General features: G+C 35.8%; 2 protein-coding genes and 1 pseudogene across 3 annotated transcripts; 2 read left to right on the plus strand and 1 right to left on the minus strand.

Annotated features, from left to right (window-relative positions):
- Positions 1-14,158: 14,158 nt before the first annotated feature.
- LOC113315039 lies at positions 14,159-18,915 on the plus strand. Its single transcript, XM_026563347.1, has 4 exons — positions 14,159-14,275; positions 14,516-14,692; positions 16,943-18,229; positions 18,551-18,915. The coding sequence occupies exons 1-4, from the start codon at positions 14,252-14,254 to the stop codon at positions 18,581-18,583; spliced, it is 1,521 nt and encodes a 506-aa protein (XP_026419132.1). The 5' UTR covers positions 14,159-14,251; the 3' UTR covers positions 18,584-18,915.
- A 12,003-nt stretch (positions 18,916-30,918) lies between these two features.
- LOC113319933 lies at positions 30,919-31,018 on the plus strand (annotated as a pseudogene).
- A 9,011-nt stretch (positions 31,019-40,029) lies between these two features.
- LOC113316933 lies at positions 40,030-43,288 on the minus strand. 2 transcript variants are annotated; one of them, XM_026565093.1, is made up of 3 exons: positions 42,803-43,288; positions 40,504-40,819; positions 40,030-40,389 (listed from the first exon to the last, which is right to left on the minus strand). In XM_026565093.1, exons 2-3 carry the CDS (start codon positions 40,771-40,773, stop codon positions 40,243-40,245), a joined length of 417 nt encoding a protein of 138 aa, XP_026420878.1. In that variant the 5' UTR covers positions 40,774-40,819; positions 42,803-43,288; the 3' UTR covers positions 40,030-40,242. The 2 variants fall into 2 exon arrangements, with proteins under 2 accessions (XP_026420878.1, XP_026420877.1); XM_026565092.1 differs by having other exon boundaries at positions 40,030-40,819.
- Positions 43,289-72,089: the final 28,801 nt, after the last annotated feature.

Below are 72,089 nucleotides of genomic sequence, written 5' to 3' on the forward strand. Positions count from 1 at the left end.
GACAACAACATTTACTTCGGTATAAGTTGCGTACTTGTGAAAACCCTGAAAAAACGAAAACATAGAGAAACAATATAAATCAAACACATTAAAAAAAATATCAATAAAACAAATAAAAACACCGAAGAGTTGTTTGGAAAACTTATGCATATGTTGTATGTACAAACTCAAAATGAAGGTTGTGCAATTGAGGCTAGGCGAGGGATTTCTTTGATTGATAAACACGCAGGAAAAGATAAACAAAAAAAAATCCTTTAGCTATTAAGTGACATGTGAGTATACTTGGTCAGTATGAATCAAGTTGTATGTTACCTGTTTACTTCTGAAATTAACACTTGTCATTCAGTGTATAGTAAAGAAGCAAGTAAGGGCCGCTAGATCAAAGAGAAGGGGCCTAATCGTTATAGGATTGGTATTCACTTTGGACTTTGAGAATGATGAAATTTCCAAAGACTTTGGCCCTGACAAATGTATAACTATTTTCTCATACATCTCGAGAAAACAAACCTTAAAAGAAAGTATTGCTACCACATCCATGGATGCAAACGAAAAACCAACGAATAATGCACCAAGAAATGTCCATATAAATGAAAAATTATTGCAAAAACATAGAAATGTGAGATTTCAGTGAAAGGTTATGTTTTCATTTATATCTTATGCACATATAATATTAACCAACTAGGAAAATCCAATTGTTTGTTGGCTGTGATCCATGAAGACTTGTTGTAGCATATTCTCATTTAATGTAATATGCTATTTTCATATTGAACGATTCATATTTTTCCTATTCTAAAATAAATTATCTTTTATATTAAATGATCCATGTTGATCTGTGTATGCGTTACAAGTGTAGATTTAAATGTGGAGAGTCATGGTGTTTAACAAATTGATGTTCTCGTAGATTTAATTATACTAAGTTAATTATCATACGGAAAGTTGATTCATGTGACTAGTTGTAATGAGTTATGTAACCCAAGTCTTCTTGGACCCTGTCTTATTGTTTTCATTCTACTCAAATATTTAGTTTCTCTCAGTTTTCCTCTAGACTTTTTGTACTAGGAGATCGAATAATATGCCAAACTATTGTGTTGTTTAATTATTTTCTATAACAAGCTTACTTGTCTTAAGACATGTTCCCCATAGATATAAAGTTTTGCTCAATGTCTAATATGTAAATTAACTAATTTTTTTTCTAGCTGTCGCAGGTGGTGCTGCAAGTTATGGGGTAACAACAACAATACCAAAATCATGCCAACAAAAATCTAGTCCCAGATATTGAGAGGCCTAATCGATCCTCGGAACAATCCTTCTCAATTTCATTACACGACTGTTGCAACTGTAACAATAAAACTCAAAGAAGATGTTAGAAATAAATTTCTGAAAGATAAATAAACACTCGATGAACGCAAACATATGAATGGTCACGTGTTCAACACGCTGTCCTTAACACAATAGTTGACCGGTATGCCTCAAGAATGAGTGATGCCTATACCCTGTGGTCAAGTTGTATCCAGGATAAAGCTACCCGTTGCAAGTATTGTTAGAACTACAATACTTTCCTACTCATACGAACTCAACAACAATGGCACAAAAGAAATGAAAAATACCACACAGAGGGAGAGAGACGAAAACAAGAGGATAGTAGCTCTTCTGGACACAATTTGCAAATGAGAAATTCATTTTCTTTTATAGGTAAAAAAGAGAGTTAATTCAGTGCATTAATAATAGAAAAATTAAGTCACAAATTATGACAGGAATTAATTAAAATCGTTTAGGAAATATTCTGTCATAATGTTGACATAAGTTATAAAACTCATTTTGATAAGTAAAATAATTTTCTCCCAAGTCATAAGCCCCAATTTAAGCAAATCAATTAATATACAATCAAAAAATTATTTTAAATTCTTTAAGATATTCAAAATAATTTTGACCAAAAGAAATAAATCTTGGTTGACATATGTCCACGGCGCAGGCACAAGCCCAAAGCCTTAGCAAGAACAAATATTGTCTTCCCGCTCGTACCCGCCCATCCATATTAGTAACTAAGATACTCAGCATATATGGAGGACATTTACCTCTAGTATATCCAATGTGGAACTAAAAGTCCTCTTTCATTCACTCGTAAAAAAATGAGCAAGCATCCTTGGTGATTCATAGGTCACAAGATCAAATACAAACCAAGACTATTAAACCAACATATAAACTCATTTTCTCCAACAATCCCCCACTTGAATGAAATACCGATAAAAATCAGAAAACGGAAAGCGAGAAATACCACATAGGAAAGAGGTGTCCATGAGGTCTTGAACCATTTCTTAGTGAGAAATTGTCGGAACTACTTGATGGACAGTGAACGCGATGTCTTGAACTACCATTGTTTGGTGTAATCCGCGATAATAACCACGCATGATATTTCTTTAGGTGTTGTTAAGTTCGTGGAGTTGTGTCCTTTTTGGACCTGGACAAATCCCCTTTCTCTGAATGCTCTAGAGAATCAGCTCTATTCTCATAGGAAGCGACCCACTTCCACATTCAGATAGGTGAGTTCCATCAAGGGTGTTTACTGCTATACCCTACTTCAATCTTAAATTGAAACTATAGAACCCATTAAGACTTAATTGAAAGTCATCCTCCACATGCAGTTACACTATCACATCTACACCATAGAGAAGGGGCAGAGAATGAAATTCTCTGATAGTGTTTACCTTGACTCACCACAAATTAGTTATCTCATTCAAAACCTTGATCTTGGGATCTCCAGTCAGCAAGGTTGAGTATCCTTCATGGAAAGTTTATTTAATGAGCCTAAGCCCCACCCCCCTCGATGCATTACTAACTATCTCTTTAGACAAACCTTTCGTCAAAGGTTGCACGATACTCTCCTTGGAATTTATCCAATCAATGGAAATAACGCCGATTGAGATTAGTTATTTTTTAGCTTTAGATATTATAGCTTGGATATTATAATGTATAGATATAGCTTGCACAGGCCTATGCCAGAGAGGAATGTCTTCTAAAAAGCATCTTAGGCACTCGGCCCCCTCTCGTGCTTTATCTAACGTAATACTCTCAAATTCCATAGTAAATTGAGCAAAATATGCCTGTTTGGAAATCTTCCAAAAACAAACACTCAAGCTAGAGTGAAAATATATCCACTCGTAGACTTAGACTCCTCTGAGTCAACTATCCAATTTGCATCACAAAATCCCTCAAGGACAGCAAGATGCCTTTCATAATCAAACAAAAGGTAATAGAGTATTTTAGGTACCGTAATACTCTACTTAGTGCATCCTAATGCTCTTGCTCTGGACTACAAGAATTTCTACTTAACTTACTCACATTATAGGCAATGTCTGGACTCTTACAGTTCATTAAATTCATTAGACATTCTATAACTCTTGAGTATTCAAGTTAATATAATCCATTACCCTTATTTTTCTTGAGTATACAAGAAGAATCGTAAGGAGTACAAGCACGAATTCAATATAATGAGAACGACTAATACTATAAACATTAGATTATCTTCTAATACTTATCCCTAATATCACATCATGAGGGCCTAAATATTTCAAGTCAACATTCTCATTCATCGCATGGTTTTAGTGGAATTAAACACATCTATATTTGTATCAAGTATAAGCATATCATCAACATACAAGATACAATCACACAGGCATCCTTAACAAGTTATAAATATACTTGTCAGATTCATTAACAAAAAACCACTACTCATTATCACATGATCAAATTTTCTATGTCATTGTTTACGTGCTTATTGGAAAACTATACAAAGATTTGTTCAACTTACAAAATTTTTCTTCACAACCTTTCACTACAAAGTCCTCAAATTTTTCTATGTAAATTTCTTTACCAAATTCACGGTTTTAGAAAATGCTATCTTAACATCCAACTGATGTATCTCAAAGTTGTTTATGGAAGCAATAGCGATTAGCAACTCAACAAAGGTAATTCTCGTCACAGGTGAATAACAATCAAGGAAATCTACATCATTTTTTAGTTTATAGCCTTTAGATACCAACCTAGCTAGCCTTATATTTTTCCACACTTCCATATACCTTATGTTTCCTCTTAAAGACTCATTTACATCATATGTTCTTACTCCCTTGAGGTAAACTAGTATGCTAATAAGTCTGGTTCAGACGAATTTAGTCCATTTCACTAAATGAAGCTTCTTACCAGAATGAGGTTTTGGTAAATGTTATGGATTATTTACAAGTCTGGAGCTCAGACTCACCTAAGCATATTATGAAGTCAGGTCCAAAGGAGGTTTTGGTTTTAGTCCTTTTACTTCTCTTAGGCTCAATTTCTACTTCATCTTTCTCTAAAGTTAAAGTCTGACTGGTTGAAGGGACATCTAGGGGATCAACACTTCTCTTACGAGAGTAAAATTTTAATGGAAAAATATTTTCAAAAAACACAACATCCCAAGATTCCAAAATAGTATTCACACCAATTTCAGAAATTTCAGAACTCACAACCATAAATCTATATACAGTAATGTGATCAGGATACCCTATGAAGACACAATCAACAGTTTTGGGTCATATATAGGTTGTTTTAGGTTTAGGGATGGAAACCTTAGCCAAACACCCCCACACTTTGAAGTATGCAAAAGAAGGTTGTCTACCTTTCCACAATTCATATGGAGTTTTATCCGATCCTTTAAAGGGTACTCTATTCAGGATATAGCAGGATAAGAGGACAGCTCCCCCCCCCCCCACACACACACAAGTTTGAAGGCAATCCTGAACTAATTAACATGGCATTCATCATCTCCTTAATGGTACGGTTCTTACGTTCAACTACACCATTAGACTGAGGTAAATAAAGAGAGGTAACTTCATGTATTAAGCCATTTTATGTACAAAAATCTCTTATAAGAATTTTATACTCACCACCACGGTCAGACCTAACTGTTTTAGTGGTATCATTTAATTGGTTTTCAACTTCTAGTTTATATATATTAAAGGCTTCTAAGGCATCATCCTTACCTCTAAGCAAATATAAATGACAATACCTCGTACAGTCGTCTAAAAAAGTAATAAACTATTTCTTACCACCTCTAATTTGAACGGATTTCAAGTCAACTAGGTCTGAGTGAATTAATTTTAAGGGTTTAGAATTTCTTTGAACATTTTTGCTAAAAAGGTTTTTCTAGCATATTTTGATTCTACGCAAATTTCACATTTGTGTTCTTTTTCCAAACTAAATTTGGGTATGCAGCTTACATTAGCTAGTTTATGCATTGACTTATAATTTAATCTGAGTCTACCATGCAAAACATTCAAACACACACAAAATATTAAAAATTTTCACTTCATCAATTTTCCTTTAAGCTTATATAAACCCTAAGTCATATAACCGATGCCTGAAAAATCATTTCCCTTAGTTATAACAAGTTTTCCATATTTAATTAAGATCTTCAATCTTTTACCATCTACAACAGAACAAGATACAAGATTCTTGCATATGCCCGGAACATGAAAACTTCATTCAATGTGAGAATATTACAGATATGAGCTTCTGCTCGACCTTTCCCTTTTATGCAACCTATGTCGCAGATGAGTTACTCATGTAGAGTTTCTCGACATCCCCTGTCCTCTAATAGGAGGTGAACAGGTCTCTGTTTCAACAAACATGCTTAGTGGCTCTAAATTCCACCCACCAATCTCTCACATTGTTTATTAAAATAACTTCCGACATTTTGTTACTAAACTCATTCTAGTTTCTTTCAACTAAATTAGCATTAACTTTCTACGTATTAAGATTTTTACGTTGTCTACAATTTACTGCTCTATGGACAGGAATTTACAAACATAAAAATCACCCTTAATTAAAATAATGGTAGATTTATATTTATGAAACATACCTTTCTTATGAGGACTACACTTAGAATTGCGTTTGATGTTCTCACCTTTGTCAGCTTTGGAAAGTTTGTGATCATCCACATGCGCGACGTTTTTCCAGACACCACATCTCACAAACCACAATCATGAATAGGAAATTAAGATACGAGTTTTGAATATAACATATAGATATAAAAACTTTGTTTGAATCACCGTTTCAAAAAATTCATAGTTATCCAATAAAACCCAATTTAGTCAACAACAAAATTCAGCTCGTCAGAAATTTTCAAGAACGTTTCTGTTTTGTAAATATCAAAAAAATAGTTTTAGAACTCCAAAAATTCTGAAATTTTGTGCGGTTGACTATCAATATGTTTACTACATTAGGTCAAAAGGGATCATCAAAATTCCTTCTAGGTTAAGAGATACATTCAAAACTCTACTGCTGACCCAAAATTTCATTTTGTTTTCACTCCACAATTAACATCCATGATTGTTGGGTGCAATTAAAAAAGAAACAAGGATCAATAAAATAAACAAAAGTTCTTGATACTTATCTTTATAATGGAAATGATCGCTTTGACAAAACGGATGAGTTCCCCAGAAATTTTTGCAGGCCTTTCAACATCGTTCACTCATTGTTACAGACAGAAAAGTCTATCGTGTTAAGATTGTTGCAACTGTAACAATAAAACTCAAAGAAGATGTTAGAAATAAATTTATGAAAGGTAAATAAACACTCGATGAACGCAAACAGAGGACAGAGTCACGTGTTCAACACGCTGTCCTTAACACAATAGTTGACCGGTACGCCTCAAGAATGAGTGATGCCTATACCCTGGTATCCAGGATAAAACTGCCCGTTGCAAGTATTGTTAGCACTACAATACTTTCCCACTCATACGAACTCAACAACAATGGCACAGAAGAAATGAAAAATACCACACAGAGGGAGAGAGATGAAAAGAAGAGGATAGTAGCTCTTCTGGACACAATTTGCAAATGAGAAATTCATTTTTTTATAGGCAAAAAGGAGAGTTAATTCAGTGCATTAATTATGGAAAAATTAAGTCACAAATTATGACAAGAATTAATTAAAAACGTTTAGGAAATATTCTGTCATAATGTTGACATAAGTTATAAAACTCATTTTGGTAAGTAAATAATTTTCTCCCAAGTCATAAGCTCCGAATTAAGCAAATCAATTAGTAGATAATCAAAAATTCATTTTAAATTCTTTAAGATAATTCAAAATAATTTTGACCAAAAGAAATAAACCTTGGTTGACATATGTCCACGGCGCAGGCACAAACACGAGCCCTAAGCCCAAAGCCTTAGCGAGAACAAATATTGTCTTCCCGTTCGTACCCGCCCATCCATATTTGTAACTAAGATGCTCAGCATATATGGAGGACATTTACCTCTAGTATATCCAATGTGGAACTAAAGGTCATCTTTCATTCACTCATAAGAAAATGAGCAAGCATCCTTGGTGACTCATAGATCACAAGATCAAATCTAAACCAAGATTATCTAACCAACATACTTCTTTGCGGACTCAAATTTTTCATTTTCATCTTTCATCTCATCCCAAAGCTTATTAATCTCAGTCTCCAACTTTGAAGTATCAACCTTGACACGCTTGTTGCACTCTTCGTGAAGTTGAGAAACAACAAGGTCATGCTCAACGATAACCTTTTTGAGACATGTCATAATCCCAGCGGATTTAAGCTGGAAATACTGCATGAGCCGGTAACCGTACTCCATACCCTCGGAATCCTACAAAAGATATAATATATAAGTCGCAAATGGATCATCGTACATGCATATTAGCTTGTAAAAGGAATTCCCTTGAGTACTATTCTCGTCTCTTGCTTAGGAATAAGATAGGCAGGGAGAATTTCTTTAAGAGCATAATATAATTTTATACCCATATCTGGTCGTTACATTTTGGACTCATTGTTATGATGTTGTTATACCAAGTTAATATGAACTTGACTCAATTAGTGCGGTAATAAAGACAACAAAAAGATTGACAACCATTGACTAATTAATAGGTCATAAACCTAATTAATCGAAAGTAGTCCAACATACGGAACAAGGCTCAACAAAATGGAACAACCTTATGGTCTTTCTTTTAGAAAGGAAATTGTACACGGATCCAAATACATCAAGTAATAAGTATTATTCTTACCAAAAAGACTATTAACGTGAGAAATCTCGTTAATCAGAAAAGTTATTAACAGTTTTGAAATTTTTGCAATCTTCACAACTCTCGAGTCAGTGTTGAGGATGCACCCATTGATACAACTAATAAGTAGGGGTGGAGTAAAGATGAGACTCTCACCACTTGTATCCCAGAGGAATACTTCGAGTTTGTTTGTCTTGTGATAAGAGATTAGATTCTCACATTTTGCATTCTTTCCTTTAGCAGCTTCTTTAGAGCAACTGCAGTGGTGCGATCAAAACCAAAGATCAAAGATCAAAAAAAAGACCAAAGTTTGGGTTTAGTCCGTGTTGTGACGCAACGGTACATGATTAAAATTTCGTCAGGCGGACTTTAAAAGTCCGCCCCATTTTTTTTTCGTAAAATTTCATCAGGCGGACTTTAAAAGTCCGCCCCATTTTTTGTAAATTTCATCAGGCGGACTTTAAAAGTCCGCCCCATTAAAATTTCATCAGGCGGACTTTAAAAGTCCGCCCCATTCTTTGTAACTTTCATCAGGCGGACTTTAAAAGTCCGCCTCATTCTTTTTTTTTTATTTAATTTGAATTTTCATCGGGCGTAATTTAAATCTCCGCTCGTTAACAAGCGTACTTTAAATTTACGCCCAGCAACAAGCGTACTTTAAATTTACACCCGACTATATTAGAATTTGGGATTTGGTCGCGACCATATTTGGTCTGGAATTTGATCTTTGGTTGGGATTTGATCTTTACTCCGTCCCACTGTGTTACGATCTCATCCCAAATTTTTGGTTATACTCGCCCACTGTGGATGCTCTTAGAAGAAGTTATAATCCTCAATTTTTTATTTAAGGAAGGGTTTGAATATCTCTTATGCCTCCTAAACCTGTTACACTCAAACAATTGTCTTTCAGAAGAATTTTTACTCAAAGGTGAGATCTCTCTGGATCTTTTTAAATCCATGTTTGTGGACATCAGTCTTTTGAGTCTTGTATCCAAGATTTAGATTGAGTAGGTAAACTCTTTTTACCAGTAAGAAGTCTGATATTAGAAATATCATTTTTATACTTGGTCATTATAGCATGAGAGTTTGTTGACTTATGAAATAGTTTGAGGAGAGTAATCTTGAATATTCTTATCATAAGTTTTTTGGCTGACTGATCAATCAGGATCAATTGAAGATGCTAACAGACTAGCTACCTCATTTATTACAAAAGAGAGCAATTTTTGGATATTGTTAATTTGTTTCTTTCTATGAAACCAATCCAATGTGAGATGACCCTTTTTGTCACAATGAGAACAGAACTGTGAAATATCACAAGAGGTGTAGTTAGCAAAAATGCTTCAAAAAACATTCCAAAACATGAATTAAATAGGATATGGAATACTAGTCAAAGAAGTAGAAAGAAAACAAATAAAACAATAAAGAAAAGGGAGCTTATAAGACCGGAACCACCGTCTGGACGGTCGATTATGTCGATGGTGTCGTGTCTGTCCCCACCCTTTTCACCTTTTTAATTATTTTATTATTCTGTTTTTATCAAGGACTTCTTCTTTAAAGAAAACTCCTTGATTTTCCATATCAAATCAAATACTTCTCATCGAACATATAGTTTACGAAGTAAATGGTCTCCCTAGCATGAGGTCCTTGCACCTTATGATATATTAAATTAATATATCCAAAGATTGGTCTTTAAAGCAAAATCTTACTTGGTCTTTAAAGCAAAATTAAGTGTTTCAATCAATATCAAACTCTTCTGAAAACACCAAATAATGCTTGAAGGACCACCAAAAATACCAAAACACTCAAGGATGGTCCGCGATCGCCATAGACGGACCCCGGTCGGCCTCTTTTGCCACCATGAACGGTCCCTCTGCACAAATCGATTAATCCTTTGTCATCCATTTTGGTTTATCCTATTTACACCGATTAACCATCATCCATGCACTGCCTAGCCAGTCCCATTACCACCAATAGATGGTCCTCTTACTCATTGGTAGGTCTCTGGCTCTACTATATTATGTTTTAATGCCTAATGCTATGCAGAGCATAATATTTATTGAGGTTCAAAGACCAATTATTTTATAGTGATCCAATTATCAATATTTTAATTAAATATTTTGATTTCAGTCCTGCTACCATTATTTTCATCAACAAATCAATCAATGGTCGTTCTACCACTATTTTTCTTATTGATTTTATTCAATTACTTTGCGAAGCAATATTTTTCATATTGATTCAACTATCAATATTTAATTGCTCGACGCAACAATATATTTGTAAGGGATCTAAGAAGCGATGTTCATATTGATCAGGCTATCAATATTCCATTGGTTCATCAACTAATGTTTTATTGGTTTGTCTGCAAATATTTTAATCTCTCTACGTTGTCAATTAGATTACTCATGACATGGTAGACTGAGGATGAATACTCTATAATAACTGCTAAACATAACATTATTCATCTTCGTATGATGTCCTGTCAAATGCTTGACACATCAGAATATATATTGATCTATGATCGATCTAACAATCTCATCATACATATGTTTATCAATCTAAATTGTTCGAATATCATTGCTGCCTCAGCTGACACAATGGTACGCCACAATCATCAATAATATCTCAGACTCAACGCTATGGTCCATAAAGCATCATTGTTGTCTCAACCGACACTCTTTGCTTCATCCATCGTAACAATGAATTATGGATCATGCTAATTCGTATGCTAAGACACACAGATTGACCAAACAAACACTCGTCCGCAAAGCAAACATCACATGAGACATAAATCGTGTCACAAAGAGGATATTAATTTACTGGGTTTTGGAATGGCGGATTACGATACGTGCAATGCAGTATATCCATGACGAGAAAGTGAGTAATTTATGTCTATAGTTGAAGGAGTAAACAGAGTACGAAACTGGTTCAATCACGACTTCTCAGTTTCTTACTCTTTTACTCATCTTTAACCACCATTTACTAGAGATCAATGTTTTAACTACTACCGCTATATAAATAGGTTCTTTCATCATATAACAAGACAACTAAGAATAAGTCATAGACATCTTATCACAAAAACACATAGAACATTTCTCTCGGTCTAACACAGAGATATCATCTTCGAAGCATTTCAACACATGATGCATAATCAATTTCCATTTATCTCAACACATTCCCAGCTTTCCTCCCCACAGATCGACCTTTTTCTTTCCATTCTGACTGAATTGAATCTGGAGCGACCATTTCTTAGTTTAGGCCAAAGTCTTACAGTTTAGTCTCTCGAACTCAAAGTACTCCCACGTAGTACATTTGTTTAATGGTTTAGACGATTTGCTTCATCCATCATCTGCCTACTACCACTTTTTCTCATTAACCCGTAAAATATTTGTACCCACAAACAACTGCCTGTGTTGTTTAACATGCTCTCTTGCTTTAAGATGTCTGCCATAAGCTAGATCCAATATAATTAGAGAAAATACTGGGAATGAAAGAATCAGGATTACTCCAAATTTTTGTTAGATTATTTGTCTCCATAAAGCTCTCTTATCGTTTCGATATCTCCATATCCATTTGCAATGGAGAGCATGATTGACAAGTTTAAGCTTCTTAATACCAATACCTTCTATACACTTTGGTAAAACTGCCTTTGGCCACGCCACCCAACTTATTTTTTGTTAGAGTATTTGAAGAACCCTATATGAAGTTTCTCACGCGATCTTCTCAAGTTACTTTAAAATCGAGATTGTCATTTGAAATATGGTCAAATAATAGATGGACATGATTGCCAACATACTGTTTGTCATAATAATTCTTCCATCTTTATAGAGGTATTTCTTCTTCCAAGTAGATAGTTTTTGCTGGGTACTTTGAACAATAATATCCCAAACAACTTTGGCTTTGGATTTACTACCTAGTGGGTACCCAAATAATTGATAGGTATCTCCACTAAGTTGAATCCAAAAATAGTAGCACAAGCAGCCCCATTATGATCATGACCAATACCAACAACTGCGCTCTTTCTGAAGTTGGCGGCTTTGAAACCGTAGACGAGCTCAAAAGCAATGAGAATATTCTTCAAGTTGGTCAGTCTTCAACATCATCCAAAAAAATCATAAGATCATCCGCAAACTACATGCGATTTATGATAGTCCCATTACTTGAACCCTGGTGAGACCTGAAACTGCAGCCTTCTTAATTATTAGAGATAAAGTTTTAGCAACCGAGATATGTAAAAAAGAGAATATGAGATCTCCTTGCCCAACCCCCTTTTGACTTTTGAACAAATCTGTTGCTTCACTATTCAACATCACCACAAACCCGGCATTACAGATACACCATCTTATCTAACTTATCAAAACATGACCAAACCCAAATCTAGCCAGAGTTAGGTCTAGGCAGTTCCAGTTTATATTATCAAATTCAAAATGTTATTTGTTTCAGATTCCTTAACTACCAATATAAGGTCATCTTTAATGATTCAAAATGAATTTATCCATCAACCACGATGAAGGGAAAAAAAAGACAATATCAATGATTATACATTTTATGCTTTTCAATTCATTCTTTTTTTACAAGAAAATTTAATCAACATTTAAAAAGTTATTACAAGGAACAGGAAAAAACAAAAACACAAAAAAAAACATAAAAGTCACTGAGATCCCTAGAGAGATCTGGCGTTGTACACACATGTGTTGCCTTATTAATACCTTTACAAGGAAAACCGGTAGAGATAAAACCTTGACGAAGAAAAGAGCACAACACGATAAGTCCGTTAATAAATCTAATTCTCAAAAAAATCTTAGTATAATCTAAACAAAGATAAATCTTCAGTAAAATATGAAATTCCAGTTTTCCTTCGGTATCCAATGAGAAGTCTTCTAATACTGGTTGTATGTAGTAGTCCGCAAACAAGTTGTGGAAAATGAGAACCTTTGCTCGCGATATAACTACCAAGATGGATTCCTGCGCCCTTCTAGTCACCTCAAGAATGGTAAAAGTGTCATGAAACGTATCCGGAAAAGATGGGTCCTACTGCTGATTGTGGATGGTGAGAGCATTGCCATAATCAAGGATTCATTCGGTGAGTGTTGATGTTACACCTTCGAGAAAATACATTCATTGGGATCACCATCCCTTGAGCTTAATCCACTTATAGAAAAAGCCATAATAACATAGCCAACATAGATTTCAACACCATGTTGTTTCAAAAATATATATATATTTTTGGACCCAATTCTCATGAACGGACTCAAATAGATGAACAGATCAACTAGTTAGACACGATTGATCCAACTACCATCTCAATTTTCAATTCCAAAAATGACCCCGTAAATTCTAACTTTAGTTTTTTCCAGTTAGGCTTAGTCTAATCGTTGTCCAAGATTCAACATTCACACCCACGACGTGTCACCAAAATTCAACATCCAAGTCTTACGGAAATTCAAGATTCAAGTCAAAAACGCAAAATGATTTACCAGCAGACACCAAATAATTTGGTGTCTGCTCTATCAACCCTTAGATGACCAACAAAATTATGAATCCTACGATCTATATCGATCTGATGTTTGAATTTCCATAAAATATTTCCTGTACACCTAACCATTCGGTGTTTTTGGAATTTTTGAGACGCTAAACCATTTAGCGTCCCAGTATTGATTCCATCGCACGCTGACCGAAACTGTTGAGGAGATTAACGACACCTTTCGCGCTGAATGTTGAATCCCCACTGGAATAAGCCTTAGACGGTGTTTTATGGAGACGCATGGGTGTTTTCTTGCGTTCATATGAAATTCATGGTCCATCCAGAATCTGATACAAATAACCACTACGATTAGTCAGATTCCAACACTTGTCCAGGATGGGTCAGGATGGCCCCACAATCTCAAACAAAATACAGAAAAAAAAGAAAATCACACAAATCAAGACCGTTGGTTTCACGTATCAGAAAATTTTCAAAATGGACATAGAAAATTAGATGGATGATCAAAAGAAGATAAGCGCCGAACAGAGGGTCCACGTCATCCAAAAACTAATATTTTAACATGGCAATCACGCTATTATAACTGAATTCTAAGCCCATACTCGTAATTAGCCCACTTATAGTAGTTTCAGTTCATAACAGAAGGGAAATAAAAAAACAACCTCCTTTTTCTCTTTCTTTCAGTCTGATACCAGAAACAAATAAACACTCCTCATGGAAGAACTAGAAGAACCAGAGGTAATAATTTAACCAAACCTAATCACCATTAAAGCAGCTTGAAAAACCCATTTTGATCACCTCATTATCTGATTGTTTGATTCTTTCTCTCTTTCTAAAACCACTAAAGATTGTGTTTTTAATCATTGTTTTTGAGACTGATTTTGGGGAGATTGATTGATTGATGTTTGGGTTGTTTGGGTTGTTTGGGTTGGGATTTTGTGATTGATGTATGGGTTTTGTTTGCTTGTTGTTTTGCAGAAGTTAGGAGCATTAAAGAAGGCATATGCAGACATAATCTTGAGTACAGCAAAGGAAGCAGCAGCTAGGATTATGGTTTCTGAAAGAAAAGCTTATCGTTTTCAACAAGAATTGTGCACTGCTAAACAGGAGGGGCTTGATATGCTTCTTCGTTTGAAACAAATTACTGATTCTAAGGTATAATTTCTTCAAGGGTTTTTATATAAAATGATGAATTGAATCAATTGATCATTGTGATTCTTCCAATGTTTGTTTGTTGAGTTTGTTTTGCTTTTAATTAGTAGTAAGTTCGGTTTCGAAATTTAGGTTTTTAAGTGTTAAAGGTGTTTGCTTTACTGATGATCAGTCTGTTTTGCTAGGGATGATGGATGTACAAATCGGTTCTTAGAGTTGGGTATTGTGTATTGTATTTGTCATTTTGGTTAAGATGACTAATGTCTTTAACTTCTTCCATCTCGGAACAAATTTGAGGAATTGTGCTGGTCGTGTTAATGTATGCACATAGGAAAATGAGACTACTATGTAGTAACTTCCTTTCAGGTCTTACTGTCCGGCAGTTAGTATGAATAGAAAAGCAAAAGGGGTTGTTTGAGTGTCTACTATCTAGGTCATTTGGATAATTTGTTTTTGGCCTCCGAATTACCTCTTAAATATTGTGTGTGCTGTCATGTGACATTGGAGCATGTAGTAAAATGCAACTAGTTTCGGTGGAGCTGAACATTGATTACTTTGATGTCTTATATTCTATTTCCCAGATTGTTTGCTGTTCTCACTCGTACTGCCTCTTTCTTTCTTTCTTTCTTTCTTTCTTTCTTTCTTTCTTTCTTTCTTTCTTTCTTTCTTTCTTTCTTTCTTTCTTTCTTTCTTTCTTTCATCTAGAGTTTTACCTCGTCAAGTTTAGGACGTTCCTCTGTCTTCACTGTGAACAGTGTTCCTACTTTGGAGTGGCACCACATAGTTGCACGGTTGCTCATAGTGCCTTATCCTGATATATGGAGGCATCAGGCATATGCACGGTTAAAGCATACTTTTATTTCCCGAAGTCTTGGTTACTATCCTATACCTGAGCACTTCTTTCCCACTCTACTTCAGGCACCAATTGTAAATGATCGTCATTATGCATTGTTCTTTACTTTACATTTCCTGCTCTCCTCCCATTCCTTTATCGAATTCTACTTCAAGATTTAGTCTTTTCAAGTTAACGTAATCCTTGGGGTTTTGGGTGTGAGTTAAATCTTCTCCTATCATTGTAGCAAAGGGGTTGTCTTTCTTTGTTAATAAGAAAATGGGTAAGTGTAACCAATGCATTTAGGCTTTAGTGATGGAAACATCTGAAAGTAAACTGGTTTTAACCTTTGGATTCATGTTCAGATTATTTGCTTCCTAGCCATTGGAGAAGGTTAGTGGTTAGGCCAAGGGTGATTCTAAAGGTCTAGCTAGTTCTGTGCTCGGGCTTAGTTGTTTGGAAAATCTGAAGGTTGAAGGCTTCAAGCCAAGAAAGATGTCACAGAGAGACGCTCTAGCTTGAAGTATTACGAGCCAACAAGACTGGGATCTAGACTTGTAAGAATCAAAGAAGTAGCAGTCCCATATGGATCTGGGTCCAATTGCGCATTCATTATATGCAGTACTTAACTCTTGCTTGAGAAGGATTTTCCATTAGATATTAGTTTAATATCTATACTAACCTTATTTTGAAGTACTAATACTGAAGGAATGGAACATGCTTTGTAGCAATTTGGAGTTTCCTTCATTTCGTGGTTCCAGATTTTTTCTCTTCGTAGTCATTCAGAATTATTCAGGAAGAACTATCATTCCGAATTACTATTTCTGTGTTTATTCATTAATACCTTGCTGATTACTATCTCTCCTTTTCGATCAAGAATATTACCATTAGGTTTTAAAGTCTTACCTTCCATGCTTTATGTTGTACACTGACAATCAAAGATCCACATTCCCACCTGAGAATGCTTGGAAATTCAATATATTTTCTTTTTCTTTATTTTCTTGTCATGAGATCTTAATACAAGTATGTATATAAATCTGCATGAATTACAGTAAACTTTTGAAATCTCTTTATCGTTGGTTAAGTTTTAGGTTAGACCATGCACCCTAGGATTCAACTATTTAATGATCCTTATCTGGTTTCTGGTTTGGAACCTCTCACTGCAGATATTCATTTACAGTAGCTATATGAGAAACATTTGATCTGTTATTATCGTCCTTTAAAAGAGATTGTTGGTTATCTCTGCCTGTTGTTAGATTCCGATTCATGCCCTGTATACAAGCTTTATATGATCACCTCCCAAAGTTCATCACTTTTACTAAATATTGCTTATAAGTCCTCATTTTCATTCCTTGCTCTTACTGCCCTGATTCGATTTTCTTACTTTGAAAGAATAACAATCTATGTTTTCTTTCATACAGATTGCCGAAGTGGAAACCATGTCAGTTAGCCAAAGAAAAAGGATACAAGAGCTTGAACTGCAACTATGCAGAACAGAGAATGTGATAACTGATCTTAGGTCACAGTTGAGTGGAGTACAGGATGAATTGGAGAAGGTAAAAAACAATAAAGAGATTGCACCTTTGCACGAAGATGTGAGCAAACACAATACTTCTGATTCAGAACCCAAATCCACATCTACCTTTGACGCCAAAGATAGACCTCTAGTTCGAAGAAATGTACAGCATAAAGCCTTTCGAGCAGAAAAATGTTATGCTGATAAGCCTGACTTAGACTCCCTCATTCTGACAAGCAAAGAGCCTGAGCAATACCGAAACAGGTGTACTCAGAGAATTCGTGCATTTGATAGGAACCTGGCGAATGGGAAATCACCTCTTCCTGCAGAAACAAAGAATCAGTTTTCACGTAGAAAGAAAAAATCTTTTATCAGGGAGGAAGCCAGGGAAGTTGGTGCCACTAAATCTTCTTGCAAGGATGAAAATGCCGGGACAAAGAAAAGGAAACTGATTGGTTTGGATGAACTTTTGCAGCAAGATATTGGCTTTGAAAATGGTCAATCTGTAGGGTTTCTTCACAAGTTCTGTGCTAGAAAAAGAAGATCTAGATACAGGTCAGGCAGACCGAACTCATACACTGACCAGGTCATGCAACCAAGAGAATTATCTCTTTCTCGTTGCAAAATCAACCCCTGTGAGGAAAATCCAACAGTTAATCCTTCTGAAGATAGGTCAAGGATAGTTGAAGGCAATGCCCAGAAAGCCTCAGACTCACATTTGACTTCAACTTCATTATTAACTACTATGGCTGATGTAAACAAAAGGGATGCAAAGACTGAACCATTAAGTGTTCAAACTTTTCCTCACGGAGACGAAGAGTCTATAGTTAAATCAGAATTCAGCAGACATGGTAACGAAGTCGCAGAATGTTCAGGGGTTTCAAGATGCAAGGTGAACCTTAACAGCATAGATACTCCAAGGATGATTGATATCACTGAAGAAAAAGAGTTATGTGAAGCGACAGATCCATTGCCTGTTCCAGCTGGAAAGGATATGCCTCTCAAATATACATTTCAAAGGAAGCGTAAGAAGGGACCCTTGATATGCCTGGATGAGAATAAAACTCTTGAAAAGGAAACTGCAATGGAGAGCTCAGGGGAGATAGAAAATATTGCTCCTGAATCACAAAAATCTTGCTTGTTAGATGAGCCTCCCCGTGATAATCGGAGGCTGGCGCTGGTTGCTCGCCAGGTAAGTCAAACATTTCAGGAATTCCCTCTCATTCAATTTCGAAAATTTACTACCTTATGTTACCCTCCATATGTGTTTAGCAATCAAAGCTTCCTGTAATTCTCATACACAACCACTCCATTTGTCTATGTCACATAATGGGGCATATATATAACTACTATTAGTTAGGCGTTTGGATCATAAAGGGGGGTAAACGGGAATTGTTTTAGACATCCTTACCTATATACAGAACCGAGTATTTATGTGCTTCATTTTTGGTTGAACTGGCTTATCTGTATTGCTTTAACACATGTTGATTTTCTTTGTTCCCCATTTTTTCAGCCCATTTCTTTGTCTGAGAAGCGATGGAGATGAGAGACGAATTTTAACTCCATTCATAGTGGACAAGATTAGCCTTAAGGAGTATTTGTAAATTAGCCATACACTTCTGCGGGGTTAAGTGTTGACAGATAATTTCTCTGAAGATTCTCACAAACTACTGGCTTCTTAAAGAAGGGAAGTGCGAGTTATAGAGCAATTGTAGGCTCATTCTTACGGATTAGTTACCTTTACAGTTCATGCTAATTGTTGTTGTAATATGTGCTATTGTCAAACCAGTTACCTTTACAGTTCATGCTAATTGTTGTTGTAATATGTGCTATTGTCAAACCAGTTTTTACGTAAACCTTATTTTTACAAATTAACAACCAAGTGGTTTGGCCGGGTTAAAGTTTTTTCTTTTTCTGAGTAATGTATTTATGCTGTAGTTTAGACAATTCCAGAAACAGAAGCTGTCTTCGGAAGTCGAAAACAAAAAGATTTTGCTTCATAAACAATAACCTTTTTGCTTCCAAAAGTTATTATGAGATGTATTGTTTTCCTAAAGCACAAGCCATTTTCCAAAATTGAGAAGCCACAGAGAATTTGCTTTACAGAAAGTTTAGATGGGAGTATGGGACTCCTCCACCCAAAATAAACTCATGCTAATCCAGGCCTGCTTCTAAAAGCATTTTCCAAATTTTGTTCTCAATATTAACTTGTTGACTTTTTTATGTTTTAAAAGCTTTGCTAGATACACCGTGATTTTATACACCAAATTTGCACCGAGAAAGGATCGGACAGTGCTGAATTACCTCTCAACATTGGGATATGGAGTGGCCCAGGAGTGGGCCCCACTCTCCTCTCACGAGAGGGGATCGGACAGTTGGATTACCTCTCAACATTGGGATATGCAGTGGAGCAGGGGTGGACCCCACTCTCCACTCACACGGTGTACAAAAATAGAATGAGCTTCTGTTTGCGCCGGCGAAAGAATTCATCATCATCTCTAATACAGTATGGCCTAGCCCGTGTACTTGCATCTTTTGTAGCTATATATTGCCAAGTTGCAAATCGTGCTGAAAAAAACAAAAATAGAACACGGGAATCATCAGAAAATACTAATTGGTGCTTCAAAATAAAAAATAAAATAAAAAGTGTACTAATTTACAGTATTGGCGGTGCCGGGTTGAAGCACGATACTATTTAATCTCATGATTGTTCGCCATTCGTAGCGTTCATGGTGGCAAACTAAGGGAGGAGCCAACCCATGGCAAGGGTGGGGGGCAGTTGGCTACTTTGCCGGGCTGGCTCCCAAGCCCATTTTTACAAATTCGTTTGCTTTTTGCCTACCCTCAAAGTGTTTTGCCTCCCCTTAGATGATTTTCTGGCTCCCCCCCTTAACTAAATCAACTCATTTTCGTTCATTTGTTCTCACAATCTCTCTTTTTTTAATTGGTTTCAGTCTTCTATCCTACCATGTATTCAGAAAAACTTCGTAAGATTTAAAAATGCACCTTTTGAAGGCACAAATGCACGAGAGTGTAGCTTGCCAGACTGTAAAAGCATCCTAGACGCCTTCATAGCTGCCATATTTAAGGGTAGAATTGTGGAGTACTATAAAGTTTCGGGGTGAAGTGTTCATTTTTTTGAAAAGATTCGCACAAGGATTTACTATGAAGATGCTGAAAAAGTAAGTATCAACTATGATAGTCTTGGTGCACAAGAACAGACTGCAGAATCCTAGTCCTTTCATCCAGCCTTCACGATCATACTCATCGTATCCAAGTTGTACGTAGTAAACTGAATCATAAGCGTCTTTCCACAGAATTTCTAGTAGTTCACCTCCAACGTCTTCTGGATGAACATCATGCTTGTAATCTTTGAATCCCCGGCCATAGATCAGTAATGTCATTTTCGCCTGTTTTGCATAATACGCAGCTTTGTTCCACTTCCTTGGCATCCTTTTAAAATTTAAGATATGTAGCTTGCCTTGGAGTGTCTCAAGGAGAGGTGCCACATATTTAAAGGAAGCTTCAGTCATACGAGGGAACATGCTCATCGTACAGCTCTGGCAAACATTATTGACCTTTATGCCACTGCAATTAAGTCCACCGCAAAAACCAGATGCAATGTGGTTGAGAACCCGAACACCTACTCTGGAATTGCAAACTACACAAGGACTAGAACAGCCATGTTTTAAAGCAAGTTTGAGACCAGCATCTAATCCCTTCAATACTTGATAAAGATAAGTTACTCCATCCCTTGAGAAAGAGACAGAGGCAGCTATTGGCTTTGCAGACATATTGCGCACGTATCCTCCAGAATTTGTATTTTCATCATAAAAGTAACCCGTTATAGGGGCGGCATGGTTTATTAGAGGGGCGACATTTTAATAGGACAAAAAGGGTCATTACATGATCATTCAAGGTATCCCTCATCAAAAAAATACTGAAAATGACAAATTCACCCTCATTATTGATAACCTAGATTAGTGATGATAATCAAGTTTAGTGTTCTTGATTAATTTCACTTATATTAACTTTAAATCAAAACCAAAATTAGACATTTAGAGTTAAGAAACAAAAAAAGTTTAGAGGAGAAGAAAAAGAAAAACTTATGTGATATTTGTGAAACTTGTGAAACCCTAGATTTTGATTCACTCAACCAAAATGAGTAATTCTAGTTGCAAATTTGAGATGGGTGATGTGTTTTGTAGATAGTGGTAAAAGTGGTTCGATTTCAGACTTGCGAAGGATATTAATTAGACTTAAATTCTAATATTAAAATAGAAAACTCAATCAAAGTTGATATCAATATTAAAAGAACACTGAGGCTAAGATTTCACTATTTTCCAAGTTCAAAGTGATTTAATCCAATATTTATATTCATGCAATTTTTTCGTTCAATTTGGTTCTAAACTATTGTAACAAGTAGATTCTCAAAATAACAAGTGTAAATCCGAAGCATAGAACATCAAAAACCTAGGTCCAAGCATGCTCTATCAAAAGAAATAACAATTGCTTAACAAGAATCATTCAAACAATTTTCACTCAAAGCAAAACAATCACAAAAATAATTGCGATAAATAAATAAATAAGAATATACCACTTTTTGTTGGAAAAATAGCTTCCTCTATCGTCTCAGAAATGGGGTTTAGCTCCTCATATTAATCATGATCTCAAAATAATTGTTTATGGCTCAAAAGATGATTAAAAAGATGAAAAGTGATAATACAGACGATTCACAACAGTTTTTTGGTGTTGCAGAATCATGGTTACAGGGAGAAATAATAGCTAAAGACCTAATGCAACATCTGTGATGAACGACACATAGGTACTGCTGTGAAACAACGATAGTTTGCTGCGACCGTTGCTTGTGCGTCAATGTTCTTCGTGTTCTTCCTCTTCAGCAGCAGCAGCAGAATAAGGAAATGGACCCATAAAATCAATGCCACATACATCAAAGACCTCAATCACTAAAATAGGGTTCAAAGGCATCATATTTCTACGGGAACTGGTTCCTAACTTCTGGCAACGCTCACAAAAAACACAATGACTATGGGAATCTTTAAACAACGAAGGCCAGTAAAATCCGCACTGCAAAATCTTAGCAGCAGTCTTCTTAGCACTAAAATGACCCCCACATTCATGTTCATGACAAAAGGAGATAATACCAGACTGGTCACTCTCAGATACACATCCCTAATAATCTGGTCCGGACAATACATAAACATATAAGGATCGTCCCAAAAGAAATGCTTAACCTCGACTAAAAACCTAAAACGATCTTGCTTACCCCAATGTTGAGGCATTCGACCAGTAACAAGATAATTCACTATATTTGCATACCAAGGTGATTGGGAAACAGAGAACAATTGTTTATCAGGAAAACTATCCCTTATAGAAAGGGAATTATGAGGGGAACTAACAACTAGCCTAGACAAGTGGTCTGCTACTATATTCTCAGCACCCTTTTTGTCTCTAATGTCTGGACAAAATTCTTGTAAAAAAAGGATCCATCTAATCAATCTAGGTTTGGTATCCTTCTTAGATAAAATGTATTTCAAAGCAGCATGATAAGTATAGATTACGATCTTAGAACCTAATAAATAGGATCTAAACTTATCCAGTCAGTCCTCAACATATATGCATACGAAAGAGTCCAGTAACTCGCTGACAGGGGATTCACGAGTGTTTAGAATCTTACCTCCCGTTCCAGACGGGGGATGAATCGGTTGTAGTCGACTCGGGCCACTGACTCCGATGTCAAGTGTACGAACCCAAGGTGCAGAGACAATATCGTAATTGTCCTCCTTCTCTGCAAACAGTTTATATTTAAAGTACCCTTCTGTAGGGTAATAAAAAAAATAATGTCCCAAAGTCCAAAAGTCCAAAAAGAAAAGAAAAATTACAAAAATAATAAACCCTAATACAGTTTTTTTTTTTCTAAAAGAAAATAAACAAACCCTAAACTAAAATTGTCTAAAATAAAATTGTCTTCTTTTCTGTTCTTTTTGCTTTAATCTTTAGCTCCAAGTCTTTATGAAATCACCAAACTCTTTGGCTCAATTTTCTTTATGATCCAGAACCTGTAGACACAAGATAAATACCCAAAAACATAAAAATGAACAAATATAATAACAAAAAAAAATAAAAAATAAAAAAAATCTAAAACCCTAAAAACAAGTCCTCGTCGGCGGCGCCAAAAATTGATGTGTTTTGTAGATAGTGGTAAAAGTGGTTCGATTCTCAGACTTGCGAAGGATATTAATTAGACTTAAATTCTAATATTAAAATAGAAAACTCACTAAAAATTATAGCAAACTCAATCAAAGTTGATATCAATATTAAAAGAACACTGAGGCTAAGATTCCACTATTTTCCAAGTTCAAAGTGATTTAATCCAATATTTATACTCATGCAATTTTTTTCGTTCAATTTGATTCTAAACTATTGCAACAAGTAGATTCTCAAAATAACAAGTGTAAATCCGAAGCATAGAACATAAAAAACCTAGGTCCAAGCATGCTCTATCAAAAGAAATAACAATTGCTTAACAAGAATCATTCAAACAATTTTCACTCAAGGGAAAACAATCATAAAAATAATTGCGATAAATAAATAAATAAGAATATACCACGTTTTGTTGGAAAAATAGCTTCCTCTATCGCCTCAGATTTGGAGTTTAGCTCCTCATATTAATCATGATCTTAAAATAATTGTTTATGGCTCAAAAGATGATTAAAAAGATGAAAACTGATAATACAGACGATTCGCAACAGTTTTTTGGTGTTGCAGAATCACTGTTACAGGGAGAAATAGTAGCTAAAGACCTAATGCAACATCTGTGAAGAACGATACAGAGGTACTGCTGTGAAACAACGATAGTTTGCTGCGACCGCTGCTTCTGCATCAATGTTCTTCGTGTTCTTCCTCTTCAGCAGCAGCAGCAGAATAAGGTATTTTCCTGCAACTCGATATCTGGAGCTCTGTGGTGTTCTAAAATTCTCCTAAGGTTTCGTACCCCCTATATGAGACTCGAAACAACTTATATATGCTCTACAGGTGATGATATTTCGAGAAAGATTTCAATTATCTTCCCCTTCCTTTCTCTGCAAGTCACGGACTTTTCTGCCTTTCCTTTTTCTTCTACGCGTAAACTGAGTTGTCCAAGCCTCCAGAACTCTCTCAAGACCCTAATAAAATCTTTATGAAATCTCTTATTTCCATCCTTCCACGTAACTTCCACATATTGAAACAGAAAAATACCCGATATATTATCATCTACTCTGTTTTAAGAAATCTTATTTCTTTCCATGAATAAATCCTCCAACTTCCCTGTTTTGATAAAACAAGCCAATCACCGTACGATCTCGTGAAAAGAACTCCATGAAAATCTCACTTCAATCTTTCCTAGGGACCGAGAAAACTATCCTCCCCTGTGTTGTCGAGAACTGATTATCCGTCCCATTTCAATCGATCCAAACTCTCATAATAGGCCTGTCTGCTCTTGATAAGTCATCCCATCAAAAATCAGCCATTGAATCTCGTTATTTCACGTCCAACTGATGCTCCCAAATTCACGCAGGTAATAATATAGTTTCCCGCCAAAATTTGTGTTTGAACGATGAAGAAAAAGGGGGTGCCCCTATCCTCTGATGGGGTGTAAATAGCATGCGGCAGCAAATAGTAAAGAGGATACCCCTTATCCGTAAGTGCCCCTTAGTAATTGAAGTGCCCCTTATCCAAACTGAGAGTCCGAATAGTAACTTGCTCCCACGAGCGCAAATACCACTTTTCGAGCCAATTTTCCCGCAAAGGCTTATTTCTCCAAAAACACCTACAAAGACACAAAAAGCCATAATAAATACAAAATCGAGCACTAACAATATATACAATTGAGATTATATCAGACACAAAAATGTGTCTATCAAATACCCCCAAACCTATTATTTGCTAGTCCTCGAGCAAAAATAAAACATAAATAAAATCTTAACTCACTGTCGCAGGCATCGTCGATTGCATTTAGCGTATGCAATAAGCCTTTAAACCCCTAGGTGGCCCTAGTGGCGGAGTGTTGTCTCCGGAGGGCTTACCAGAGGTATACCCACAAAACCTTTATACTCCGGACCCTAGCTATCTACACAGAACCTTGGAAGGCACTAAAGAATCTCCTTGGTTGGCATACTTATTGACTACAGGAGGAAGTACCCTGATGCGAAATTCCAATTGTTGTACACGAGTTCGGACTCAAGCATACTAAAATTCATATACAGTGACAGAGCTCTACTCAGATAGTCGCATCCAAACTCAGAATCAAACAAATCACATGGATAGATTAAGAAGATGGATATAAAAAAACATAGATGGTTTTGATGTTGATTAAGGTGAACGGTGTTTCTCATATCTGTCTGAAGGCCACTGCCATAATGAACCTATCGTAATGGACTGAGATACCGGTCTGACTAATGTCAACACATTGGCATATACAAGGGTACCAGTGGTCGATAATCCTAACTCTAGGTCAACACAACTGGCATATACAAGGTTCCAGTGGTCGACTTTATTGAATTTATTCCAGTTGGTCTGATGACTTGGTCTCAATTTTTTTTTTGTGGCTATCTCAATCACTCTATTTCACCATAGCAATGGTAACAACTTTAATCGTGAGCCCCACATAATCACTTAGAGAAACATATTTTAAAAATAAAAAATAAAAATAGAAGTGAAAAGGACTCAATGAGAGATGGCGAAACTACCATGTTATTTCTAACACCTGAGCTCTGTGCTTTTATGAATAGACTCTTTAGATGTTTCCATCTAATCATATTGGTCCCTCCACTCCTACAACCAAAATGCTTCCATCCACTTAGATTGGGTAGTGCCATCCTTAATAAGGATAAATTTCTAGGCTCTGGAGTTTATTTATTACAACGAAAAGGTAACAAAAAGTCAAAAAGTTCTATCTCACCCCCAAACTTAAATCTAACATTTTCCTCAATGTTTCTAATTAAAGAACAATACCAAAAATATAAGTAACATGAGGAAATAGTAAAGAGATAAGTCGGAAAGATAGTACCTGGGTGAAGTGTAACCAAAAACCTACAAAAATAATATACAACATACAAAATCGCCTCGATGGTCAATCAAGGTAAACATGGTCCTCCAGAGGGACCTCCACAACATAACCTGTAGGAAAAGGCTCTAAAAAGGGCTTCAATCGCTGACAGTTAACCTTCGAAGAACTACTACCATCTTGTGTCTCAATCTCAACAACACCATGAGAAAAAATAGTACGGACCACAAAAGGACCGGTCCATTGAGAGCGCAACTTCCCGGGGAATAGATGCAACCGAGTGTCATATAGAAGAACTTTTTGACCTGGATAAAATGACTTTCGTAAAATATTCCTATCATGCACAAGTTTCATTTTGTTCTTATACTCCTTAGCACTACCGTATGCATCTCTACGAATCTCGTCCAACTCATTGAGCTGGAGCTTTCTTTGAGCTCCTGCCTTGTCAAGTGAAAAGTTTAAGTTCTTAATAGCCCAATAGGCTCGATGCTCTAACTCAACAAGCAGGTGACATGCCTTGCCAAATACTAAACGATAAAGTGGCATTCCAATGGGTGTCTTAAACGCAGTATGGTAAGCCCATAAGGCATCAGTAAGCCTCGACGACTAGTATTTCCTATTTGGATTAATTGTTTTCTTTAGAATACGTTTAATTTCCCTATTGGAAACCTCTACCTGACCACTAGTCTGAAGGTGATATGGGGTTGCTACTTTATGAGTCATACCGTATTGTTTCATTAAAAGAGAAAACGGTCTATTACAAAAGTGTGAACCTCCATCACTAATTATAGCTCGCGGCGTACTAAAACGTGTAAGTATATTCTCTTTCAAACACTGGACTACGACCCTGTGGTCATTTGTTTTACACAAAACCGCCTCAACCCACTTAGGAAATGGACCCATAAAATCAATGCCACATACATCAAAGACCTCAATCACTAAAATAGGGTTCAAAGGCATCATATTTCTACGGGAAATGGTTCCTAACTTCTGGAAACGCTCACAAGAAACACAATGACTATGGGAATATTTAAACAACGAAGGACAGTAAAATCCGCACTGCAAAATCTTAGCAGCAGTCTTCTTAGCACTAAAATGACCCCCACATGCATGTTCATGACAAAAGGAGATAATACTAGACTGGTCACTCTCAGATACACATCTCCTAGTAATCTGGTCCTGACAATACTTAAACAGATAAGGATCGTCCCAAAATAAATACTTAACCTCGGCTAAAAACCTAGAACGATCTTGGTTACCCCAATGTTGAGGCATTCGACCAGTAACAAGATAATTCACTATATTGCATACCAAGGTGATTGGGAAACAGAGAACAATTGTTCATCAGGAAAACTATCCCTTATAGGAAGGGAATTATTATGGGAACTAACAACTAGCCTAGACAAGTGGTATGCTACTATATTCTCTACACCCTTTTTATCTCTAATGTCTGGACAAAATTCTTGTAACAAAAGGATACATCTAATCAATCTAGGTTTGGTATCCTTCTTAGACAAAAGGTATTTCAAAGCAGCATGATCAGTATAGATTACGATCTTAGAACCTAATAAATAGGATCTAAACTTATCCAAGGCAAACACGAAGGCTAGCAATTCCTTCTCGGTAGTTGTATAGTTCATTTGGGCATCATTCAGAGTTTTGCTAGCATAGTAAATCACATGGAGTAATTTGTTTTCTCGCTGACCTAGCACAACTCCTATAGCATAATCTGAAGCATCACACATAATTTCAAAGGGTAGGTTCCAGTTAGGTGCCTGGACTATCGAGGCAGTAGTGAGTAAAGTTTTAAGCTTAGCAATAGCCTTTAATCAAGCATCATCAAAGACAAACTTAACATGTTTTGCAAGCAAATTGCAAAGAGGTCTAGAAATCGAGCTAAAATCCTTAATGAATCGACGGTAAAAACCTGCATGCCCTAAGAATGACCTTATATCTTTTACCGTTTTTGGGACCTGTAGAGTCTTAATAAGGTCAATTCTGGCTTTGTCAATCTCTATACCTTTTGAAGAAACGATGTGCCCTAAGACAATTCCTGATTCAACCATGAAATGGCATTTTTCCCAATTAAGCACTAAATTCTTTTCCTTACACCTAGTCAACACTAATGTCAAATGATGCAAGAACTCATCAAAAGATGAACCAAACACTGAAAAATCATCCATAAAGACCTCTAAAAACCGTTCTACCATATCAGAAAATATGCTCATCATACAACGCTGAAAAGTCGCAGGGGCATTACATAACCCGAAAGGCATGCGTCTATACGCAAAGGTACCAAAGGGACATGTAAAAGTGGGTTTCTCTTGGTCTTCTGGGGCAATAACGATCTGATTATAACAGGAGTAGCCATCTAAGAAGCAATAATGACTATGTCCAGCTAACCTCTCTAGCATTTGGTCGATAAAAGGAAGGGGAAAGTGATCCTTCCTTGTGACCTTGTTCAGTTTCCTATAGTCAATACAAACACGCCATCTCGTGATCACTCGGGTTGGGATTAACTCATTATTATCATTCTGGACTACAGTGATACCTGATTTCTTGGGGACAACCTGAACGGGGCTAACCCACTTACTGTCTGAAATTGGGTAAATAATACCCGCATCTAACAACTTAAGCACCTCTTTTCGAACTACCTCTTTCATGTTAGGGTTCAGTCGACGTTGCATCTCCCTAGAAGGTTTTGAGTCTTCCTCTAAATGAATCTGATGCATACACACCGTAGGACTTATACCCTTAATTTCTGCTATAGTCTACCCTAAAGATTCCTTATTGTCTTAAGTACATATACTAGCCTACTTTCTTGATTACTATCCAAATCGGAATCTACAATCACAGGTAAAGTCGCAGATGGGCCTAAAAAAACACATACTTTAGAGTATCGGGTAGTGGTTTAAGGTCCAATTTCGGGGGCTTTTCTAAAGAAGGAATTAGGGTAGTCTCAGAAACTGGTAATGGTTCGAACCTAGCTTTTCATCTATCAGTGTCTAACACGGGGGTAGAATCTAATAGAGCATTCACCTGTTCAATAGTGCTATCGTCGTCAAAATCTAAACCAAAATGGGATAGACAACTTTCTAATGGGTCTTCAGACAAAATGTTTGGTAATGACTCCTGAACTAAGGTTTCTATCATGTTCACCTCTTCAACACATGTGTCATATAGCTCATGAGGTTGCTTACTGACATTAAAAATGTTCATCTCCATAGTCATATTACCAAAAGATAAACTCATCACACCATTTCGACAGTTAATGATCGCATTAGACGTAGCTAAAAATGGGCGACCTAAAATCACAGGTATCTGGTTCTCTGGGTCAGAGACAGGTTGGGTATCTAGGACCACACTGGATAAATAAACTTGTCGACCTCAATAAGAACATCCTCGATAACACCTCGAGAGATTTTAACAGACCTATCAGCTAACTGCAGTGTCATCTGAGTAGGTTTCATTTCACCAAGTCCTAGCTGTAAGTATACATGGAATGGCAATAAGTTCACACTGGCTCCTAAGTCAAGTAAAGCTTTTTCTACCCGGAAGTTACCTATTGTGCAAGAAATGGTAGGAGAACCTGGGTCTTTGTACTTTGGAGTTGTGGTGTTCTGAATGATTGAACTTACGTGACTAGCTAAAAAGGCTTTCTTATGGACGCTAAGTTTTCGCTTTCGCGTACACATATCCTTAAGGAACTTGGCATAAACAGGAATTTGCCTAATTGCATCTAATAAAGGAAGGTTTATGGTAACTTGCTTAAAAACCTCCATATGTCATTAAAGTTCGATTCCTTTTTGTTGGTACTTAGAGGGGAAATGGGGCTCTAGGCATAAAATCAGACCTTTCAGGAACCGAATTCACATCATCAGAAACTTTATCAGTCTCTCAGCTACTGGTCCTGAGAGGTGAGATTCTGAGGGGTGAACTACAGTATGTTCACTATCGGGCATGGTTACCTTATTGTCTACAACTCTACCACTCCTCTAAGGGTTCTAACAACATTCAATTGATTCGATGGTTTTGCACCTAATTCATGAACTCCTCTAGGGTTGGGTTGTGTTTGACTAGGAAACTTACCTTTTTCTCTCAAAGAATCACTTATCAGACCAACCTGGGTTTTTAACTCGGAAATAGCCTGACTATTTTCTTGTCCTATCCTGTTACTAGCTTGTAGACTCTGTTCTACGGATAACTGAAATTTTGCAGTTTGCTGAGTTAACAAGGCGAGAGATTCCTCTAAACTTAGGATTTTCTTATCTGACTGATTCTGAAACTGAGCTAGTCCTGAAGGATTCTTAGTATATCCAAAACCTGGGGGAGCATTAGAATTACTAAACTGACCTTGACTTTGGCCCTTAGACCACGAAAGGTTCGGATGGTTTCTCCAACCAGGATTATAGGTTTCTGAATATGGGTCAATCTTTTGACGGTTATCAAATCTAGTGTTATTATAAAGAGCATTGGCTTACTCTTCAATATTCTGGCCTTCCCAAAAAGGCTCCACTCTACCACTAGTCTGGCCCACTTCTAAAGCTTCTAACCTTTTTGCTATAGCAACAATTTTGGCATCTGATTCATAGCCTCCTTCTACCCTATTAACGTTTCCTCTACTTAAAAGAATTGTTTTCTGGGGTGCCCTACTATTTTCCCATTGCTGGGTTTTTTCGGCGATTTCATTAAAAAATTCCATCGCCGCATCAACAGTTTGGTTTTCAAATCCACCAGTGCATAGAGACTCAACCATGGTCGTTGTGGAATAATCTAAACCCTCATAAAGGATCTGAACTAGCCTAACCTTTTCTAAACCATGATGAGGACATTGGGATAATAAATCATTGAACCTTTCCAAATACCTATATAAAGATTCTCCCTCTTGTTGTGAAAATGTGCATATTTGCGTCCTAATAGACGATGTTTTGTGCCTAGGGAAAAACTTATTGAAAAAGGCAGATGTAAGTTGTTCATATGTCTCAATTGACTCGGAGTCCAAACTATATAGCCACGACTTGGCCTTATCTTTCAGGGAAAATGGGAATAACCTAAGTTTCAAAGCATCATCATCTAAGCCTCTAATTCTTAGAGTACTACAAATTTCCTCAAAATCCCTAACATGGTAATAGGGTTTTCATTTCTTTCCCTAAAAAGATTGGGAGCATCTGTAAGGTCCCAGGTTTCAGTTCATAGGGTGCCTCCGTTTCAGCTAACTTAATACACGAAGGACGAGTAGTCCTAGTTGGATTCAACAAAGCTTTCAAAGTTGCCATTTCTGGCGCTATCGGAAATGGGATTCTCCTCAGCGGACGTTCAAAAACGACTCTTCAAAATCGGACTTTATAATTAGGTAATCGAGACCTTCGAACTACTAGGTTTCTCTTTAACAAATCTACCTAGGCGTCTCTTTTACGTTCAGGCATACAAAAAAAATTGGAAGGGTAAGCAACACAATCAAGGCCGACTCAACCAAATCAAACCTATTGATTTCTAGCAAACAAAAAGCATGATGGCTCCACTTAGATTGTTTCTAGACCAGCTTCTAATCCTTCGAACGGGAATTCGTTACAATTTAAGCAAACCCCTCTGGAATCAATCCGAGTTAACGTAAGTTGAATAGAGGCGAGGGAAGCTCGTGGAGCTTTGATACCCAAGGCCTCACCGGTATTACAAGGCGGCGCAGTCACGCATTCAACTTACAAAACCGTCAAGAACTTCGAAGTATGCTTAAAAGAGTAACCAATATTTTTCGAATGACTTTCCTGTTAAGCTCGTTACCCTATCGGTCTCGTTCTAGTCAAAATTTTAGGCTTAGGTTCGCGTAGGTTACGTGTTCCTAAAGCGGGCAAGAAGAGAACGGTGATGAAATCCGAACCCTTATCTTGTATGGCCAGGCCTTGCCCTTTACTAGAAAAATAAATGTCCGTATTCAGTCCTCAACATATATGCATACGAAGGAGTCCAGTAACTCGCTGACAGGGGATTCACGAGTGTTTAGAATCTTACCTCCCGTTCCAGACGGGGGATGAATCGGTTGTAGTCGACTCGGGCCACTGACTCCGATGTCAGTGTACGAACCCAAGGTGCAGAGACAATATCGTAATTGTCCTCCTTCTCTGCAAACAGTTTATATTTAAAGTACCCTTCCGTAGGGTAATAAAAAAAATGTCCCAAAGTCCAAAAGTCCAAAAAGAAAGAAAAATTACAAAAATAATAAACCCTAATACAATTTTTTTTTTCTAAAAGAAAATAAACAAACCCTAAATAAAATTGTCTAAAATAAAATTCTTCTTTTCTGTTCTTTTTGCTTTAATCTTTAGCTCCAAGTCTTTATGAAATCACCAAACTCTTTGGCTCAATTTTCTTTATGATCCAGAACCTGTAGACACAAGATAAATACCCAAAAACATAAAAATGAACAAATATAATAACAAAAAAAAATAAAAAATAAAAAAAATCTAAAACCCTAAAAACAAGTCCTCGTCGGCGGCGCCAAAAATTGATGTGTTTTGTAGATAGTGGTAAAAGTGGTTCGATTCTCAGACTTGCGAAGGATATTAATTAGACTTAAATTCTAATATTAAAATAGAAAACTCACTAAAAATTATAGCAAACTCAATCAAAGTTGATATCAATATTAAAAGAACACTGAGGCTAAGATTCCACTATTTTCCAAGTTCAAAGTGATTTAATCCAATATTTATACTCATGCAATTTTTTTCGTTCAATTTGATTCTAAACTATTGCAACAAGTAGATTCTCAAAATAACAAGTGTAAATCCGAAGCATAGAACATAAAAAACCTAGGTCCAAGCATGCTCTATCAAAAGAAATAACAATTGCTTAACAAGAATCATTCAAACAATTTTCACTCAAGGCAAAACAATCATAAAAATAATTGCGATAAATAAATAAATAAGATTATACCACTTTTTGTTGGAAAAATTGCTTCCTCTATCGCCTCAGAAATGGATTTTAGCTCCTCATATTAATCATGATCTCAAAATAATTGTTTATGGATCAAAAGATGATTAAAAAGATGAAAAGTGATAATACAGACGATTCGCAACAGTTTTTTGGTGTTGCAGAATCACTGTTACAGGGAGAAATAGTAGCTAAAGACCTAATGCAACATCTGTGATGAACGACACATAGGTACTGCTATGAAACAAAGATAGTTTGCCGCGACAGTTGCTTGTGCGTCAATGTTCTTCGTGTTCTTCCTCTTCAGCAGCAGCAGCAGAATAAGGTATTTTCCTGCAACTCGATCTCTGGAGCTCTGTGGTGTTCTAAACTTCTCCTAAGGTTTCGTACCCCATATATGAGACTCGAAACAACTTATATATACTCTACAGGTGACGATATTTCGAGAAAGATTTCAATTATCTTCTCGTTCTTTTCTCTGCAAGTCACGGACGTTTATGCCTTTCCTTTTTCTTCTACGCGTAAACTGACTTGTCCAAGCCTCCAGAACTCTCTCAAGACCCTAATAAAATCTTTATACAATCTCTTATTTCCATCCTTCCACGTAACTTCCACATATTGAAACAGAAAAATACCCGATATATTATCATCTACTCTGTTTTAAGAAATCTTCTTTCTTTCCATGAATAAATCCCCCAACTTCCCTGTTTTGATAAAACAGGCCAATCACCGTACGATCCCGTGAAAAGAACTCCATGAAAATCTCTCTTCAATCTTTCCCAGGACCCGAGAAAACTATCCTCCCCTGTGTTGTCGAGAACTGATTATCCATCCCATTTCAATCGATCCAAACTCTCATAATAGGCCTGTCTGCTCTTGACAAGTCATCCCATCAAAAATCAGCCATTGAATCTCGTTATTTCACGTCCAACTGATGCTCCTAAATTCACGCAGGTAATAATATAGTTTCCCGCCAAAATTTGTGTTTGAACGATGAAGAAAAAGGGGGTGCCCCTATCCTCTGATGGGTGTAAATAGCATGCGACAGCAAATAGTAAAGAGGATACCCCTTATCAGTAAGTGCCCCTTATCCAAAATGAGAGTCCGAATAGTAATTTTCTCCCACGAGCGCAAATACCACTTTTCGAGCCAATTTTCCCGCAAAAGCTTATTTCTCCAAAAACACCTACAAAGACACAAAAAGCCATAATAAATACAAAATCGAGCACTAACAATATACACAATTGATATTATATCAGACAAAAAATGTGTCTATCAATGGGTGAGTCTCTATATGATAGAGAAAACAAGTACTACATACCTCTTGATGGAGATCCTGATATGGAGTATTTGTTAGATGGTAGAGATGTTTTAACTCAAGATGAAGGTCAATCTCAACTAAGTGAAGAAATTAACCAAGAAAGTGAAGAACCCATCACTAAAAATGATCAGGTATACTTCTAAACTAGTTTCCATTAGCTTTTTGTTGCTCAAAATTATCTAAAGTACTAAAAGAATTAAATTTTTAAAAATTTCAGAAGAACATACGGTTGGAATTGAGCTCGGGACCAACCGTAAGTGTAGGTTACGGTTCGTAATATATCGATTACCAACCGTAACTGGTTCAATTTTGGGGGAAACCCAGAAATAAACCAGTTACGGTTGGTAAAATTTATTTCTTTACGAACCGTATGTAGCTTAGGGTTGATAATTGAGTGCTATGGTTACCAACCGTAACTCTTCATGTGCATGGAAGTATTTACTGCACATGCTACGGTTCATAAGTTGTAAAAAGATAGCAACCGTATGTATGTTACGGTTTGTTAAGGACTTTTCGTGTCCAACCGTAAGATATCGTGTGTGTTGAAATTTAATTTTTCTATATATACGGTTTGTAAGAATAAAGAATTACCAACCGTATGATACATACGATTGGTATATGATTACAGTTAAGAACCATAACTGTGTTACGGTTTGTGTTTACTCTTTTTTTACCAACCGTATTTGTGTATTTGTTTTCGTTTTGTTGCTTCGTTTAGGCTAATGTTGGTATATTTTTGTCCAGGTCGTTGATATACCTCCCCTAATGGATGAAAAACCTTTAGCAAATGAAATTCTCACCCAAGATTCTAGCTTTCACTATTTAACCGAGGAGACATGGGGTGACAAAGAAGATGTAAAGAAGTGGGCTAGAGAACGAGGCAATTTTATTAAGTGTATCATAGTTTGTAATAGTACCACTAGTGATATTACATAAAAAAAGTCACATAAAAAAAGGTACCGTGCACCAACCAAAGACATAGAGGATGATGACTACTTTCTCTAAGAAGACCGGATACCCCTTCAAGCTTCAATTTAAAAGGAACGCGGCTAAAAAGTTCTTCTTGGAGAAAGTTGTATGCGTTATTCATAACCACCCTATACCGGATAGTTTGCTAACACACGCTTATGCTGGACGTCTTACCGAAGAAGAAGAGAAGATCGTAGAGTCATTGACACAAATTCGTATGAAGCCCATAGATATCGTAGCTCACTTAAAGGAAAGAAACCCCCAAAATGCTTCTACTTTTCCTAACATCTACAACGCAAGAACAAATTTGAGACTAGGATTGAATTCTGAAAGGCCATAATACATTCCTTGCCATCCCAATTCATAGTTATGACCGAGGATGAAGATGCGTAAATGTTGTGAAGGGTGGTGAAAAACATGTTACATTTTGTGTTTTGGTATTTTGACTAAATTTGATGTGATTAAAAGTGACAATATCATATCTATTTGATTCAAGTTATGAAGGAAGTATTTTGTCAAATTAAATTTGGGTAGAGTTCAAGTTTCGGTGTAATATACGGTTTGTAAAACAGTTAAGTTCCATAACGTAGCTACATACCGTTGGTAAGTATAAGATTGTTACCAACCGTAACTACCTTCTCAAACCTTTTACAACTGCCATTGTAAGTTATGGTTGGTTACGATAATGTAGTTACCAACCGTAACTACCTTCACAAACCAATTATAGCTGCCTTTGTCATTTAAAACCATTAAATCATCTTCATTACTAAATAAACATTACAACCATTGAACCATTACAAATATAAATGATATTACAACTCATTCATGCATGCGACTTAAAAGGATACTAATATCCCGGTCTACGAGTGCGATAAAAGTCTTTAAGGATGTGGAAATGAGGTAAGTATTAAAAACTCGACCTTTTCCATCGTCTCCATTCTTGAATAGAGCTCTCTAAAACTTCAGCGTCAGTTTCACCCCTTAATCGTATGTGACCCATAATACGAACTAATTCCATAAATTCTTGAACGTTATCCCGCATATTTGCATATCGAACATACAACATAATTCCATCGCGGTGATTAGGGTTACCTGTTTCGGAACAAAAGTTTTCAAAAAGAGTTCTCAAATAACTTGTACTCATAAAACCACATTGACGTCGTTCTTCTTCTCTTTTTGGATACCAAAGAACATAGTTGCGGTAAATACATAAATCTTCTTCCAATGTAAATTCAGGGTTTGGAGCCATAATATAGTTTAAGGTAGGAGATGATTCATGTGGAGGTGTAACTTCTAGTAAGGAGGATAAGCATATATATATATAAATTATGTTTTTTTTTTTATGATGTAACGGATCTAAAACATTGAAGGCTTCAACGGATATATTTTCAAATGTGATAAAGACAACTCAGTAGATAAGGTAGAGAATATCCAGGAAATATAGAGTTACGGTTGGTAACTAAAATACTATTACAAACCATATATAACTGACGGTTGGTAAGTTTATCAAAAGTTACACACCGTAACTCTGATAAAAAACTAGTTACAGGTCTACGGGTCACTGTTCAGTTACAATTACCAACCATAACTCTGCAAAAACATTTATACCAGAGTTATGGTTGATGATTTTTATTCTTTACCAAACATATGTGTGTCCTCTCAAAAACTCAAAAGTTCCAGGATGTTATACGGTTGATAAAGTAAAACAATTACAAACCGTAGGTATTCTACGGTTTGTAAGCTAAAAGAATTAGCAACCGTAAGTTTCATATGTCCAACTTCACCATATTTCAAAAGTTTAAGGGTAATATACGGTTGGTACTGAGTTTCCATTACACACTGTAGGTATTGTACGGTTTGTAATGGTAACTCATTAGCAACCGTATATTACCCTGAAACTTGACATTTTCTTTGTAAATCAAGTAGTAACTAAGCACACAGTTCATAAGTAATTCATAAGCTAAAATCCATAACCACACAATTCATAACATGTTTGTGATAATATCCATAAGCAAAAAACTTACAAAAACAAACCACACAAAGCTAAGAAATAAAAATTTGTCTTGCTATCAAATGTCACACAACCATAATTAAGCATTGCGACCACGACCTCTTTTGTTGGTGGTACCACCACCACGAGTGCGAGGACCACCACTATGACCACCGCCCTTACGACCACCGCGACCACCTCTTTGGCTAGTACCCACATCATACAAATCCTCTTCGCTGCTAGATGACGGATGATTATGGATAGTACTCGCACCTCTAGTGGACTTTCTGCTCCTTTTTAACCCTCTTTCTTCCGTGAGCAACCCCTCGTACAATTCCTTCCGGTTTGGATCATGCATATACCTTATTTTCTCTTGTAAGGTCCTTTGTTGAGGAGGTTCAATCACACCTCCAGCACGGATGCATGAAGTCAATCTATTAGCCAATCTTTGTCCTCGCTCTTTCTATTCACACATAAAAAAGAGTCTTAAGAGATTGATGCATAGTACATAATATAAATTAGAACTAAATTCCAAGTCATGAGGATAAAAAATTTACGTAACGACATGAAATATAGTTTCTTCCATGTCATACCATATAGTCCCTTTGTCTCTTTGCTTGCCTCGGCAGCCAACCTTTTTTCTATTGCCTTTTGAATAAGTGGCTGGGCCTCCGGATCATTATTAATCACATGTGGATGACCAAAATGATAATACCAATCTGTTTAATCATCAACGGCTTCCTTCGTGTTGTTACAATCCGTTTCCTCTCCAAGTGCGAGTTGGTATTCTTCTTTATAGCGGTTGTTCCAAACATCAACCGTCGGAGTTGGGCGGTAGTTGAGTACAATAGTGGGGCCTTTTGTCTCGGATCCCTCCTGACATAATTGAAGTTTTCCTTAACGAAAATTCCTTGAATATGAGCAATTTGACGTAGAGTTCGACGAGGATTGGTCATAACATAACCGGTGGCAAGATAAAATGGCCAATAACCAGCCCTTTGACACTTGAGAAATTTGTTCGCCCTTGCATGATCCTTAAAAAAATACAAACATATTTTGCTAAACTAAGATTAACGAAATATACATAAATACAAACAAAAAAAAAATAGAAATAAATTATAAAAATGTGTTAAGAGAAACATACCCTAGTCGCACAGACTTTTGCGGCCCAGGAATTGGTATAACCAAATAAGATTGAGGACTTATCTGGTGGCTCTCCCCAGGGACATCTATTCTTCTTATGTGGCAACATCAGATCTTTTCCTGTAGGAATATGCAACCCTTTTGGTGCGGGTTCCTTTCTCGTCTTCTTTTCTTTAACTGGTTTGGCTCGAGGTAGAGTTGTAGCTACGACAATTTCTTTCCCCTTGTTTTGTACTCCCTTTTCATCATTTGCTTCCTCTTCCTCATCTTCATCACTTTCTTCCTCTCCCTCCTTTTCATTATTTCCTTCTTCTTCCTCCTCTTCACTGTATTCATGAGTAATTACTTCCTCTTCTTCAATTTGTTGATCATTATGCTCACCTCCTTCTAATTCAACCCCAGAGTTACTTACAAATGGTTCTCTTAACCTAATCTCAAACTGATTCTTCTTCTTCACATGGTCACCTCTATGATCTACCCCTAAATGCTTGTCACCACGAGGGGTGGGTGTATGATCAATGGGAGTTAAGTTATTCCCTCTCTTATCTTGACCCTATCAGGATTCCTACACAAGCAATACATTTGTATGATTTATTAAAGGTTGAACAAACAAGATACAAACAAAGAAACTCAAAATATATTGAAACACAAAACATACGGTTGGTAATGAGATGTCCAGAACAATCGTGTAAAAGATATGGTTCATAATTGTTCAAAGTTACAAACCGTGTAAAAGAAACGGTTGGTAACTTTGGTTTCGTCTCCAACCGTGTAACAACTTTGAAATTGGTTTGAGCATCAGGACGACATACGGTTGGAGACTAATGATACTTACGTGCCGTAACTATTCTACGGTTCATAATTTCTTGTACCGTAGAATGAAATTCTATACGTCACACAACTCAAAAGTACGGTTGATAATCAACAAACATTAAGTACCGTATAACACATACGGTTGGTTACGAACTCATAGTTACGAACCGACTAGAAAAAAATCAACATGCAGGAAGGAATACGGTTCGTAATAGGGTGTCCCGTACCAACCGTATCTTCACAAAAAACTCAAACCCTAGAACATACGGTTCGTTATTTTTGATGATTTCAATTGTTACGAAACGTATATGCATCAAACAGTTCAGATACGGTTGGTAATTGAAACAATACCAACTGTAGAAACCTCATTTCCAGAGTTCAAATTCTAATTTTGAACCTAAAATCCTAATTTTTGATATAGAATACACTTAAATTGAACAGAATACACAAAATAATAACTGGGTTTTTGATTACATACCTCATATAAGTCATTAATCCTGATTTCTCAACTTGAGGAGTTTGGAATTAGGGTTCTTCACCGGTTGAAGGATTTTGTTGATTTGAAGCCGTTGAATCTTCGTCATTCTTCTTCTTCTTCTTCGTCATTCTCTATCATATACTTCAATCAACGATTAGTACTATTGGGAATCACCGATTAATAGAAAAAAAATCGATCAAGTTTAATGGTGGAGGTGGTGCTTACGGTTACAATGGAGGAGTAGAGAAGATGAAAGAAAAAAAACTGCTCTCTACTCATTCATAATCATGTTTAAATATGATGGAGGATAATTTTGTCTTTTCAATTTAAAAAGGAGGGACAAATTAGTCCATTTAAAGAAAAAAGGATAATCTGGTCAATATACATTTCCTTTTGGACATCCCCTAACCAACTAGAGGGACATTGGTATCACACTACCGCCCCTCTAATAAACCATGCCGCCCCTATAACAGGATACTCATAAAAACTGTACACATTCACCCAAGCAGCTTCTGCTGTCTCGTCTTCCTCTCGCCAATCCAGCTTCCACTTTTGCTCGGAGGGCTTGCTTGACTTGAAAAGCGCTGCCCTGTTGTAAAACAACCATAAAGACCAAGCTGACAATCATTGTTATGGTAATCCTCCTGCAAAACATCCTTGTTCTTGTTCATATCATCCAAATATAAAACTGGTAAAAATAGTGAAACTGAAAAATTAATGCATGGTGAGTATGAAAATTTAGTACTCCCACCACATACATCCACATCCACATCTTCATCTTCATCTTCATCAGAGTACTCTTCCTCCGAGTTATAATAGCTGATAGAGGAGGCATATTCATCATCTGACGGAATCTGAAGAGGAACCTGAAAAATCTCCTGCTCACTAGTTATATCCCTGCTGTTTCCTCCAGAGGTTGCTTCTTCATCAGGAATAGTAGTCATATCCTTGTTTCCTTCAAAGGCATATTCAGCATCCAAAAAATAATCAGGAAGAATAGCCTGGAAGGAATCCTCCTTTGTAGTCATATTTCTGCTATTTCCTCTAAAGATATCTACTTCATCAGGATAAAAACTGTAAACCAAAGATGAAAACATCAGTAATGCATGACCAGTGGTTCTCTATAAGCAAGACAATCCATTTATTTCTCCGGAGATGGGAAAAAATCAAACAAGAGGAAAGATGAGACCATCAAGAAGGCATAGACAGCACAAGTACAGTTCTTGACAGACAGTTAAACAAAGGATATCCACGCCTAAATGTGTAGTAGTATTAGATTAATAAAACATGAGCGGGACTGAGTCAGACTCCAACGATATGGACACATATGCATCCATATCGAGTTTAGACCCCAACATACCAAGTTTGGTGAGAGTTATGCATCCATCACATGTTGATGTTATTGTCTTACTGTAAATATAATTTTTTTCTATGTTGATTTTTCTTTTTTTTTTTTTGTTGTTAACAGGGAATTCAGAGGAGATTTTCCATGGATTTCATGTCAAAAAATAACATTTTTATGACCTTGTTGAATGAGGAAGGCCACGAGTATAATAAGATATGTTACCTTGCTAAATAGTCTGCATTGAGTGGTGACTGGGCAGGGTTTGCCAAGGCTCTCAATTTACAAGAGGGGCACTGGTTTTCCAATTGGTAAACCTTGATAAGTTCAAGGTCTACATTGCAAGGACATATCTTTCTCAAGGTATCCTTCTCAGGGCATGTTCTTGTGATTGCAGTTTGTGCTGAATTCTTGTAGTTTAGTTACTTCCACCTAGTTGTGCTATATATATGAATGTAAATTAGGCAATGCTGATGAGAATTTGAAGCGGGAGGAAAAACATGTGCGCGTACCTTTGGCTGTTATTGAAGACAACGGTACTGAAAATCTCCCATTAAAATTTTAAGATAACTACAATTTTGAGAGTTTCACAACAATTCTTAACAATCCGGCTGGGGAGCAGCGGAGCTTGTAATACTTATCCTTAACATCTTCGAGCCGTTCGTTGTGTTAATAATTGCCCAAAGATATTAAAGATAAATATTACAAGCACTGCTACACCCCAACCTGATTGTAAAGAATTGTTGTGGCGCTTTCAAAATTACACAATTTTGAGAGTTTCACAACAATTTAACAATCTAGTTGGGGTGCAGTGGAGCATGTAATACTTATCCTTAACATTTTCGGGCCATTCGTAGCGTTAAAGATTGCCAAAGATGTTAAGGATAGATATTACAAGTTCTGCTGCACCCCAACCAAATTATAAATAATTAATGTAGCACTTTTAAAATTATAGTTATCTTTAAACTTTAATGGGAGATTTTCAATACCGTGGTCTTCAATAATAGCGGAAGGTGCGCGCACATATTTTTCCTCCTGCTTCAAATTCTCACCAGCATTGACTAATTTACAAACATATACAACACAACTAGGTGTAAGTAACTAAACTGCAAGAATTCAGCACAAACTGCAAAATTATCACAAGAACATGCTTGAGAAGGATACCTTGAGACCTCTCTGTCCTTGGACCTTGAACTTATCAAGGTTTATCAATTGGAAAACCAATGTGTCCCTCTCTTGTAAGTTGTGAGCCATAAGCCAACAGGTACAAATATGACTGACATGACATAAAAAACATCGCATACCCATACTTACCATTCAAAAACATCTACTAATATGTGATGGATGCATAACACTCACCAAACTTGGTATGTTGTGGTCTAAACTTGTATATGGACACATATGCATGGCTGATAAGTGATAAGTGTAAATGACATAAAAACAACTTAGGGTTTTCATAATCAGCCACATATATGAATAGGAATAGGTTATGATGCATGAAGATGGCAGCCATAAGCCAACATGTACAAATATGACTGACATGAGTTCGAAACTCGTGAACCAAATGATTCTAAGCCAACAGGCAAAAATACGATAATTCTAAGCCAACATGTAAAAATACCACAATATCGATGAAACGGGTTCGAAAATAGTCCGCACCAAATAATTCTCTAGCGATCGAAAAAATACAATACTACAATAATAACTAATCATACCTTGCTATCGATCCAAACCAAAGCAGCAGCTGCAGCAAAATCAAATTTGATCTCCTCTTGTACAAATAAGTGCAAAGGAAGAAAAAAGAAGCCTCTTATACGAATTCTCATGTTTCAGCGTGATATTTATAGTAATTCCAGGGTCGTAAATAGGAAAGTTTGAAATATAAGCCCGGTCCAATACACTGTATATTCCTTCCAACCCGCTCAAGAATTTAGCTGTTCTCTCATCAATATAGTCCAATCCTTCAAAACTGCACGAACTTCACCAGCACCAATATGAAGTTTATCTCCGGCTACAAATAAGTTTAACTTAGCATTCACTTCAATCCAGCTACATCCAGGAAACTTTCTCAATCCATTTTCTTTCTTCGAATTTCGAACTCTGTTGGATGCATCCTAGTTCTTAGATGTTGCGTATGTCGCAAAACAGGTATAGAGGAGAGTAGAGAGGGAGCTCACTAACAGAGAGATTTTTAATGTCTACATTTCATTAAACTTGAGATGTATGTACGCATGACAACTAACTCTATTTATACTAGTGGTGAACAGCACGTAGTGACTTGCTCCTAAATAAATTCATCAGGTACTCAACGACTAACATTTTCTAAACAACAAAAATGACCTATTCAAACTCCTAATTATACTCGACCAGTACCACCACTTAGATTATTCATAAATTGGACCATTACTCTAACAACTAAAGCACTACAAAAACGTTACCAACAAACTCCCCAAATAATAGGACTTCAGGATGCACTAGCTTTGTGACAGCACACACACACATATATATATATAAAAGAATCACATAGGATGAAGGATTATGAGGTTCCAACAAAACAAAAAAAGCTTCTCAGCTGCCTTCTGACCGTATTCAATACCCCTGTGATTTACAAGCTCTGAGTAATGTAGCCCAAACTCCAGTTCCAGGTTCAAATGCTTCTTTGAGACGTCCATGGTGCCCAAATAGGTCAGTCAAAGAATGAAAATCTCTAGGTTTGATCCCAAAATTACTTAGCATAAGATTGTAATATTCACGACCTTAATACCATTCCTCCATGACTGCAGGCTGTGAGGGCTCCTAGGAATGTGATATCATCAGGTTTGACATTCACATGCTTCATTTGATCGAAGATCTTCAAATCCAACAATCATTGAGTTCCACGAAGCTGCATCTTCTCTTTTTATCATTTCCTCAAAAAGTTTTATCGAGCTCCCAATGTACCCACATTTAGCATACATATCCACTAGAACAATGCATGTGGATTCATCCGAACCTGGTACGAAAAGCAAGACAATGAAGACTTCCCCATCCTGTAGGGCTGCTAAGCCAGAACAAGCACTGAGGACACCGGTAAAAGTGGATTGATCTGGTAGAGCATCATCATTACACATTTCTCTAAAAAAACAAAGAGCCTCCACGCTATTGCCGTTCTGAGCATGTCCTGAAATCATACAAGTCAATACAACTCTACTTCTCTGTTCTGGGAACTCCAAAAAGAGCTTACTTGCATCTTCACTGCTTGAAGATCGCAAGTACATACCCAAGACTCATCATCAATTAAAACACCAGATTTTGAAAGGATCACGGTGAACCTGCCTTCCCAGATCCAACCTTGATGATGCACTACATGCAGTTAATGCTGGCGAATGTGTCTGCTTTGTTGATCTGAAGGTATCCTGCAATTAGCGCATTTCTACAGACAACAGGCAAGTTAACTCGAACTTAACCGGCAGTCATTTATGTCCAAGATACAGTATCAGGTTTACCAACTCTATCAAATACTTTTTGAGCATCAGCTAAGCCTAAGCAGTCACATTTAGCATGCATATCAATCAAAGAACCCCCACAGAAGGAATTTAACTCATATCTGATCGAATCGCAGTGAAAAAACTAAACCCACATTACTCAAACAGAAATAAACACCGTGACAACCGCTTCTGGATATCCCGGTGTTGAATGCATACACATGATTGAAATCCAAGCAACGGTATCTCTTGTATCGAGCAGGTTGAAGGCCTCCGTCGCGAAATCAATCTCGCCACATTAACCGTACATATTCAACAATTATATTTCCAAGTTTTCCTTGTAATCCAAACCCAAGACTCAGGGTCTTGGCATGGATAACTTTGCACTTTTTTGTAGCTTGAGGTTTTAGATGAGGCATTCTGTCGCACACATGACGGGATTGAATACGTTTGCAATCTTGTACACAAGTATGTAACAGATTGGTGTATGTATAATTTTGGTTCGGAACCACCTGAAAATTTCGCTTCACCTCCACTGTATCATCAGGGCTACCTTCATCATCACCACTACCACTCCCAACCTCATAAACACTATTTATAAAATTGGAATGCTTGGATTTTAACTTCCATCTCTGATTTGATTTCCAACTTGGGGGAATGGATTAACGACGATGATTTTTTTTTTTTTGCCAAGTGAAAAGAGGAAATGAACCAGCTTTTATAATTTTCCACTCTCCCTTGGATGGCAGTGGAGGAGGGATTTTGGGACCCGCAATACCTCTTTATTCTCATATAGATTCTCGGGCCATCTCCCCTGCCTCTCGGGCCGACATGTGGAAATGGGTTCGTTGGTAAGACCCAACTTTACGGAACTACGATATCTATGATGCCATATCTTCGTCACTCATTGTATTCCAACAAGTTTGTGAGTCCATGATTTGACTAGTCGGACTATATACCTTGGTTTGTAACCAGTACTAGCGCTTAACTGCACGGGCACAATTCTGTTTGATATCAGTTTCCGATATCAATTTCGGGTGTTCTGATAGTATAATTAATACTTATTATTTGTCGTTTTGTCCTCTTTATCAAAAGTAAAGAAAAAATCGATTGATATTTCCGGTCTTTAATCTATAAATCCTTTTTCATATACTCATATATGATTTATTTCTAATATGTTCGACACTTTTACATCTTTCAAAATATGTTAGAGTTATACCCTCAAGTCACGAATTAATCATAATTAATTTTACACTCTCTTTCCAAAAAAAAAAACTGTGATGTGTTTTAAAATTTACAAAGGTATTTTATGGGTCATTTGAAATGATATTGCATTTCCGAATTTACTTTATTTTAACGATCGTGCAAAACCAAAACATAGATTTACGTTGCCTGAGTTCATCCGTCCTAAATAGTTGGTTAGGCCTTAAAAATGTCCAAATCCTTGTTGATTTTTTTTCCCTAACAAATAGTCCAAAAATATTAAAACCTAGCATGGACTCAACAATAAATATCATATTTTATGTTCTTACGAATTCAATAAGATCTCATTTTCCTCAAAACCCATATACATTCTACGATCTTGACCTTCCAATTGTGCGGTTATTCCCTGCATAAAAAATGAGGAAACCATGGTTAGCTAAATAACGTCAAAAAATTGAATATCAGTAGACTCTGTTATCCATCATGGTTAGCTAAATAACGTCAAAACATTTAGTAAGGGATATTTTTGTGTGAAACGCCTTATAAATCTCTTGGATTCGTAATAATTCTTACAATCAATTGGCATCATTTTTCCGCTTGTTGCCTGAAAAATAAAAATCGTGTGAGCTCGCCCGAGAAATCCTCTTAATAAGGTAGGAAAAGAGTCTCGATGACAAAATAATAGTTGTAAACATGTGTGCGTTATCAATATCTTCTTTGCATTATCTTATAGAGTTATAGTAGTAAACATGTACGCAAAAGAAATAATTATTCTATCATTTATAATATAAGTACTGTTTTAAAACCACGGTATTATGTACACTAAAGACTAACATTTTAAAAATCCATAACAACAAAGCTGAGATAAAATATTTAGCAAAATGATCAAATTTTGAGAATATAAAGAATAAAGTGACCATGGAAAATACATGTTTGGGAAAATGAACTTCATGAAAATAACATAATCCATTAAAAAATTGAAATTATGCCCATGCCACCCAATTGTGCTTGTCGAAAGCTTGGTAGAACATCCAAAATAAAACCATACCATGTTCGATGAAATAACCATAATTGTCATTTTTATCGTTTGTTCTGATTGAGGTTCAAAGTCATATAAAAATAAGAAAAGTAAAAAAAATAAAAAATGACAGTAATATAACACTATGCAACTATCTCGATTTGGAAAAACAGAAAAAAAATTAATCAAATACCTGCTAGTATAATTGAAGGACATGAGTGCATCTTATTTTTAACCGGCCAAGGTTGTTCAACAATTGTTACCAACCCAAAAACACCATCCATCACCACTCTTGCTACCGAAATAGCTTCCGCGACCACCGTCCATAACTCCATAATGTTTTTGTCATCTCCACTGCTCATGAACCCCACCACAGCCACCATTATGACCATTTATATAATTATTAGCAAATCTAAGTATTAGTTAATAAAAATGTATTTAAATAACCATTAATAGAGTAATTTATTTACTATTATTTTTAACATGACATTGCACCACCCAACCAATGACAGTGCGCCGCCTGTTTTCTCTAAAAAATATTTAAGTAATAGATAACGACGTCTAATATGACATGGTTGTCTTCATGGTTCTCATTGTTCATGATGATGTTCAAGGAATTTTTTGTTTATATAGTCATTCCAGTCCAGTAAATATATACTAAATTCCCCAATCAATTAACATAAAATCCCAAGCCAAACAATTATAGTTTCAATTATACTTTGGATCCTAATCCTAAATCGAAAGCAACATTCGATGAACTATCGATTGTACTTTGCACTTCATTTTATAAATCTACAATAGAGTTATACACGATTGTAATGGTAGATTTTAGAGACCTAATTTTATGAGTAGTAATATGTGGACGGTGATTTTAGTTTTGGGTTCGAAACTTAAACCTTTCTGTTTCTCTTTAGAGGTTTTCTCAATTATAAACCATTTTTTTTTCTTAATCATATTTCCACCAATTTTCTTCCACTCATGTTTTCACCCTCTTTTGGATTGCCGTTCTCTCAACTTAAAACAAATCTTCCATGAACTTAACATTTTTTTTGATTTGAACACATCAAACTGGATTTGTGGTTGTGGATCTCAATGACATTCCCCCTTTGTTTTGCTTTGTTTTTTTTTTTTTAATTTTTTTTTGTTTTCTCAAAAAAAAAAAAGAGAAAATGCACTCATTATATAAAAGTCCTTGTTTTTACGATCTTTAACATGTTATTTAAGTTTATCAGAGAGGAATAGATATAAAATCATCTTTGAAAAGACAAAGAACCAAAGAAAGGGTAGTTTTAGTGATCGACAATGACGTTAGGTGAATATAAACTCGTCATGAATTTACAAATAAAACAATATAGCGAAAAACAGGTGGCGTACTGTCGTTGGCTAGGACAAGAAGAGAAAGAAAAATACGGGACATGTGATATGAGCCAGTTAGATGCATCTTTATTCCCAACCACAACCATCACTTATGAGAAACAAACATTAACATATTCAATTGATATAATTTTTAGTAAAATTATTTATTAATGAAATTATGTATTTATTTAATTAATGAAGGGAAATAAAAGTTTAATGAATCATTCATCATAAACAATTTATAAGACCCCAATTTAATAAAATACTAATAATATCATTTAAGCAATTAATGGAATATATATTTATTAGTTTAATTAGGAGAAATAAAATTTAATAAACCATTTATTATGAGAAATTAATGAGACAACACCAATTAATAGAACATTTAAACTAACACTATAGTTGAACAAACCACGACCGTAGATTTATCTTTTCCCTAAACAAATCCTGACCACTCTTTACATAGGCAAAGTTATCCAAACTGTGCCATGTATTCTAGATTGCCAATGACATAGATTTTTTTTTTGCTAAGAAAAATATCATTAATCAGAATTGAATTACAATTGTTCAGAGAGGAAATTTGGCTTGGATCCAAACCATTCCCCATTGATCCTGGAAGTTCTACAGTGCTTGGCTGCAACATCTGCCAAGTGTGTGAAACTTCTATTTAAGAATTCAAATCTAATAGAACTAAAGCATTCCAAAAGAGACTTACAGTCTTCTAAGATAGAGTTGTTAAACCAACTTAGTTGGTTATTATTTAAATTCAAGAAATCTAAAACTACTTTTGCATCACTAATAAGGCAGACATGGATCTTTCCTTGCTCTTTTTCCCAGAGTACGGCTTCTAAGACAGCAAGGCTTTCAGCTTCTTCTGCATTTCTAGTTAGGCCTGAGATGGTCTTGCACCCGAGGAAGTTCTCTGCAACATCATTCATGATCAGTCCAATACCAGAGAGATAGGTATCTTTGTCAAAAGAAGCGTCACAATATACAATAATACAATCATCAGGTAAATTACTAGTGACAGCTTCATAGTCCATGCCAACATGTTGTGCAGGTGTAGGATCAGCCAGAGTAGCGGCACTATTGAGATGTTGAGCAGTGCCATTCACTAATTTTAGCCATACTCTAGAAGTAGAGTGATGATTCAGAGATATATCTTGAAAAATGAAAGAGTAACTATCTCTCCAAATACACCAAGCAATAGTAAAGAATCCACAGCTTTATCTTTCAGAGATGGATTAGAAAGCCACTTGGAAACCCATTCAGTCATATATATATTCAAACTAGCATCGTAACCAATTTGGTCTTTATACGGAGTAAGAGACCACACTTCCTTAGCAAATGGACAGTGTAAGATAATGTGTTCAGCAGTTTCAAGGTTGTCAGCATTACACATACTACAGTTCTTGTCTTGATCATAACTGAACTTAAAGACATTAGTCTTAGAAGATAAGATACCTTCATGACACCTACAAATGAATAGTTGAACCTTTGGGAGGATTTTCAGTTTCCAAAGGGATTTATATATGGGGTTTACTAATCTAGGGTTTATAATATACTGAGATTGACCTGAAATGACCTTGTAGGCTGATTTTACCGAAACCTGACCATTCTTAGTATAAGGCCAGATAAGCCTATCATGTCCAACAATAGGAATCCTAGTATTAAGGATAGATTGAGCATTAGGTGGTGTGAAATAAGAATTTACAAGATAAGGTTTCCAGCTCTTAGTATCTTGATCTATGAATTCAGACACGCAGTAATTAGGATTAGGAGCAGACACATACAATGGTTCAACTGGATTTGGAATCCAGTTGTCCCTGAAAGCAAGGATATCAAGACCATTTTTCACTTCCCAAAAACAATGTTGAACAATAAAATCGAGACCAGTACATATGCTCTTCCAGACCCAAGTCGAGTCTTGTTTTTTGTTATAAAGAAAAGCACAACCATTTCTAAAATACTTGCATCTCAGAATAACAGTGCACAAATCTGTAGATGAATGGAGAAGTTTCCAAGCAGTTTTACTTAAAGAGACAAATTTACATGTTTAATATTTTTAAAACCGAGACCACCTTGTAATTTATGAGAACAAACCTTGTTCCAATTAGTAGGATAAAAACCACCAGATTGTGTTTTACCCCACCAAAATTCCTTTGGGATCTCTCCATTTCTTGGAGGATATTATCTGGGATTCTAAAGGTATTCATGTGATAAATAGGATAAACCTTTAACACATGTTGAACCAAAACAGATCTACCTGATTGGTTAAAGTGCTTACCCTTCCACTTGGCTACCCTTTTGTCAAAATGGTCATTCAAATGATTGAATGAATCCGTACGGGATTTAGCAATGAAAAGAGGAATACCTAAATATCTCTCATTTAGGCCAATCTTCTTAACATTAAGGGATCTAATTAAAGAAACAGCCAAATCAGGATGAACATTTTTGCTAAAAAAACAACCGGACTTTTGAAAATTTATGACCTGACCGGAATAAAGACTAAAATCACGGACAATACTCATGAGAGAATCAACTTCATTGTGAGAATCTTTGACAAAGATGAGGAAGTCATCCGCAAAAAGCAGATGACTAATGCTGGGAGCCTCTTTGGTAACTTTTAATCCATGGATAAGATTACAATTTTCTGCATGAATTAAATACCTAGAGAAAGCTTCCATACATAAAATAAAAAGATAAGGAGACAAGGGATCTCCTTGTCTCAAAACCCTAGTAGGTCTATATGCTTTACATGGAGAGCCATTAAGAAAAATAGATATACTTGTAATACTAACACATTGAAAAATTAAACTACACCAATTTTCGGAAAAACCATAAGACTTGAGAACATCCAAGAGAAAAGACCATTCCATCCTGTAGAAGGCCTTAGACATATCAAGTTTAAGGCCCATGACTCCCCATTTATCCTTTTTCCTTTTCATGGTATGAACCATCTCATGAGCAATGATAACATTGTCCTGGATATGCCTTTGAGGGACATAAGCTGCCTGATAAGGACTAATTATTTTACTCAAGAGCGGTTTCATTCTATTAACTATAATCTTAGAGATTATTTTGTAATTAGAGTTACATAAGGATATCGGTCTGAAATCAGCAGGGGTGGAGGGATTATTAATCTTAGGGATTAATGAAAGAAAAGTGTGATTCATTTCCTTCAATAAATGTTTGGAATTAAAAAAACTCTGAACTGTTTTCCAAACATCCATGACTAGAAGATCAATGTTTTCTTTGTAAAATCCAGGGGGGAAACCATCGGGCACTGGAGAAGTCCAGGGAGTCATTTGGTTTATAGTGTCTTTGATCTCTCGTTGTGTAATTGGTCTTAGAAAATTATTGTTATCAGCTTCCGCAATACAGGGACTGATACAATTAAGAATTGCATTATTTCTAAAGGGATTAATAGTAGTCCCTATAGAACTAAATTGATTGACCAATAGATTCTCAAGATTGGCTTTATCATTGATCCATTGGCCATTATCCATCTTAAGAGCACTAATATGGTTAAAGTGCTTTCTTCTATTGACAGAATTATGATAATAACTAGTATTCCTGTCAAAAGAAGTGTAAAACTCTTGTCTTTAATTTTGAGCATAAAATACCTCTTGAACTTTTTGCCAATTGTCTAAATCAAGTTCAACTTTTCTGATGAGCTCTAAGTTCTGAGTAGTATAGGGAAGACTATTCATATTTTGAAGCTCATCATTTAGAGTTTTAACTTTTTGGTCTATATTACCAAAGTGATGGATATTCCACTTTTTGAGATCATGTTTAACGAATCTCAGTCTATTTGTAAATTGAAAAGAAGGAGAACCTCTAACAAATTTAGAGTATGCATTTTTAATAACATCTCTAATAGAGGGATCCTTACCCCAGCATTTGAAGTATCTATATGGATTACTACCCTGAGTAGACATAGAAGAGGTCTCCAGAATAATAGGATTGTGGTCGCTGCCTATGGTATCAATATGGACAACTTTAGCCAGCCCATAGTGTTGTAGCCAGAGACCATTCCCTAAAGCCCTATCTATTCTAGCACAAATAAGATTTTCTCCACTTTGCTTATTATTCCAAGTGTATTGAGTACCAATGTAACCTAAATCAGAGAAGTCAGTATTATCAGTAACTTGTTGATTGATAGGAAACTCAACAATGGTGGGGGTAGAGAAAGTTGATCTTTCATGGGCATGTATAGTAATATTAAGATCACCAATTCTGACCCAAGGAAGATTAGCTCTAGACCCAATTTCCCCAATGTAGTTCCATTGTTGTACTCTGTCATAATGGTATACAGAACCATAAAAGAAAGTAGCGAGGAATTCAGGCTTACTGGGTTCATCTCTGATAATCACATTGATAATTTTATCAGTATTTTGAACACTCTGACAATCAAATCCAGATTTCCAAAGGAGGGCAATGCCCCCAACAAGACCAATAAAAGGAAAAACCCAAAAATTTGGAAAATTAAATCTTTTTAAATAACTAAACATACATAAGAATATCATTTTAGGGTTTTGAGACCTGATCAAATTCCATAGTGAAGTTCTAGTGGTCGGGTGGCTGAAGCCCTGACAATTCCACGACAATATTCTCATAATGAGAGTGAAGTAGGAATAACTAGAACTGCAGTTAAGTAGAACCAAGAAAACTCTGATAATACACAAAAATAAAGAATAATATAGAAACAACAGGGGAAAACACAACAATAAGACCTTAAAAAGACAACTCAAATTCTTTGTTATTCCTATGCAAACAGTGAAAACAATAAAATACTTTCCAACACAGTTAACAATTATTGCTGAGATTTCAAGATGATCAGTCAAATGGAACTCAACAGTGTAATTTAACAAAACCAAGTCACCCAGAATAGTAACTCTAACAAGATAACATCCAATAATAAATTGAGAGCAATAAACACACAATAGAAGTCAAGCAATTTCGTAGCAGCAGTGAGCAGATGAGACAGAACAGAGTGATTGTTGGTAACCAATATGTGGATTAGGTAGCAGTTTTCAGAAAAAATTTGGGATTGCAAGCAATAAATCGATAACAGGGAGTATGTGTTAAGATAAGAGAAATTAGGGTTTATGAGTTTAGGGGAAATAAAATCTAGAATAAGAGATACCTTTTTAGCAGCCTCCATGACATTAATCAGCGTAAGGTCATCATCTACAACTGCAGTTTCCTCATCAAGATCCTCCATTTCCACACCACCCATGGGTTCCGTTAGATTGCCAGAAGTTGTCTCGGAATGATTACAAGTCATCATATCAGCAGTAATTTCCAGATCTGTTTGATTAGATCTAGTAGTTGGCGGGTTGAGAAGAGTTTGAATCGATTGATTGGGGTAGGCGCTGTTCGGAGATGAAGAAATAACACTACGGGATCGTTTGCTATTTCTCTCCTCAAAATTGTCCAAGTCTTCATCGGTAATATCAGTAGTTAAGGACCCATTTCTGTTAATAGCACCCGTGTTTGGAATAGGGGCACTCAAACCATTACTTCCATTCATATTACCAACACCCGCATTTCCTTCAGGTGCAGCCACATCTATAGATTCTTCGTGTTGCTCCAGACTCCATACTTCTTATTCTACAGCGGACATTGAATCGAAATGTAACTGAAGTGCAATTTGTTCACAGTTGTCATCAGAATGGTCGATAACAAAGCATTGATCGCAAATATTATAGGGTTGCTTTTCCCGGTGGTACTTAATCCAAGCTTCGCCCCCATATGATGTTCTCAACCAAGCGCCTCTCTTAAGTGGAGAAGTTAACTGCATTCTAGTTTTGGCCTTCACCATTCTGCCAATTCTAGGATGTGCATTAGGAAGGTCTATTTCAATTATTCCCCCGCCCCCCAAATCTTGAATGATCTCATCCACCATAGACACATTAAGATGTTCTAGCTGTAAATTTCTGAACTTAATAGTCCAAATTTGATGAAGAAATTTAGTGTCATCCAACGGAATTCTCGGATTGTATATCTCCACAGCCAACAAATAACCTTTTACAGTCCATGTGGACTTTTTGATAACTTCCTCTTGCTCTCTGGTGTTGCTGAATTTGAATACAAAAACATTAGGACCCATTACTTTTGTTTCCCTGTTTTTGAATTTCTTCCAAATCGCATTGATCTCATATAGGACTTCTCTGACTTCCAATATCTCCGGACAGATGATCTTTCCAAGCACACTGTTGGACCACTCATCGGCAGCATTATTGATAACTTGATCAGATCCTAAAGTTCTTCTTTGGGGTCCAACAACCCCAATATTTGTATGCTGCATTTGTGTAGTAATACCGAATACTTGAAGTTGAGAATTAGTGGCCATAATAGAACACTCAGAATTACACCGCTTGAGGCGAGAAGTATTTAGAATGAATATAGATTTGGGTTTTTTTGTAATGTGAAAGAGGCGAGATAATGAGGTTATTTATAACAGAGATAATCTTGTCATAGGTGCTTAATTTATCATGCAAGGAGATATCTTCTATCCAAAAATAGGAAAAAGAGTTATGAGAGTGATGACTGTTGGGGTGATGTTGTTGCTGAACGACAGTTTTAAAATATGGAAGATTTGGGTAGCTAAAATTATGCCAGCAATTACTCACGCAAAAATGACACCTAGAATTGCAGGAACGGATGTAACCGTTAGTTTGCTGTCGGGATATGAGACTTTCCCTATTCTAAAACCTTGAGGGATCAGCTATATGTTGAAGATTAAGCTTGCTAAAATAACGCCAATAATTAGTCACGCAAGAATAACGCCTAGAATTGCAAAAACGGCTGTAACCGTTTGTTAGCTTTTGGGATATGAGACTTTCCATATTCTGAAACTTTGAGAAATCAGCTGGATGTTGTTGATGGAACTTGAATAACGATGAGAAGTTTTCAGCAAGATTATGGCCAAATTGATAAGAGACAACTTTAAGCAACCTATATGGAACCATCTTGGAGGAGATAGATAGCACAACTGCTGAGGAATGCACAACTGCTGGAGGATACACCACTTCTAGCATTGATTCGGAAATGCATATTGCAAAAATACCGCCACTGGAATGAGCACAACTACTTATCTTACGACTGATTAGTAAAAATGGATGCTGATACCAAAGGATTAGTAATCCATAAGACAGAGAAAAAACAAAAGAGAATCAGTAAACAAGAAAAAATTAGAGAGAAAGATAAAGAGGTCTAAGATAAAGAATTAGTAGGGGTTGAATTATTCTAATCCCAAATATAAAGTTAGTTTAATTTTGCTCAAAGATTAAGAAAACTAAAATAGCCAGTTTTTTCTAGGTTGTCCTCTGTTCTAGTTTTTGCTCAAATAACTCTTTCCTATTTTTCAGACTTTTTTTCTGCAATGACATAGATATGCACCTCAAAATTATGAATCAATATCAAAGTTCCTCTACGATATATAAATTCTCTACAAAATACCTTGGTCCGTGACTAGTATTTCCAATAACACAGGCCTAAAATTTAAAACTATTGACCATTGTCAATATCTTATATAAATACATCAATATCATGTAAATAAGCTTTATACTTTAAAGTGTAGGCTGGTATCTCTCCTCTTTTTTCCTGGAAGATTTGGCCCCAAGATCAAGTTAGTAGTCATTGTCAGGATAAGATGCATCGATCATCACGTGAGAAAATGTACTCTAGGTCACCTTTCAAGTATATGGTTAGGTTTTGGTCTTACGGGCCGCCAGCCTCCCGTTGGTTAGATGTTGCATGCTTCACTTTACTTGGAGATACTTTGCAACATTTTTCTGGATGGCTAACACTTTCATCTAAACGAATCAGATCTCAATATGCAAATTAAAGGTTTCAACACTTTTAACTAGAAAACTATTTTTTTCCAGTTGATAATCTTCTGTTTGGAGCTCTCAACCTCTCTCTCATGGCTTCCTCTTTCAACTCTAAACATGGTGAATCCATTGAGAACCTAGTTAACCAAATGAATTTATCTTTCAATATCCTTGAGGATCCCAAAGTTGTTTATAACTCTAATAATATCTTGTCTAAAAAATATATCAGCTGGAAATGGTGTTTCATTGGTAAACTTTGCAGAAAAATCTCTCATGATACCAGAAGCATATCTGTATCATCAACAACAACATGAGAAATTAGGAGAGATGCTAAGGTTGATCTTTTGAAGAAAATAAGAAATTTCTACTCAGTAGCACTGAGAAGTATGGAAGACTACAAAATCCTCAGGCAAGGTGGAACTAGAGGCCTCTTTGGGAAGTTAATGGTTCTAAATGAAGTACCACCACGTGGTCCAGATTTCATTGACAAAACAAACTTCTACTCGGTTAAAATATGGATGCTCATCAAAAGAATCCCCAAATACATTATTCCAGACATCAAGAATCTTCGTCGTTCTGCTGGGGTTTATTAAGATGCTAAGAAACCATATGCTATAGATAATGATGAGAAGAACATCGAAGTTTTGTTAAATGTTGATGTTACCAGCAAGACCCTTGATCAACTACGACATTCAGGTTTATCAATCACTAACTATATTTCTCTCGCTGGTTGGAGCTATATATGGTCTTTACGACCCTTAATTTCACAAAGTATGTAGAACCCTAGATCATCCTAGCCCTATTTGTGAAGAAAGAATGAATCCTTTTGATATGAGTAACACACATCTATCCCTTATAGTACTTTTACAACAAATCCAAATATGAATATTCTTACCAAAGCTAAGAGGGGAGCTTAATATGACAAGGGTGTTACAACAGAGTACGCCTTTAAACTCAGAAATGCTCAAACAAAAATCATGTTAGACAATAGCACACCATATTTAGATGGTCCAGATGATCTTGTCATTTTCAAGGATGGTTTACAAGAAGTTGCTGAGGAAAATACTCAATCTCAAAAATCTAAAGTTATTTCTTGTCATAAGAGGCATATGAAGATCCTTTATGGTTTGAAGAACAAGAAATTTACCCTTAAAAGGAAAGGTCTTAATATTAAAGGAGCTGCTAGACAAAAAGGTTCGGATAAAGGAATTACAATTGATGAAACTCCAATAGAAAATGTTTTTCCAAAAATTAATCTGATAATTCTAAATACTTATCCTAGAATCCCTTCTCTATCTAACATCCATGCTAGAATATCCTTAGTTCAAGATTCTTAAATAAAATGAAGCTTGGGAAAGAAAAATGTTGTAATTCATAAGATACCATTGTGAATCTTCAAGGGCTGAAGCAACAGCTGATACCAAGAGAAAGATCCAATCCAAAAAATCTCTCTCCACATAAGATACCATTGTTAATCTTCAAGGGCTAAAGAAACAGCTAAAACTAAGAGAAAGATCCAATCCAAAATATGTCTCTCCACTCCAAAATAAAGTCAAAAACTCTATCTTAACCAAAGATGATAGAAGCATCACGGAGATAGGTGTGGATCCAGATGTTGTACCAACATGACTACTAGCAACATCTTGGGAAGGTCTAATTTGCCCGATACCTGAGCTATCTTCTTTCCTAACTCTCTATTTTAATTTCTTGTCCCACTCTATGCATATTAATGGAGCTATTTTTTGTCATTCACATCTCCTTTAGATATTACCATCTTAAAGAAAATTTTAAAGTTTTGCTAAGTTGTAGTATAATAATTTTTACATATCCTAGAGCATCCTATTTTTCGAAGTTTTGTACCACTATGGCATGGAACTTCCAAGGGATAGAACAAAATATAACTAGTATATACCTAAATGACACGCTCAATAAATCTAGCCTAGACATTTTATTTTTATCTGAAACCAAGTAAAAGTCCAAAAAATCTCAGCTATTCTTGGCAGCATTGGTGCTACTATCCAAGGTTGTGAAAACATAAAGCGAAGTGACTAATTTTTCATTTTGATGAATCAAATAGTATATCGAGACTTAAAGCGGAGTTTCATGGTCATTTATAAATACCTTGGAAATTAAAATAAAATAAAATAGATGTTTTGTGAAATAATATACAACTCCCACAAAACTAATATAAAAACCCAGTATATATGGATTTATAACAAAAAAACTAGCTTAGCTCACTGGTTTAGCAATGAACCTATGATTTATAGTTATCATGATCGATCCTTCCCACTTATTATATATTTTTCTTAACTTTAACTTTCAAATTATCCCTTGAAACAAGGTTTCCGATAAAACACAAAAGACTGAGAAAGTTCGGAGCCACATTAACAGAAAAAATTCAATTTCTTTAATAGGTCAACCTTGTATAAAAAGTTCAAAAATCGCATCTAAAAAGGGAATCTTATATGAGTCTTCACAGATCCGATTTGTAACAGCTTTATGACTCGATTTGAAATAGATTGATATGACTCATACGAGTCGTGATCTACCAACTAATGAGTCGACTAGTATGAGTCTAATAACCTTGCTACCAACTACTGGTTTGTTTAACCCAAGGGAGCCATCAGTACTGCAGGAGGTCTTGCAATTGCCTTGAAAACCAACTTAAGTGTTACCATTATATATTGACTTATCCAAAAACTAGATAAGTGCTACTATCCCTCTTGCTAATAGAAACCCCTAGTTGTTCACTGGATACTATGATGGCCCTTATACAACTAAAAGAAAAGATGAGTTCTTGGAAAATACTTGAAAATACTAACTCATTGTGGGAGACCGAAATATAGCCATGTATTAACATGAAAATTTAGTAGGTTACCTATTGAATCTATTGACGCTGATAATTTTAATCGAGAAATTTAATACCCGGATCTTAATGATCTGGATTATATAGAATGCCTTTTCACCTGGGCCAGTACAATGAAAATATGGAAATCTTCTCGCTGAACAAAGACTGGATAAAGGTTTACCTCTGAAAGTTGGCTTGCCATCTTTCCCAATTCAACAACATATAATTTTCCTACTATTGGTTCCGACCAAAATCCAACTTTTGTGAATACCAATCCTAACTAGAATCCTGGAAAAATTCCATTCAAAATTTGTGGGTCTTGGTTAGACCACCTAGAATACAAGTATATTATCGATGAATGTTGGGAAAAGAGGCGTGTTCCTGCTTTTATTATTGCTATGAGACTTAAAGATGTAAATATCAGAGTCTAAGGTTTGGAACAAAGTTTTTTATGGTAACATCAAATCTAATCTTGAACGTTGCCTAACAAAGATCGACTGGATTTGTAATACCCTGTATTTTTAGCTACGATTTCGGGTTGGGTTATACCCGGATTAGTTAACCTGTGGCTTAGGTTGTTGTTCCTTAGCCTTAGCCTAGATGGGTGGATTGAACTAGAAATGCTACAAGTTAGGGTGGAAATTATAAAATAACCAATAATAAATAAAATTAAGAGAAATTGAAAAGATAAATAAAATATTTAAGAAAAACAATAATTTTGATGTATTATTATTATTGAAATTATGAGTGATTTATAAAGGAATTAGAGAGAAAAAGAAAATAAAAAGTTTTAACCAAAGAAAAAGCTAGAGAGAAAAAGAAGGAGATGAAGCTAGGTTTTTAGAGAAGAATTCTATGGAACTTAAATGAGATTATATCTAATAAAAGGTAGAATGCTAAATATCCATTCTCTTTGTATTTCGTTATACTTGATTTTAGTTTAGTTAAATTTTATATCATTAGGTTTCTGAAATTTATCTGTTAATTATATGCATCTGATTGATGATCAACCTTTGAATATTGATAGACAACATGGTTGGGTACATATGGTTAAAATTGAAGTTAATACACCCTAAATTAACCGTTGAATGTTTCTTGCAATTTGGATTATAATTTCTGAAAATTCTGTGTAGTTTCTCTTTATCATGTTTTTTCCTGATTTAGGTAACCTTGATTATGTTAGAATGATTTGTGATCTTAATGAAAGTTATATATGTATATGTTATCTTTCACTATGAGTTAGATTTACTCAATTTTAGATTATTATGAATTTTCCATGAATTGTTTTGTAATAACATGTAATCTGCCCAGTTTTTAGGATGTCATTATAAATTCAATATATTTTGTTAGAACCGTTGGTTTACTGTGAATTTTTGGATATGTTGTATATTATTAATTCATGTATGTCCTTATAAAGTTTGAAGATGATCAGATAAAGTTATCACCATGAAACATATAATCTAATATGGATGCAGTTAGTTTGTTCGATTAAATGCTTAAGGGAAATTAATGTTGTTTGTATATATATTGTTAATCCATTGTTGCTTGTATTGTTTGTAGAAATGATTTACAAATTGATAATAAGTTCATGTTTTACCGTTATATGGAACATGGTTTTATGCTAACGGCGGGTAATGATCCCAGAGAGTTAAATGGGTAATGATCTCCATAGGAACTTATGTTCCCGACCATCGAAGGTGGTTGTCCGTGCCGTGTAACGATAGGTGGATGTACGAACCAAGGACATTCGTACCATGAACTCAAGTGTTAAAACCTAAATTGGTAGATTCGTTGAATGTATATTGATAATAATATGACCTTATGATTGAAGGATGATTTGTTGAAACATTATTAATATTATGAAGTCTTGTTTTGAAATCTTGAGATGATTCGTTAGAAACAATAATTTTATTGTGAATTAATGATTGAACAAATGAATTGGATGATTTGTTGAAAATAACAGTTTTGTAGTAATCTTGTTGGTTGAATATATATATATATATCATCGATTGCTCAAAATTATGTCATATACTCATGATGTATGTTGTTTGATTTATTGATATTGTTATGTATGTTTGAGATTAGGAATGCATTCTACTGAGCTGTCATCTCACCCCAATTGACATTCCTTGTAGATTTATTAGAGTTGTACAACGGAAGCTATGAATGAGTAACTTAGTGATTGAATTGTTTACTTGTATTTGTTTGAAGTGTAAATTCATATCAGATATTTCATTTATAATATTGTTAAGGATAAATTTAAACCTAAGAAATGGTATTTTTCCTATTGATTAATTTTGATATATTAATTTTATTTAAATAAAAATAGAAAAATAAATTTTTAAGTCTCTTTTCGACCCGTAACGCTTCGAGTTCAGATCTCCATATGGGTTTGACCCTGGTTCGGAACCCGGGGTGTTGCAGGATCACTAAGAACAATTTGATGTTAATATAGGTGCTACCGTTAGAGACTCTAAAATAAATTTTATGCACTAGTATGACATTCAGGGACGGATTTGGAAACTAAGAGTATGGATCAAATTATATGGGGATAGAAATACCAAGTTCTTCCATGACTCTGGTAAAAAGATGTTGAAGAGAAATATAATTGACTTCATCCAAAATGATAATGGAGAATGGATATATGGTCTTAAGGAGGTCTCTGAATGTTTTTACTAATCACTTTGAGAAAATGGCAACTGCTGATACTGAAAAGGAGAGGGTACCAAGTACACCACCAACTTTTTCAGTTGGAAACCTATAATACAAAACCTAGTATAAGATCCTTGTACTTGATCATATATACGTTTTCTGATTATGTACTACTTGTGATATTCCTATTATAAAGATAAAACAATATAATGCGGAAAAAGAAATAACACAAGACACCGGAAATTTTGTTAACAAACTCGGGACATAGTCCAGATCAGGATGGTAGTATATGAGAATACCCTATGTGAACTACATATTAATTCTCCCCCTTTTTGTCAATAAAATTGGCAAAGGTACAGAACGGGCTGCTAGGATATGAGAATACCCTATATTATAATAACCACAATCGCACGGTGTCCAACTAGTAGACATGGGAAAGTATGATCGTTCCCACAGGGAGCGGTGAAAATACCAATAATCAATATCTCTAATCGACTAACCAACAAAAGATGTTTTTGATATTCTTAGAATTAAAAATGAAATAATAAAATCAAACGAATAAAATGAGTACAATGAAAAAGCCGTAACCAGGGTTTTATTGTATCCACCACTATTTCTATTCAATTACTGAAATGATACATAATTCATGAATATCTATTTATCGCATGTTCTATCGACATCACCTATTATATGTTTTAGAGTCACAAATATCACCGGGACATCCTAAGCATGGAACATCAAAAGACTAAACCCAAGTATGCACCATCAAATTGTATTAGTGAGAAATTATGCGAAACCAAAATATTGATTCACAAATATTATTTGGCTCTTCCAAGCATAACCCATCAAAGAAATTAACCGAAGCATGGAATATCAAATAATGAGACAAAAATATTTATGAACCCAACAGTTAGGCACAAAGGTTTTATGAAACCGGTGAAGCAACAACTCATATTTCAATTAAATCAATAAACAATATCAAGAGTTAGTTTACTCAAATCATAATAGCCTCAAAACCATATATCATCAATTCAAAAGTGGTCTAATGCTCTAAGTGGTTTCAACATAAAACCCTAACTAAAAAGTTTAGCAACACATGGAAATGAATTTCTCAATATCCATCAAAATGAATTAAAAGAGAAAGATAAATTAAACCGCTATTGTCGTCGTCACCCGGCAATCGATCCTCTTCTTTTTCCCTTTTTCCTTCTTCTTTGTTCCCAGTAGCCGCGCCTCCTTTTATCCTTTTGTTCGTCGGCTCTGTAGACTCCAAATCGGCCTCCCAAAACAGTCACCAGAACCCCCCCTTTTCTTCTTCACAATACAGAAAATATATACCAAATAAAGGCGTGTCGTCATTCTCTTAATTAGCCTTAATTGAAACTTGCATGGTGGTCATCAATGTGATCTCCCCATATATATTCTTATTCATTTTAATTGCATGCATATTTGGTAGACTTAAAAAGAATCCCACGGGTGAGAAAGCAAAATCTTTTTAATTCATTTTTCTCCCTCCAATAAGATATTCACGTGGACCCGTTTATTTGTTCGAATATTCCACTACCTAACAGGATTTCCTTAACAGCTAATGCCTTTTCAACTTCCCAAAACTGGATGTGTAAATATGCGACAACACATGGCATAGTAACCCACTATAATGTTTTCTGCTTGCAATTTGCTGAAAATCACACGACTGTTCTTCTGAGCCCCACAAAACCATGATTCAGGGGAAAGCATGTGTACGTGCTTGACCTCCTTATTTTCAATTAGACCGCCTTACTTGTGTATCAACCCTTCTCTGTCTCGTTTTGGTGTCTCGGGTAACCTTGCTGGGTTTTTTTTTGTGGCAAACATTGTTTTAGTTTCACATTTCGCCATTTACTTTTGGATGATTGGATTTACTTATACTTTCTAAAAAAGCATTAAAATAGTATTATTAGCAACAATATCGAGTCCTAGATAATATAAATATGGGTACAAAATGTAGCACATACGTGCTTATCACGGGATCATAATGAAATTTCCGAGAGAGACATTTCATGACAAAAGGAAAAAATACATACCAACTAATTTAGATGCAATCATAAAGCCGAAGCTAAATGCATTCGTCAAGGAGTTTAAAGATACAATATAACCCCTCTAAGATTCCACAGCTGCACACCCCTCAAGATATGATCATTAAGCACAAGTTCAAAAGAACTCTCCCCCATTTGATGTCATTCCTGAAAGAACAACAAGAGCGACCTTAATTTCAAAAGAAAAGAAAGATTTTTATTGGACACCAAAAAACATAAGAATGATTTCATATATCCAAAAACTCAATCAAATTAATCACAAGTAAACCCATGATTAATTTAATCGGAATACGCAATCAAATTAAACACAAAAGGTGATCAATTCAATTGATTATGCTTAACATAAGAGAACTTATGAAGACACAAAAATACTCAACTAGATTAATTACAAGTGAACCCATAATTAATCTAATTGGAATACACAACCAAACTAATTACAAAAGTAATCAATTTAATTGTCATTTGTTTTGCTCGACATAAGAAAACTCACGGAGCAATAACTAAATAACCAAACAAGATGATTAATTTAGTTCAATATGCTCGACATAACATATCTCACGGAACAACAACTAAGCTAAAAAATCAACTTGGTTGTATAGTGCTCAACATAGGATACATTACGGAGCCTCACAGTAATACATAAAATATGGATCAGGGATGATCAATACTGCGGAATGCACAAGGATTCATTCTATTTTCCACCATTATTTGCATAACGATATTAATAGACATAATCCTTGAAAACAAAATATTTTAACCTATCTTCCATCAAATATTTGACAATATAGGCTTAAATTTTGTATTTGTCAAAAGTCTATTCATTCTTAAATCAATACGTGAATATCGACAACAAACGACTTTACTTTTGACAAAGTATGGGACAAACATAGTTCACGGTTGTAAACCCCAATATCCCATAACAAACTGCAATATATCAAATCATAAAGATTAATACTGCAAAACATCATCCTCTAAATAGTTTTTAGAATTTAAACAAATAAACCTAAAAAAAAGAAGATGAAAATAATAGTTATGTGTGACTATTCCAAGCACTAGTTATTCTTCCAAATAAACCAAAAAGAAGACTTACTAGGCATTATAGGTCTTTCTCAGAGCTTCTACATAGAATTCCTTCTCATTATTGAAAAACCCATTGATTATGGGATCGTTCAATTCCTCTAGATCTTCAGAAATATCAGTTAACTCACTAAGTTCTCCTTTTAGATCACGCAAGGTATTCTTTGTCAGAGACAACCTTTGTTCATAGTGAGTTATCTCTTATAAAGAGGAAACAATTCGATATTTTAAATCGTTTCGCTTGTTGATAAAAACTTTCACCATGTCTCTAAAATGATTATCAGCACGACAAACAGAAAAGAGACAGTTAGAGGAATAACCTTCTCCATTGGTTGCTGACTTCTTCTTTATCATTCTCGAGGAAGTGATTCCTTCGCACAGATGTACATTGATTGCTTCTACTACATCTCTTTTGGTAGTACCTCTAGTTACAGGAGCCATGAGAATGTAATTGAAAGAAGGGGGAAACAAACAATAAAAGGAGATTTATAAGTGTCAAACCCCAGATAACTTTTACAAGGTCTTCCAAGAAATATTGCCTACAAAAATAAAAGGAGATTCACGAACATTGACTTGAGACACTTCTAAGACACTTCTCATCTTTCCCAAGTTAAAGATGAGAAGGCAAATGTCACCATTCAGTTGGTGACCTGAAGGGCCAAATGCCCACTTCCCTTGTTTTTTCGTGGCTTGTCATTGTTGGTTGTCCTAACAGATTTCTTACTTCTTCTGGAGTATTTACCTTGCTTATCTTTATCCAGACTCACTCTTTGCATGTTCTTTTGAAGTTTGGTGACTCTTTTGTTTGTTTTCTTGAATCTACAACATGTATCTTTATCATGCCTTGAATGTCCACAGAAGGAGCACATCAATGTGTATTTTTCGTCTCCATGTAATTTTTCTTGTTTAACACAACACCCAACCATTGTTTCATGATTTGCAGAATCCATCACTTTAGTTGTTTTACTTTTGAATCCTAAACCATGATTGTTTCCAAAGGATCTCTGACCAAACAACATTGCTGCAATTTTGTCAGAGCTTCCAGACAGCCTTTATAGGTCATCTCTGAGAGAATTAATATCTTCTTACTTTAGAGACATGGTTTTGATGAATTTAGTATTAAGATGCTCTATCTCAATATTCTTCGCCTGGAGTGATGATTCAGCATTCCTCAAAGAGGCTTTAAGACGAAGGATCTCTTGAAGAATCTCTTTATTCAGGAGATCAACCAACTCAGTGTCCAATTAAAGTTCCGAATCAGAATTTTAAGTTGAAAAATAATCTGAAGTAATGGCAGTAAATCCATTGCACCAGTTAGACTCATCTAAGTTATTTTGAGAAGTATTGTCTTCTGTTGAATCAGCACACGGAGAAGATGGAAAACCTGTAAATATATTCTTCCTTTTTATTAGATTCTTGACCTCTTTGACTATTAGTAAATGATCACATTCATCAGCCCATGACAGGTGAGAGGAAGACATCTCATTTTTGTTCACAACATTGAGTACGAACGTTCTTCCTGTCTCTTGATAAAGAATTCTTAACTTTCCAATAAGTAAAGTCTTGGAAAGTGTATTAGGGTTATTTCCCTCAATGATGGCATGCTTCTTAGAATTGTATCTTGATGGCAGCGATCTGAGGATTTTCATCACAATGTGCTTTTCAAGAATGGTCTTACCCAATGAAAATGATGCATTAACAATTTCAGACACTTTATGGTAACAATCATCAATCGATTCATTATTTGCCATCCAAAGATTTTCCCATTTGGAATTCAGATTTTGAAGTCTGGCTTCCTTTTCACTGGTATTTCCTTCGAATACGTTTTCTAAGATATCCCAAGCATCTTTAGACCTAGTGCAATTTGACACATGGTGCTGAAGGTGTGGGGTAATGGCATGTATGATGGCATTCAAACCGTCAGAGTTTTGCTTTGCAGCAAGTATCTCGGCGGGACTATATTCACCAATATTCTTGGGAATGTTTATATCTCAAACTGCTACAACGGGAGCATCATAGCCATTAACAACATATACCCATGATTGAAAATCACGCGCTTGAAGAAAAGCTCGCATAAAAAATTTCCACCACAAGTAATTAGAGCCATCAAAGACTGGTGGTACGTTAATAGAGATAGCACCTATATCCATAGAGTCAGATCGCTACAAACACAGACTTGTAAGGTCTTGAAAGTGTTTTCCTGCTCCGATACCAATTTGAAAAATCGAGGGTCTAACAACAACACCCAATATTTCGCTTAGCAATCTGTATGGACAAACTCGAATATACTTTTAAAAAAATAAACAAGACTCAATCAATTAAAAGTTTATCAACGAGTTTATATCTCTCTTGTTGATTTGATTTACTCAAGCAAGAACTGCGAGTTCTAATCAAATACAAGGAATAACTTGGATGGTACTAAAGACCAATATCCAAGGATCAATCAACATCAATCAACAACCAAAGGTCGGCTTTTCAATTGATTAATACAAACACACAACCTGTATTATTTCAATTATAAAGATAAAAAAATATAATGCAGAAATTGAAATAACACAGACACCAGAAATTTTGTTAACGAGGAAACCGCAAATGCAGAAAAACCCCGGGACCTAGTCCAGATTGAACACAAACTGTATTAAGCCGCTACAGACACTAGCCTACTCCAAGCTAACTTCGGACTGGACTGCATTTGAACCCCATCAATCTCCCAATGATCCAAGGTACAGTTGTAATCCCAACGCCTCTGATCCCAGAAGGATGTTGCGCACTTGATTCCCTTAGCTGATCTCACCCACAACTAAGAGTTGATACGACCCAAAGTCGAAGACTTGACAAAAAACAAATCTGTCTCACACAGACAAGTCTATCAAAGGATCAATCTATCTCCCACAGATAAACCCTAAAAGGTTTTGTTCCGTCTTTTGATAATAATCAAGGTGAACATGAACCAATTGATAATTCGGTCTTATATTCCCGAAGAATAACCTAGAGTTATCAATCACCTCACAACAATCTTAATCGTATGGTAGCGAAACAAGATGTTACGGAATCCCAAACAATGAGACGAAGATGTTTGTGATTAATTTTTATATCTTTCCTATCAGAGATATCAATCTCAAGCCAATCAATCTGATTGTACTCGTACAATAGAAGATGCAAGATCAGATCAAACAACTACGATAAAAGTAGTATCAGTATGTCTTCCCAATCCCAATGAAGTCTTTAAGTCGTTAACCTGGTTTTAGAAGAAGAAAACTAAAGGTTAAAGGAGAAACGACTCTAGTATGCAAACTAGTATCACACGTGAGGTGTGGGGATTAGTTTTGCACAATACTAGATTTCTCCTTTATATAGTCTTTCAAATCAGGGTTTGCAATTAAGTTACCTTGGTAATAAAGCAATCAATATCCACCGATGAAAACCTGATTTAGATTCAAGCTAATATTTCTCAATCAATATCCACACTTGACAATGCACACTTGACAATGCACACTTGAAAATCAATATCTACACTTGACAATGCACGCTTCTAGGTTTGTTAACCGTACCCAAATGTATGCACTTGTTGGTTCAACAATAGTTAACCAAAAGGTTATCCATATGAGCATTTCATATCAACCACGTTCGTCTTCACCATAACTAGTTCAAATGACTTCAAATGAACTAGTTAGAGAGTTGTTCAATTGTAAGGAAATATCATGTACTACACAAGACACAATTGAAGCAAAGATGATTTGGTTCAATTGAATCGTTTCATGAACTTCTATAGCCATGGTTTGCAAACTGCATTCCTTAGTCTTTTTAAGTTTTAAGTTCAGAAATCATCTTCAAATACATAACCTTCTAAAGTTCGTAGACTAGGTTCGCGGACTTAAGTTACCAGGTAGAGTTTACAAACTCGAGCAGAAATTCTCGGGTATGAGAACTTTGCCAGTTCGCGGACTGGGTTCGCAGACTTAGTTTCATGCAAGTAGTTTGTCAACTCCAGCAGAAATTCGGCAGTTCGCGGACTTGGCTCACGCCATTCTTCCGGTTCTCTTGATCTACAAAGTTCGCAAACTTTGGTTCAAGGAATAAGACGTATACATAAATGTGTTTCCACAACAATGCTTATGTCCACCACTGGTTATGTAATTTAAACTCTCATTTCAATCATTGAAACATTATTAGAGGACGTTATATAGTTGTTACACCATTTCTCGTCAAAGAAATTTTCAAGATGATTGAAACATATCATGACTTCTGTCACATGGTAAAGATAAACTTGGTTAAAGCGAAAATCTTACCAACTCATATTTCGAGATATAGATAGGCGAGGTATACTCGGATCGAAATACCAAATGTGTATAATCAAAGTCTATATTGAAAAAGCGGGAGTCTAACAACACCACACAATATTTCGCTTAGCAATCTGTATGGACTAACTCCGAAATACTTTCTAGAGAATCAACTAGACAGTCAGACTCAATCTAGGTAAAAGTATCTCAAGTAGTTAATATCTCTTTCTTGTTTTGATTCACTCGAGCTAATAGAAATCAACGAGTCTTTAATCAAACACAAGGAATAACTTGGATGGTACCAAAGACCAATATCCTAGGATCAATCAATGAAAATCAACAACCAAGGGTTGGATTACTCTAATTGATGATCTAACGCACAACCTGTATTATTTATATTATAAAGATAAAACAATATAATGCGGAAACTGAAATAACACAGACACCAGAAATTTTGTTAACGAGGAAACCGCAAATGCAGAAAACCCCCGGGACTTAGTCCAGATTGAACACACACTGTATTAAGCCGCTACCGATAATATCCTACTCCAAGCTAACTTCGGACTGGACTATAGTTGAACCCCAATCAGTCTCCCACTGATCCAAGGTACAGTTGTAGGCCCTACGCCTCTGATCCCAGCAGGATACTGCGCACTTGATTCACTTAGCTGATCTCACCCAAAAATAAGAGTTGCTACGACCCAAAATCGCAGGCTTTGACAATAAACAAATTTTTCTCACACAGACAAGTCTATCAAAGGATCAATCTGTCTCCCACATAAAAACCCTAAAGTTTTTATTCCGTCTTTTTATAATAATCAAGGTGAACAGGAACCAATTGATAATCCGGTCTTATGTTCCCGAAGAACAGCCTAGATAAATCAATCACCCCACAACAATCTTAATCGTATGGTAGCGAAACAAGATGTTGCGGAATCACAAACAATGAGACGAAGATGTTTGTGAATACTTTTTATATCTTGCTTATCGGAGATATTAATCTCAAGCCAATCAATCTGATTTTACTCGTACGATAGAAGATGCAAGATCAGATCACACAACTACGATAAAAGTAGTATCGGTCTGGCTTTACAATCCCAATGAAGTCTTTAAGTCGTTAACCTGGTTTTAGAAGAAGAAAACCAAAAGTTAAAAGAGAAGCGACTCTAGCACGCAAAATAGTATCACACGTGAAGTGTGGGGATTAGTTTCGCAGAGTTTCTAGATGTCCCCTTATATAGTCTTTCAAATCATGGTTTCGCCTTGGTCACAAAGCAAACAATATCCACTTTTAGATGAAAACCTGATTTAGATTCAAGCTAATACTTCTCAACCGTTAGATCGAAAACTTATCTTGTTATACACAAATGAAATGCACGCTTATAGTTTTGTTAACCGTACCCAAACGTGTACATTGTTGGTTCAACAATAGTTAACCAAAAGGTTAGCCATATGAGCATTTCATATAAACCATATTCTTCTTCACCATAACTAGTTCAAATGACTTAAATGAACTCGTTAGAGAGTTGTTCAATTGCAAGGAAATCTTATGTAATACCCAAGACACAATTGAAGCAAAGATGATTTGATTCACTCGAATCAGTTAATGAACTTTATAGCCACGGTTTGCAAATTGCATTCCTTGGTCTTTATAAGTTTAAGTTTAGAAATCATCTTCAGATATATAACCTTCTTAATTTCGCACACTAGGTTCGCGGACTTAACCAACCGGGCAGAGTTTACAAACTCCAGCAGAAAATCTCGGCAAAGACTTTCCGCCGGTTTACAGACTGGGTTCGCGGACTGGTACTCACGCAACTAGTTTGTCAACTCCAGCATAATTTCTCGGGATGAGAAGTTCGGAAGTCCGCGGACTGAGTTCGCGCACTTGGCAACAAGCCATTCTTCCAGTTTCTCTTGATCAACAAAGTTCGCAAACTTTGGTTCAAGGGATAGGACTTATGCACATATGTGTTTCCACAACAATACTTATGTTCATCATTGGTTATGTAATCTAAACTCTCATTCCAACCATTGAAACATTCTTAGAGGATGTTATGTAGTTGTTACACTATTTCTCGTCAAAGCAATTTTCAAAGTGATTGAAACATATCATGACTTTCGTCACTAGGTAAAGATAAACATTGTCGAAGCGAAACGCTTACCAACACATATTTCGAGATATAGATAGGCGAGGTATACTCGGCTCGAAATACCAAATGTGTATAATCTAAGTCTATATATATAGCATACGACTTCTTGTCTCAAAGAGTAGGAGATAAAGTAGATAGACTTTTGAGTGACATATAAGTTCAATTCTTCACATACGTTTTTGTCGAGAAGTTCCACCGGTTCTTTGAGTAGTTCTTCTTCTTGTATGATGAATCGCCATGAAGTCCTTGAGCTCAACTACACTTTCTATCATAGTCCGAGATTTAGCTATAGTAGACTAGAAATCAAGACTTATAGTTTTCATCACTAACATTGACAAACATGCTTGAAATAGCAACGCATGCAAGTTCGACCGAGCAATGCTCTAACAATCTCCCTCCTTGTCAAATTTAGTAAAAAAACTATAAATACATATGGAATACAAAAAAGATAAAGAAACTTTAGTAGCTCCTATTCCACATGTCTAATCTTCAACATTCCTCGAAATCTTCGCCACTTCCAAGTACTCAAATGATCCCAAAGGTTGTAAGTTTAGCATCACCGTTGTTGAAGATCCGTAGCTATAACAATGAGAAAGCATCGGTCTCGATCATTGTTATACAGTGCCATGGTATTATTACACAGTTTCAAAGTCCAATAGTATCACAACTTCAACAATAACACTATGGTGATATGTATCACTCCCCCTTAGTGAATACTCCATCTCACATGGAAACCACTCCCCCTTACACAATGATCCGAAAACCATATGTATTTGTAGTGTGAACTACATATTAATTCTCCCCCTTTTATCAATATAAATTGGCAAAGCTACGAAAACTAGTGGTATACTTATGAAATTTTCATAGAGATACTTCATGACCAAAAAAGAATAACATATTAACTTTTTAGATGTAATCATATAGCCGAAGCTAAATGCATTCATCAAGGAGTTTATAAAGATACAAGAAAAATCCTACAATATTCCACAGCCGCACTCCCCACAAAGATATGGCAATTAATCACAAGTTCAAATA

This window comes from Papaver somniferum, chromosome 10, assembly GCF_003573695.1.
Source record: "Papaver somniferum cultivar HN1 chromosome 10, ASM357369v1, whole genome shotgun sequence".
In the NCBI taxonomy this organism is placed as follows: Eukaryota; Viridiplantae; Streptophyta; class Magnoliopsida; order Ranunculales; family Papaveraceae; genus Papaver; species Papaver somniferum.

What these genes read in the sequence shown, in the direction of transcription:
- LOC113315039 (XM_026563347.1), top strand. Translation starts at nt 14,252, where the DNA reads ATGGAAGAACTAGAAGAACCAGAG. An exon ending in AAGAACTAGAAGAACCAGAG is followed by an intron (nt 14,276 to 14,515) that starts GTAATAATTTAA and finishes GTTGTTTTGCAG; the next exon opens with AAGTTAGGAGCATTAAAGAA. An exon ending in AACAAATTACTGATTCTAAG is followed by an intron (nt 14,693 to 16,942) that starts GTATAATTTCTT and finishes TCTTTCATACAG; the next exon opens with ATTGCCGAAGTGGAAACCAT.
- LOC113316933 (XM_026565092.1), bottom strand. Translation starts at nt 40,773, where the DNA reads ATGACTACAAAGGAGGATTCCTTCCAGGCTATTCTTCCTGATTATTTT.